At 51.1% G+C, this 69,625-nt stretch overlaps 3 protein-coding genes across 3 annotated transcripts; 2 read left to right on the top strand and 1 right to left on the bottom strand.

Annotated features, from left to right (window-relative positions):
- Positions 1-9,032: 9,032 nt before the first annotated feature.
- Fam43b (family with sequence similarity 43 member B) lies at positions 9,033-11,365 on the bottom strand. The gene has a single exon (XM_057784727.1). The coding sequence runs from the start codon at positions 10,980-10,982 to the stop codon at positions 9,990-9,992; it is 993 nt and encodes a 330-aa protein (XP_057640710.1). The 5' UTR covers positions 10,983-11,365; the 3' UTR covers positions 9,033-9,989.
- Positions 11,366-37,904: 26,539 nt separating this feature from the next.
- On the top strand, positions 37,905-46,264 carry Mul1 (mitochondrial E3 ubiquitin protein ligase 1). Its single transcript, XM_057784523.1, has 4 exons — positions 37,905-38,146; positions 42,851-42,938; positions 43,718-43,838; positions 44,549-46,264. The coding sequence occupies exons 1-4, from the start codon at positions 38,027-38,029 to the stop codon at positions 45,276-45,278; spliced, it is 1,059 nt and encodes a 352-aa protein (XP_057640506.1). The 5' UTR covers positions 37,905-38,026; the 3' UTR covers positions 45,279-46,264.
- Positions 46,265-57,752: 11,488 nt separating this feature from the next.
- Positions 57,753-61,872, top strand: Camk2n1 (calcium/calmodulin dependent protein kinase II inhibitor 1). The gene is made up of 2 exons (XM_057785149.1): positions 57,753-59,102; positions 60,516-61,872. Exons 1-2 carry the CDS (start codon positions 58,937-58,939, stop codon positions 60,584-60,586), a joined length of 237 nt encoding a protein of 78 aa, XP_057641132.1. The 5' UTR covers positions 57,753-58,936; the 3' UTR covers positions 60,587-61,872.
- The last annotated feature ends 7,753 nt before the right edge of the window (positions 61,873-69,625 follow it).

The raw sequence follows: 69,625 nt of genomic DNA, 5'->3' as shown, positions 1-69,625 counted from the left end.
GGGCATGAGAGCTACTGTTGCAAGACAGGGTGTTGTTACTTGGAATTGACCCTGGGTCCTCTGGAAGAGCAGTCAGTGATCTACACGCAGCAGACACTTGCTAGACACCTTTTCAAATAGTGATGCCCCAGCATACCAAACAGGAAGGACCGAACGCACCGTGCAGCTATTTAAAGAATGAACTAAAAAAAAAAAAAAAAAAAAAGAATGAACTAGACTTTAAATCCAGGAAGCTACAAGGCCACACATGAGGTAAGTGAAAAACACAGCTCTTTGCAGGATAACGTGTCAAAGAAGGACTGTGTTTTCGTGAAAGCAAGCTGAAAAACCTGTATTATGTTCATGAGTAGGGAGGAGGCTGGTTTCGGCTGTAATATCAACTATGTAGGTGTGTGTGTGTGTGTGCTGAGGTATGGGGGATGGGACATCAGCCGTGCCTGAGGGGGAGGGTATTCACTTTTTCTTATGTATTTGCTATCTTCTGGTTTCAAATAAGAACATGTTGCTTTTATGATCTTGGGAGAGGGATTTTAACAGATCTCTAAGGAGCCTAATGTCTGGGGCCACATCCTTGCAGCCAGGCATCCAGTCTCTACCGAGTGCCTCGCTTGCTCCCTGGGTGGTACTTACCCCCACGGAGGTCCTTTCTGCAGGACCTTTCCAGGACCCACCACCGTCTGAGCCTACAGAGTCGGGAGAAGGGTCTCTAGGCAATGGGATGTGGGTTTGGCTGACATGGTAGTGAGAGCTTTGGGTCTTCTGTGGTCTGGGGACTGAGCAAGGCAGAAAGGGTGGGAGGGTGTTTTCTTTGATCCCATAGCATTTGCCCGTTTTCAAAGGCTGCTGGAAGATCCCATTCGGTCCCGGGGAACAGATCACAGGCAGACTATCCTGTCTACGGAGTCCTTTCCTGCACTCCACTTCAGAGGCAGCTGGGGCCCTTCCCAGGGGTGTCCTGAGCCATCCCTCATATTGTAGAAAGATGCAGAAATAGACCCCACCTCACAAGCCTGACATGGTCAGAAGGCTGGGGCAGTGGTGGGGGCAGGGGAGGCTTGCAGTGGGATCTCCTTTTCCTGGTTTTCCGTTTCTCTTCTCCAGGAAATCCATGCTGTGTCTGTTTCCACCCCCTCCTCAGCTCTGACTCATTTCCTATGCAGTGAGTTCTGTCCAGCAGATAGAAAACCCTTCAGCCCAGGGTGGTACCGACAGACCTCACTCCAGCTTTCTTTGGTTTATTGATGTCTTTAGTTTTTGAGACAAGGTCTCCTGTAGCCAAGTGTGGCCTCAAAGTCACTATGTAGCTTGAAGACCACATCTTCCAGTTTCCAGTTCATGAGTGTTGGGCCTATAGGTTTGAGCCACTATGCCTAGCTCAGCTGCCTTGCCTGAGAACTGTTTTAAAGTCCTCTGATAGGCCAGCCCATTGCGTGGCCTGTAATCTCTCTCTTCCTGACTTCTGACGGACTGTGACCAGCTGCCATCTCGCTTCCGCACCACGAGGGACTGCACTCTCACGCTGAGAGCCAGGACAAACCCTCCCTTCCTGAAGTTACCATAGCAATAAGGAAGTAGCTAATAGCACCAAAGGAAGCTTCGAAGGCCAATGAGGGGCAGCTGCGATGGGAGACCAGGCAGCCCCAGGTAGAAAAGGGGTCTGGGGCCCCTAGATCCTACGACTGGCTGGATAGTCTCTAGTTAGGTGGCGTAACAGGCCCTGAAGCCTTTCGATGATCTTACTTTTCCAAAATGGTCGTTGGATGATAACAGCAATGGTGGGTGAGGCCTGGACTCTCTAGATGTAGGAGTCTGAGAGCCTAACTCATACTGATGGGGGCGGGGGCAGCAGGAAAGGAACTTGTCTCGAGAAACAGAAAACTCTGGAAGGATTGGTGAGACCCAGGGAAGCCACGGGACTTGGTATTGCTTTGTCAGCATTCCATCTGCTTTTCCCTGGGCTACCTTCACATCTAAGTTCTCTTTCCTCGTGGTGGCAAGATGGCTGCCAGAGTGCTGGACCTATCTATCTCCCACCCTCTCAGCAGCTCGAGCCGAAAGTGAACATCTCTTTTTCCCAACAGTTTCAGCAAAAGTCCCAGGACTAAGTCCCCTGGGTGTTGAATGGGAGGGACAACATGGCGTTATGGTTTGAGTGTGAAGTGGCCACCGTACGTTCGTTTGTTTGAACATCTGGGCCCAGCTGGGCAACTCTGTCTCATGAGGTTGTGGAACCTTTAGGAGACAGAGCCCCACTGGAGGAAGTGGGTCAGTGGGGAGGAGGGCGGGTCTTAGGTTTATAGCCTGACCCTAGTTCCTGTCCAGTTTCTGCTTCCTGTTCCACTGAGATGTAAAGAAATGAGAAGTTACAGTCCATGCTCACACCCCCACAGAGCCTCCACACCGTGCCCCCCAACAATGGACTGTGCCCCCTCAAATTGTTAGACAGAGAAACACCTCCTCCCCAAAACTGCCTCTTGCCAGGGGCACAGTAATGCAAAAAGTGACCGATGAGCTGGATGTTTCCTGGACCAACATTGAGAGTCGAGTGAGTGGATGTGCTGACCGGCAGGACTGGAATTCAGGGAGCCAACTCTCTGGAACCACAGGGTCTAAGCGTGTGGAAGAGCGACTCATCAGAGACACCCTGACAGTGGTTACAAGGAGTGAGCAGACTCTCCTTAGCCAAGGTCAGCTCCAGGCTATATTAAACAAGTCTCAATGGGTATGGTGGCACACGCCTTTAATAGTGCTTGGGAGGCAGAAGCAAGTATTTTGTTTATATAAAGCTTGCCTGGAGATCAGAGTGCAGAGCTAAACCGCTAGAGGCCAGGGAGTGGTGGCACACAACTTTAATCCCAGGACTCTGGAGACAGAGGCTGAGGGATTCCTGTTAGTTCAAGGCCACCCTGGGCTATGCAAGATTGATTTGTCTAAAAAAAGGAGCAGAGCTCGCACAAAGGTGATCCCAGCACTTGGAATCCCATGCCTTTAATCCCAGCACTAGGGAGGCAGAGACAGGAGTGATGTGATTGGATGGAGAGAGGAATATAGGGTGGGAGGAGACAGGAATTTAGTGCAATCTGAGGTTTGGTGGAGACAGCTGCAGTCTGAGGATGAAGTCTGAGGAGACAGTCTGAGGACAGGATGGCCCCTTTGGTCTGAGCATTGGTAGAGGTAAAAGGTCTCTCTAGTGGCTGCCTGCTTTCACCCCCTAATATCTAATATCTCACTCTAGGTTTTTATTATTAAGATCAACTAGAATTTGTGCTACAGCAAGGTGTTCTCTGAGTTTGAGGCTAACCTGATCTACATAGCAAGCTGCAGGCCAGCTAGGGCTGTATAAGTGACAGTGAGACCCGGTCTCAAAACAAAACAAGCCCCTTGTGTTTGTGATATTTCATGATAAGATCTCATTCTGTTCTTGGTGGTGGGCACGGGGCTGGCTGAGTCTCCACCCTGCTCAGTGTGCAGTTTCTAAGGACTCCCTGGGTGAAGGCCCCTAGCAGGCAGGCATGGGAATAAGGCAATTGCCATTTATACACACCTACGATCTTGGTCTGAGAGTTGCACACATTGGTCTAGTGGCTTAATGCAGTCACATGACCACATCCAAGCAGAGGGGGAGCTGGAGACAGATTTTATCTGTGGGCTTGGGAAGCAGCAGCAGCAGCAGCAGCAGCAGCTTCTACTACAAATCAGGGAGGGCTGATGCCAGGAGTCTACTCATACTTCCTGTGAATGCTAGGATCCTTGGTCTTCTTTCTCAAGAATTCCCAGCATGCAATAGTATCGGCCTCATCTTACTAGCTAGGGTCACCGTGATAAAGGTTATGGTCCTCACCTCTCTCTGCCTTTAATTTCCGTCTACCTCTGAGGCGTTTGCACACTGGGGAATTTTTCTCGTTAATGTGAGCCGCGTACCCTACAGAAGCAAACTAAGGGAGGGAGGGTTTATGTTAGCTCATGGCTTTGTAGGATTAGGTCCGTCGTGTTTTATTGCTATGATAAAATACCTTAACCAAGGCAACTTACAAAACAAAGTGTTTGCTGGGCAGTGGTGGCACATGCCTTTAATTCCAGCACTCAGGAGGCAGAGGCAGGCGGATCTCTGAGTTCAAGGCCTGCCTGGTCACAGAGCACATTCTAGGACAGCCAGGGCGACACAGAGAGCTAAGCGGATAACTAAGTAGCCTGGCTAAGGCCTGACGTGGCACTGCCCTGGCCTTGGTCTCATCCTGTCAGCTGGTTTGACAAGCTGTATGCCTCTTTCCTCAGGCGAGAACTCCCTTTGGCTCGTTCCCTTTTCTTCTGCCAGCCTGAGACTCCTGCAGAAACCCCGTTTCTTTGGAATCTTTTGTTTCAAATGCCTGACAGTCAGACTGAGAGACACAAGTAAGTGTCTAGAATATTTTCATTTCTGGCAGGCCAGTTGTACCATCATACCTTGACTGGGAAGTTTGTGTATCAATATTGCTGCCTGGAGCACATAACTGTTCATTCATTCACCTCTGAGTGCTTACTGTGTGTCTGGCATTGTGCTGGCTACTAAAATGAAAAAGACAGGGGAGGCCATGGAAATGGCTCTGCTGTGCAAGTGTGAGGGTCATGGTTCAGATCCCTAGATCCCATGTAAATGCCAGTTGGGTGTGATGGCCTCCCTGTAATTCCAGCCTTGGAGGGCGGAGACAGAAGATCCTCAAGGCAAATTGGCTAGAAAGCCTAGCCCTACAGGAAAACTCTGGATTCAACTGATAGACCCTAACTTAAAGAGTAAGGTAAGAAGCTGGGCAGTGGAGGCCCACACCTTTAATTTGAATAGTCAGGAGGTAAAGGCAGGCAAATCTCTGTGAGTTTGAGGCCAGCCTGGTCTACAGACCGAGTTCTAGGACTGGCTCCATAACTATTAGAAAACCCTGTTTCAAAAGACCAAAAATACAAAAAAAAAAAAAAGCAAGTGAAAGAGGACTTTTGTCATCAGCATCAGACCTACACACACACACACACACACACACACGCACATCACAGACACATGAAAAAGGTCTAAGGTATTGGATCCAGCATTGTGGGGTTCCCAAGACCACGCATGTGATCTCATTTGAGTTCAGGAGCATTCCAGGTAGAGTGGTAATGGCACATGTCACACTGAGAGGTACTCCGTTACACAAGTTACAATTATCCTCCAGCCATCGAAGGCCTCAGCTCACTCAGAGATGGGAAGCCAAGACTCCAAAAGCCTTGAGGAACCTGTGTGAAGCCACACAGCTACCAAGTTCACCAGGCCGGCGTTCACCTTGTCTCACCCAGCCTGAGCCGAGGTCTGTTGCCTGTGTATTCATCAAGAGACTGTGTCTGGCTATGTGGTCATTCTTCCAGGTCCCAATCCCCGCCAGTGTGTCTGGAAGGCGAGTTGCCATCACCGTGGCCTGCTCTGCTCTGGGAAAGTCAGCATGGGGGAGAGCCCAGTCCGGAGGGGGAGAGGAGCCTGAGCCGGGGCTTTGGAGAACTGAGCAGAGGCTTCACTTCTGTGTGGATCTCCCCAGGCACCTTCCCTCGGAACAGGGCATCTGAGGATAGTTCTCCTTCGATATCTCCCAGCAGAAGCTTGGCAGAGGGACCGTGCCTCCACCCACTTGGTTTCCTGGCCTATGATGGCTCCTCCATCTGGCTCATTCATTCATGTGTTCATTCAACAGATAATTATGGAGCGCCACCAACTCTGCCCTACTGTGGACAAGGTAGGCACACACAAGGAAGTGCGGAATTGAAGGTGGATGAGGAGGGAGGAGATGTTTGATCACAGTAGTTCAAGGGCCATGGGGGAAAGCAGAGACCAAGCCCTGAGCTAAGTTTGAGGGCAGAGATCCTCCCTAGAGAGGCCAGAGTAGAGGAACATACACTAAGGAAATTTTCCGGTAGGTGGAGCTGAAGTGAAAACTGTTCGCACTAGTGTGAGCCCGCGTGTGAAAACACCTAGAGGTAGCAATGCATCATGACATTTGGAAAACCAGGGAGCAGTGTGGAGACACACACTGGGGAACCAGGATGCTTGGCTCCTATATACTTTCAGCTATATAAGTGGTATGTCACACTGATTACCATTCAGCTCCTCTGGAGACATCAGGAGAGATGGATTTAGGTCCAGAGTTCACAGGAGAGTTTTGGCACCTATCCTCAAGTTGCAGGCATCACTTCCCACCCTCTATTGCTGGGTTTGAGATTCTCCAAATCGTTCTGATAGTACAACTTGGGCTGGGTCAGCCAACAAGCCCAAGCCTTAGGCTAGAAAGTTCAGAGGGCATGCTATTACTTAAAAAGAGAAATATTCAGGGTTGGAGAGATGGCTCAGAGGTTAAGAGTACTGGGTGTTCTTCCAGAGGACCTGAGTTCAATTCCTAGCAAACACGTGGTGATTCACAACCATCTATAGTGGGATCTGATGCCCTCTTCTGGCACACAGGCACACATGCAGGCAGAACTCTGCATACATAATAAATAAATAAATATTGAGGAGGGTGTGGTAGAGGCCTGAGACTGTGAGTTCAAGGCCAGCCTGGTCTATGTCTACCTAATGAGAGCTCTACAACAGCCAGGACTACACAGAGAAATCCTGTCTCAAAACAACAGAGAGAGAGAGAGAGAGAGAGAGAGAGAGAGAGAGAGAGAGAGAGAGAGAGAGAGAGAGAGAGAGAGGAGAGAGGAGAGAGAGAGGAGAGAGAGAAAATATCCAGTCTGCTTGTATACTTAGGTTTTATGGTGGGGCACACCTTTAATCTCAGCACTTAGAGCAGACAGACCTTGGTGAGGGCTAACACAGTGAAATCTTGTCTCAAAAGAAATCAGTTTTTAAGAATCCTAGACTCACATCACTGAGACCACACCAAATATAGGTTCAGTGAGTAGGTAGAGTGCTGTTTTTTTTTTTTAAAAAGTATTTATTATGTATATAGTATTCTGGGCACCAGATCTAATTATAGATGGGTGTGTGTCATCATGTGGTTGCTGGGAATTGAACTCAGGACCTCCAGAACAGCAGTCAGTTCTCTTAATCTCTGAGCCATCTCTCCATCCCAAGTGCTGTCTTAATATGTGTGAGCCTCTCCCAGTCAAAAAGGGGGTGTGTGTACGCACACACCTACACATGGCCGTAGTTAGTGCAGGATGGGAAATAACCCCCATTCTTTCAGCCCCTTTCTTCCCCGTGGTACCTGGAACAGATCTAAGACTGGGAAAAATGTGTTTTAAAAACTGATAGTCCAGCTGGGTGTGGTGGCTTACAATGTGTGTTTCTGAGACAGGGTCTCTTTACGTTACTGGCTGGCTTGGGGAATGCTCTGTAAACCAGGCTGTCCTTGAACTCACCAAGTTCTGACGGTTCTTCCTCCTTGAATGCCAGGATGAAAAGTGTGTGCCACCATATATATAATCTAAGCGTTTAGGAGGCTGAGGCATGCAGCTTTGCCGTCAGCTCTAGGTCAGTTTAGGCTAAGTAGTGAGTTCCAGACTGGTTCAACCCACTTCCAATTTTATTCTACGAGTAAGGAATCTGAAATTGGGACAAGAGATACAGAGCACCAGGCTACCCAACTGCAGGTGCCTAAGATTAGAGAAGAGGGTATGGTTTTCAGGACACACCCCCTTCCAGACAGCCCCAACACCTGGCCCTGGCCAGGTTGCAGCGGGAGCCATTATTAGCTTGCTTGTGGTGTCCTACCTTATCCTTTACTAGTGGACGACAGATGCTGGTCAGGTCCTCCTCCCATCACATATACTGGAAATGGAGATGCAGCAAGGAGAACCCCTCCCAGGTCTTTCATTTCAGGGCTGGAGAGCATTGCTTGAGTGAGGAGGGAAGGGGGATGCTTACAAGGGTGCATTCAAATGCCTTTGGTGTTGGGCAGTTGCCAGAGAAGAAAAGTGGGAGAGGGAGGAGTCAGAGGCTGGGAGCAAGGCTGTAAATTATCATCCAGTGTCTGCCCCTATGATTCTAAGCACTTTGGGTAAGAATTTCCCAGCTTCAGGAGAGGGCTCCAGCAGCCACAGTACCTAGCCCTGGTACCCATGGGTGGGGCAGTTTAGGAATATCGGCTGTGCCATTTGGGTTTAGAAGAGCACGCTTGTGACCTAGTTACTTGGTGAGGCTGTCTTAACCAACCCCAGAGCTTCCCCTAAAGCCCACAATCCTCTCCAGGGGTGATGGTGTCACCTCTTCTTTTGTCTGTGTGGGAAAAGTAACAGCGGAAGCCTTGACTAGTTGTACAAGGGAAGCAGCAGACAGGACATCTTTGCCTTGTCGGTCATTGTCAGCCTCGCTGGCCAAGCCAGTCCTGGCTTTCTAGCAGACCTTTGGCCCTGCAAGGGTTCAGCCATGGTGTAGTGGCCGCTGCACTTTCTGTTCCAGTAGCTCCGGGAAAGAGAGTCATTTTGAACACCAGTCATAGTCCAGACTCTGAGTAGCTCTGGGATCCGTGCCCAGCTCAGCCCAGGGCTGAGGCTATCAGAGCTCAAGTCTCACTGTCGCAGGGGCTGGGCCCATTTCTCCAGTCTTTCAAAAGAAATCTGGGCTGCGCATCCTCCTTTCCTACCCTCCGCTCTCCTCCCATCCCTGAACCTGGTGGGGCCGCAGGCTATGACACATAATATGGCTAAAGAGAAGTCCCCTAACTCAACACACAGACACACACGCACACACCCCCAACTCTGCCAAATGCCCCAGAGAGACTTACATCTGAGTGCCTTGGTGTACAGACATCGTGGGAGGCAGAGACAGACAGATGGATAGACAGGGGCTGCTCCTCTGGGACTTGGCTCGTGCAGTTTTCAGACAAAGCATATGTTACTGTCTCCTCCCCTGACATTCCGGGAACAGCTTCCAGGCAGCAATCCCCACCCTGGAGGATCATGGGAGGTGGCTGCCGATGCTTAAAGGGGGCTATTATCTGGGCCCTTCTGTCCTTGGGGATCATGATGACAGCCTCACCCCAGCAGGCCTGGCAAACACAACACAGGAGGGGTGACAGAGCTGAAAAAGCAGATTTACTTTATTTACAACGATCAGTAGATGGCATAGATCTTTGGGTTTTGATTGCCTTATGGAGAGACCTGGGCAGGGACTCTCTTTCCCTCTTTGTTGTTTCCTTTCTCCCTCATCCTGCATAGTACAGCTGTGGTCAGGACCTGCTCGCCCTGAAAGCCTTGGCTTGTTTGGGGGCATGTGTCCTTACCTCCTTTGGAGGTTTCATCGTGGTCCAGGATTCAGGGTAGACCAGTTATCTGTTTGCAGTGAGGGGATGAGTGGAGCCCTGTAGGAATGCCAAGGCAGAGGCTTGGATAGCTGCCTAGTGCAGGGCTGTTAGACGGCCCCACTCTGTCCTTTGCACGTAGACAGGACCATCCTAGTCCCTCTCACAGGCAGAGCAGTGAAGTATCAGGAGCTTTCCATAGGGGAAAGTGTAGGACCAAGACTTCCTCCCTGTGTGTATGGCCCCAGGTGGGTGTCCTGGGTGGGGCTCTCAGTTCTCCCCACCCACTCACTCCCTTCTCTTCCTTACCTGAAATCTCTCCAGGGTGGTTCGCATCACAGGGAATAAGAGACCAAGGGCAGGGCCATTACTCCTACCCTAGACGGGGTCCTGGGTTCAAACCCACCCTCCAGGGTTTCTGCAAACATATTTCCCCGTTCTCCTGAGAGGCTGTTTTGGAAGAGAGCAAGTTGATCTGTGGACAGAGACCTGGCATAAGCGCGGGGACAATTCCACAGTGGAGGACCAGGGAAACTCCTAGTGTGGGGAGATGTGGACTCCCCTCCACCCCTAAAAATCAAGGGCATATCCGGCTTCACCCTGAGCTAGGATGAGGAGCAAGGCGACCACTATGGAGATCGCGAGGGAGGCAGGCCAGGGACCAGGGGGCGCGGAAGCGGGCAGGGCCGGGTTAGAGTCCTGGTTAGTCTGCTGGGCCGGGTCTAGGGCCCAAGTCCTAGCCCTGTGCTCTCAGCGCGCCTGGCCCGCCCGCTCCCTGGAGCCGGCCTTACACCGGCGGGGCTGCGCCGGTGGCGGAGGCGCCGAGGCACCCCGCAGGCTGCACGTCCTCAGCTCCCGGGCCAGGCTGAGCACCTCGGGCCGCTCGCGCTGCAGGGTTCCTCCCTCGCTGTCCCGGGAGTCCTCCTCCTCCGCATCCTCCTCCTCATCCTCCTCCTGGATGCTGCTGAGACGCGGAGCTCCGCGGCCGCGCTCGCCCGGCGGTGGCCGGTAGGCGCACTTGGCATTGAGCAGGCGGCGCAATGGGGCGCGGGGTACCGAGGCGGCGGCGCCCCCCGCGCGGAGATGCTGCTGGCGCACGTGGCGCGCGTCGCTCTGCCGCTGCAACCGCTTGAAGTCGCTGAAGGCCGCCAGCGCAGTCTGGCGAAGCAGGCGGGCCAGGGAGCGCGCCTTGTGAGCTCGCGCCAGCAGCACGGCGTGGCAGCGCAGCACCACGGCCTTGTGGCGCGCCTGGTGGCGATAGACCCAGGCGAAGACGCGCGGGTGGCGCCCGTCCGCCGCGCAGTAGGTGATGCGCGGCAGCAGGTAGGCATGCGTCGGCCTGCGACCTCCCGATCCCCCCGCGCCGCGCTCGCTCGGCTGCATGCGGATGCCGTGCGGGCCCAGCGTCAATTTCATCTTCGTGCCCCCTCCCGGCCCGCAGCGAGCCCAGATCCTGCCCACAGCGTCGTCGGTGCAGCCGTCGCCCTTGGCGTGCAGGGTGACGGCATTGCCCAGGTACCACACAGTGTAGGTGGGGTCCTCCTTGTTAAGCTCCACTTTCTGGCGCCGGCTGCGGAATACGCGGCCCAGACGCTCCAGGGGCCAGTCCGGTAGCAGGTCTGGGCAAGAGCGCAGGAAGCTGGAGAGCAGCGACGTGTAGGCGAGCCCGGGGCTTAGGCTCTTCGCCTTGCGCTTGGCCTCGTCCTCCACCAGCACGAATTTGTTCCGTCTCCAGGGCAGCATCGCGGCGGCGCAAAGGACTGGGAGCGAGGGGAGCTCACCCTCGTCCTGGGTCGGCCAAAGGCTCTCAGAAGCCCACCGCCCAGGACTCGCGACAAGCTGGGCGGAGGCCGGAGACAGTCGTTGCGTGATGCCCAGTGTCCCGCAGGGCTGGCTTCGCAGATGCCCGGTGCCCAGCCGTTCTGGCCGCGGAGATGCCCGTGCGGCGGCTGATCGGCCCGGAACAGCTTCCCCAGGGAATGACTCCAGCCGTCTGGGAAGCAAGGAGGGTCAGGGCTCTGGAGTAATGGATGTCCCCTAGGTCCGAATATGGGGAGGATTGCCACTGTCCCTGCCGCCTATTTGGCGGCAGGGACGTCTCTGGAGCAGGGTTTGGTGGCAGCTGGATGAGGTGGACCGAGAGCACGGCTGCGGTGGGAACTCCTTCAGGCGTAGCGGCTCCACCTCCCCGGACTGCCTACATCACCGGGCGGGACCGCTAGCTCTCTTGTCCCCTCCCTTCCCCCCCCCCCCCCCCCCGCACGCAGACTCGAGCTTCCCAAGACCCAGCACGGATGCGCTGGAACTGTTTTAAGCTTTATCTTTGGAAGGATGAAGAGTAGAAAGGGGCGGCTGAGGAGTGGGAATCCCCCAAAACATTGCAGAGGGATTTACAGATGCAAATTTCTCCAACCTCACTCGTGGGCTCCAGGCTCCCAGGGAGAGCCCCTCCTCTTTCTAGGATTCCTGCCTGCTGCCCCTCACCCACAGAGCGTCCCTACCCCCCATCTCTGAGAACGAAGATTTGGAGTGGGTTCCTGCTGGGGCCGGCCTGGTGCCCTTTGCCTCTTCCCTACACAGCACAAAGCCAGCTGAGGTGGCCGAGCAGTGCAGTGGAAAAGTACTGTCATTTGGTGAAGCTTTCTCCAGGTTCCTCCAAGGTCGTGGGCCAGGCCGCTTCCCCTGAGCTGCGGGACTGGTCATACCACAACACCAGCGGCTGGTGGTCAGGACAGAAGCGAGAAGATTTTTGGGGGTGGGGAGGGGTTTTTAGAGCAAACCTGAGTTTGTGGGAATTGCAGCAGAAAAGCTCTTCCCTTGATCAAAGTGCAGCCTCCGGCTCTCTGAAGATTAGACAGATTAATGCCTTATCTGCAGAGATGCCTTCTGAGTTCCCAGGTGGTTAGCATTCTCTATCTCTTTAACTCCTCTTAACTCCTCTACACAGACAGTCCAGGGTCACCGAACTGGAAGGAGATAGGTTCAATCAGACCCCAGTGACCCCAGAGGTGACCCTCCACCTAACTCCTTCCCTATAACCTTTGTCCCTCTGCTGCGTGGAGTCCAGGCACTCTGCTCCATCCCCTGGGGGAGAGACTGGTTCTTAGCTGGGGAGGTGATCTAGTGTATTGAAAAACAGTCCTACAATAAGACAGATATTCCCTTTATCTGGGTTAAGCCACAGGTTCCCAGAATTCCTGGACTGCTCTCATGTGTCCTCAAGAGCCTATGAACTTAAGGACAGGACTGCTAACACAAGCTTTTCCACTGGGTCCTGTGGACCCTCTGGGTCAGGAATGAGCAAGCTCTGAACTCTGATCCTGGCTGAGTTCAAAACCAAGCTCTCTCTCTTCTCTCTTCTCTCTCTTCTCTCTCCTCTCTCTCTCTCTCTCTCTCTCTCTCTCTCTCTCTCTCTCTCTCTCTCTCTCTCTCTCTCTGTGTGTGTGTGTGTGTGTGTGTGTGTGAGAGAGAGAGAGAGAGAGAGAGAGAGAGAGAGAGAGAGAGAGAGCGCAGGGCCGGACACATGTAATCCCAGCACCTGGGAGGCAGAGGCAGGCCGACCCCTGAGTTCAAGGCCAGCCTAATCTGTGTAGTGAGGTACTGCTTCAGAAAGGTGGAGGGGAGGAAGGAGTGGGGAGGGAAGAAGAAGAAAAAAATGCCCCACCTATCCTCCGCCTTTTATCAGGCAGCTTCTGCTATCAGAGAATTTAAGACAGGCTGAACCTGGAGTGCTTCCATTCCTTTCCAGTCTGGCTCACCTTCCTTCATGCTCAGGGTGTGCCTTCCGTTCCCAACCTTTAAAAAATATTCTAGACTGTGCCCATCTGGGACCCTACGAAAACACAGCAAATGCAATACTGAAAAAAAATTAAAATATTTTAATTATGTATATTCGTGTGTGTGTCTGTGCGCGTGTGTCCGCGTGCGTACGCCCTTGGATGCAGTGCTCTTGGATGCAGAGGAGGACCTTGGGTCCCCTGGAGCTTGAGTTACAGTGACCCAAGGTTGGAGCTGGGAGCTAGATCCGGCTCTATCACAAGAGCAGTGCGTGCTCTTAACCACTAAGCCGTCTTTCCGTCTACCAAGTAACACTTGGCATCGCCAATTATTCTATTAATTCTTGCTAATCCCGTACATATGGACAGCAACTCAACCAGCCTCCTGGTTTCCCTACTCTGTCCCTGTCCTCCCAGGCTTCTCCTTAGTCCCTTACAATGCCTGGACTCTCCCTACTCTGTCTCTGTCTCACCAGAGTCCTCCTTAGATTCCTTACAATGCCTGGATTCTCCTTACTTGGTCCCTCTCTCCCCAGGTTCCTCCTTAGAATCTTGAATGTCTTGCGGTCCGCCCTCTAAGCTCATGGCTTTGGATGCAACCTCAGGCCCATTCACATACGAGGAAAAGCCTTTAAGGAAAACAAAACTTGGGGCTTCCAGAAGCTTCTGTTTCAGAGAAGAGCTCCCGCCTTCCTCATCACTACTACTTCAGTGACAGGAGTACAGTTGGCCCTGTTCTGCTTGCCTTTTATACTTCTCGTGTGTGTGTGTGTGTGTCTGTGTGTGTGCTCCTTTATTTCTTTTAAAAGTCAAATTGCTGGTATATAAGCGGCGTAATAATAATAATAATGTTTCTCTCAACCCACCCTTAGTCTCAATTCCAAAGTCAGCCACTTTCACACATTTCACGTCATTTTGTTATCCATGTTCATATTTCTTGCACACACATGCACACACACAGAGGGGAGGGTGGAGCCAGAGAGAGTCTAGATATTAGGTGTCCTTCCACCTTGTTTCTTTGAACCTGGAGCTAGGTAGGCAGCAAAAGTCCCAGTGATCCTTCCATCCCTACCCACTATAGCTTGTGTGTTTATAGATATCTACTCAGCCAGGCCCAGCTCTTTTTATTTTATGGGTTCTAGGATCTGAACTCAGACCCCCATGCTTATACTACGTAAGCATTCTTACTCATTAATCCATCTTCCTGGGCCAGCCCAAGCCTCCTGTCTGTGCCAGCTAGTTTAATGTCTACTTGACACAGCTAGCGCCATTGGAGAAGAGGGAGCCTCAATTGAGAAAAGGCTTCCATGAGATCAGGCTACAGGCAAGCCTATAGGGCATTTTCTTAATTAGTGATTGTTAGAGGAGAGCCTGGCCTATTGTGGGTGGTGTCATCTCTGGCAGGTGGTCTTGGGTTCTATAAGAAAGCAGTCTGAGCAAGAGGTGGGGACCAAGCCTGTAATGGGAACCCCTCCCACCCATGGTCTCTGCATCAACTCCTTCCTCCAGGTTCCTGCCCTGTTTGAGTTCCTGTCCTGACTGCCTTCAGTGATGAACTATGGATGCAGAAGGGTAAACCTAGTAAATCCTTTCTTCCCCATCTTGCTTTTGGTTGTGGTGTTTCATCATAGCAATAATAACCCAAACTAATACAGGGTCTCACTATGTAGTCTTGCTGACCTAGACATCTCTATGTAGATCAGGCTGGCCTTGAACTCACGGAGATCTACTTGCCCCTGAAAAGCTGGTTTTATAGGCATGTATCATCATGCCTTGCTACTACTTCTTCTTCTTCTTCTTCTTCTTCTTCTTCTTCTTCTTCTTCTTCTTCTTCTTCTTCTTCTTCTTCTTCTTCTTCTTCTTCTTCTTCTTCCTCCTCCTCCTCCTCCTCCTCCTCCTCCTCCTCCTCCTCCTCCTCCTCCTCCTCCTTCTTTGACAAGGTTTCTCTGTGTAACAGTCCTGGCTGTCCTGGAACTAGCTCTGTAGATCCGGCCAGCCTCAAACTCACAGAGATCCACCTGCCTCTGCCTCCCAAGTTCTGGGATAAAAGGCATGTGCCACCACTGCCCAGTGCAGCTTCTATTTCTAAGTAACATTTCTAAGTAACTTAGACTATTTTAAGATCATTATTTATCATTTCCCTATTGGTACGATATTGTCTTTACCTCTCTCTCTTCATGCATGTGTCCCAACACAGATGAGTGAGCATGTGTGTAGAGGCCAAAGGACAACCCTTTTCAGGAACTTTCCATCTTATTTATTAATTAATTTACTTAGACAGGTTCTCACTATTAGGACCAGGTTGACCTAGAACTCATAGCGATCCTCCTGCCTCTGCCTCCCAAGTTCGGATTAAAGCCAACATGCCTAGTTTGTGTTTATTTATTTTTATTTTATTTTATTTTTTTGGTTTTTCGAGACAGGGTTTCTCTGTAGCTTTGGAGCCTATCCTGGAACTAGCTCTTGTAGACCTGGCTGGCCTCGAACTCACAAAGATCCTCCTGCCTCTGCCTCCCGAGTGCTGGGATCCTCCTGCCTCTGCCTCCCGAGTGCTCGTTTGTGTTTATTTTTGAGACAGGGGTCTCTGGAACTCACTCTGCGCTGGTTGGACAGTGAGCCTCAGGGGTCCTTCTGTCTTCACATCCCTTCCCCCTTGCTTGGATCGTAAGCAATCGCCACAGAGCCTGACTCTTTTATGTTGTTCTAGGGATGGAAGTGAGTTCTCCTAGGGGTTGCTGTGAAAGCATTTAACAGACTAAGCTATCTCTTCAGCCCCTGTCCTACACTGGTTAGAACATCTTGCTGTGTTGTATGTACCAGTAGTTAGTCTTTAATGGTTACTAGGTAAATAATGTTCAAAACTGAGTCCCCGCTGGGCGGTGGTGGCGCACGCCTTTAATACCAGCACTCGGGAGGCAGAGGCAGGCGGATCTCTGTGAGTTCGAGACCAGCCTGGGCTACAAGAGCTAGTTCTAGGACAGGCTCCAAAATCACAGAGAAACCCTGTCTCAAAAAACCAAAAAAAAAACAAAAAACAAAAAAAAAACCGAGTCCCCACGTATGCAGTGATGCTTTCTCCCTTGTTGGACAACTTTGTGACTTTGTTTTTTGAGACAGGGTTTCTTTGTGTAACAACTGTGGTTGTCTTGGAACTCTGCTTCTTTTTCTCGCATTGGGTTTTCCTGGGTTTCTTTTCTGTATTCTTGTATATTTAAAGACAAGTCAAACAACTACAAATTCTTTTTCTAAAATTCCTAGTGACCACTATAGTCCAGATCTGTGCAAGAGACAGGAGAGCTGACTAGAAAGGTCTGGTTGGTGTCCCTAGAGGGCACCATGACAGCCTCTTGCTTTAGGGATGCTGTGGTTGAGCCTGAGGGTGTTGACATGGCCGGGAGTCCCGCACCCCCTTCCCCCCCACATTCTAGGCTGTGCCTGGGTTTTGCAGCCTAAAGTCCCTTTGGGTGGGTCCTGTATAGTCCAGCTCAGGGCCTGGTCTGGAGTTTCCAGGCCACAGGCTCTGCATTGAGGGTAGGGCATTTGGGGCTCCCCCTCCTGGTTGTTGGTGGATCATCTTTTTACCACCTGATGACTGATTGGAATTCTTGCTCTGCTGAGCTGATTGGTCCCAATCCTTCCTTCTCCCTAAATGGTCTGAGTCCCACTCTGCGACCACCATCTCTTTCCTCCTTGGCAGTGTCTGCCTCTTCTCTTCCTTTATTGCTGTGGACCGAGGCTCGGCAGGAATGGCGAGCAGAGGCTCGGCAGTAATAGAGAACAGAGGCTCGGCAGGAATGGCGAGCGTCTCAAGTTGCCTTCCTTAGTGATTTTCTGGGGCCTTCTAATTCTGTGCTCAGAATTCATGCAGTGACTGGGTGTGGTAGCATCTTGTCTAAAGTCCAGGTTACTCAGGAGGCTGAGGCAGGAGGATTATTTGATCCTGGAGTTAGAGGCTAACTTGTGTTACATAGCAAGATCTGAAAAAAAGGGGGGAGGATTCATTATTATCCATTCTGGAGCTGTAAATGTGCCCTGAAGCTCAGTCATGGTGGCTTACACCTGTAATCCCAGGCACTGGGAAAACAGAGGCAAGAGGATCACCAACCTGGAGCCAGGTGTTGGAGTGATGGCACACACCTTTAATCCCAGCACTATAGAGGCACAAGCAAGTGGATCTCTGTGAGTTCGAGGCCAGTCTGGTCTACAGAGTGAGTTCCAGGACAGTCAGGTTTCCAGAGAAACCCTGTCTGGAAAAATCAAAACAAAAAAACAAAAACAAAACAAAACAACTTGGTGCTTATCCACTCAGTAATCCAAATGTATTTGTCTATGATATTCAGCCATGTTTCTTTTGCCAAATGAAAAGGCTAGAATAAGTACCTTATTCTCCCTGGTGTGGACATTGTGCCTTCATAGGAATTGTTTTTTATCAAGTGAGTGCTGGCTTCAAAACTAGACCCGTGGTTTGAGCACACAGAGTTGAGAAGACGCACCTGCTGTGGCTGGCCTCCGGGAAGGCATCTAGGGTGGCTCACCTCTGGGTGTCCATGTCTGCGTGGAGTCCCTCCCCTTGTGGACTGCGGTGGCCAAGTCACGGGTGAGATTCAGTACAGAGTGGCATAAAGTGGCGCTGAGTTCTGGGGCCAGGCTGAAGGCCGTTGAAGATTTCTGCCTATTTTCTCTTGAGTCACTCGCTGTGGCGGAACCGGCTGTCATGTCAGGAGGACCCCACAGCAGCCTTGTGAGAGGCCCGAGGCCAGGGGTGGAGGCATTCCACTGACAGCTGGCGCCTTTCCCCACCTCCGTGAGTGAGCTGACTTGGAAGTGGGCCCCCTATTCTCAGTCTAGTTATCAATGAGTGCAGCCTCCGCCAGCACCCAGCCCTCAGCCCCCTGAGAACCTGAGTCAGCCATGCAGTGAACCTGCTCCCGATTGACCCCACACTGTGAGGTCATAGATGCTATTACTGTCTTAAACTTTGAGATCTCTGTCTCTCAGGGGAACATTTAATTAGTACCACCCTAACCCTTCACCTGCAAAGCTCTGTGTGATCCCCACCCTCCCCCATTCCCCTGTAATCACCCCCAAAAACACCTTTTTGCTCTTCTTGCCCCTGGTCCTTTGCACCTGCTCTTGCAGTCTAGGTATTTTTTTCAGGGCAATGTTTCTGGGCAACAGTTCCCTGAATTCTCTCAACTCTCCTTGGTCTTGTTCCTCAAAGTTGCTTTCAAAGTGTTGGTCAGAATTACATTGAACTAATCACTTATGTAACCAATCACTTATTCAGTTACATCCCCCTATTCATAAATAAGCCCCTATTCACTCTGAGGGCAGGAACTCCTGTCTGAGGTAGGGTCACTCCACAGTGCCCTAGACAGGGACTGGCACATTGCAGACTCCCCTTCCAACAGTTTCATTCTTTTTTTTTTTTTTTGGTTTTTCGAGACAGGGTTTCTCTGTCGTTTTGGAGCCTGTTCTGGAACTAGCTCTTGTAGACCAGGCTGATCTCGAACTCACAGAGATCCGCCTGCCTCTGCCTCCCAAGTGCTGGGATGTAAGGCGTGTGCCACCACCACCCGGCAACAGTTTCATTCCATAGCTTAGATTATAGACTGGAACTCCTGTCTCAGTTTCTGGAGCACTGGATGGCAGGCGTGCACCTCCATGCTTCTCTCGGGGTAGTTTCTCAAGAGTTCCCTGGACAACATGACACTCATAATGTCTTGAAAATGCTCTGAACAGCACCTGGCACATTGTCGCTTTTCAAAAGTGCCATAGAGAGTATCTAACACATAGTGGGTCCTCAAAAGTACCACGGGCAGTTTCTGACACATAGTAAATTCTTAAAAGTACCATGGACAGTTTCTGACACATAGTAGGTCCTCAAAATCACCATGGACAGTTTCTGGCACATAGTAGGTTCTCAAAAGGTTTCTGAGAGCTGCATACGAACCATCTTCCTGTTGTGTGACTCGGGTCCCATCTTCTCCACTGCCAGAACAGCAGCCGAGAGCAAACTCCTGGCTGATGGCAGGTCAGTACATTAAAGGACAGTACATACGCTTTTATTGGAGAAGAGCCTCACTTCCGACAGTGACTCACTGTGTGACCTTGGGTGGCTTGTCTTTCCTGTCTGAGAAAGGCAGATAGCGGTTGGTACAATGCTTCTGCTGAAGGCTGGGAACTGTTTTATTTAGAGATTTTGGCATGTGTTCAGTGCTCTTAAAGCGTGGTTTTCTTACTATCCAGGTGGCTGTAAGTGATTAGAGCCTCAGAATCGAAATGAACTGTAGTTTACAGAGGGGCTATAGAGAAGCTGTAAGGGAGAGATAATGCTTTTGGTGCCGGATTTGTAGACATCCGTGCATGAATATTCTTTCTGCTGCTTTGTTTTGAGATGGGGTCTCCCTATATAATGCAGGCTGGCCTTGAATTTGCCGTCCTCCTGCCTCAGCTTCCCAGGGTTAGAATTACAGGTACATTCCATTATACCTGACATGGGTTCATATTCCTCTCTCTGTCTCTGTCTCCCTGTCTCTCTCTCTGTTATCTTCTTGTGTGTGCACATATATGCGTGTGCAGACTTGTGCGTGCTCATCTGGAGGTTAGAGGTTGAGAATGGATGGCCTCCTCTGTTGCTCTCCACATTACCTCTTGAGACAGGGTCTCTCACTAACCTGGAGTTCTCCTACCAGCTAGACTCAGTTGCTTAGTAAATGCCCGAGGATGGGCCTGACCCACCTGAGGGCACCCAGAACCATGATTACAGGCAATGCACCCCTGTGCCTGGAGAGGCATGGGATGTGGCCCCGCTGGGATTCAAACTCAGGTCCTCAAGCTTGCCCAGCAAGTACCTTGCCCACTGAGGGAGGGAGGGAGAGAGCGAGCACAATAACTTGGATGTCATAGGCTAGGCTTTTTTTTTTTTTTTTTTTGGTTTTTCGAGACAGGGTTTCTCTGTGGTTTTGGAGCCTGTCCTGGAACTAGCTCTTGTAGACCAGGCTGGTCTCAAACTCACAGAGATTCGCCTGCCTCTGCCTCCCAAGTGCTGGGATTAAAGGCATGCACCACCACCGCCTAGGCTTTTGAAACCTTAAAGCCCACCCCAATGGCATACCTCCTCCAACAAGGCCACACCCCTTAGTCCTTCTCAAGCTGCTCCACCAACTGCGGATCAAGCATTCAGATATATGCACCTGTAGGGCCCATTCTCATTCAAACCACCACATATAGACAAGGGAGTTAAGACTCAGAGAGGTGTAGTGATTTGCCTGTGGTCACAGAGGTAGCGAGTGGCAGGGCAGTAACTGAACCCAGGTGGGACATGCTTCTAACCTTCGACAAAGTTATGTATGTATATTTATGACTAAGAAAATAAAGAGAATGGCAATGGGGAGATGGAGATGGCTTAAGGTCCCTGCTGTGTAGATGTGAGGTCTTGAGTTTGATCCCCAGAACTTATGTAAAAGCCAGACATATGGCGAATATCTATAACCCCAGAGCTGGGGGAATAGAGACAGGTGGATCCCTGGAATCCATTGACCCTGTCTCAAAAATTAAGATGAAGCTGAGCATGGTGGTGTACCCCTTTAATCCCAGCACTTGGGAGACAGAGCTAAGTAGATCTCTGTGAGTTTGAGGCCAACCTACATAAGTGAGTTCCAGGACAGCCAGAACTACATAGTGAGATCTTGCCTTGAATCCCCACCCTGCTCCCCCAAAATGGTGAAAAGCAGTTGACATCAATATTGATCATTTCCTTCCACACGCAGGTGTATATATGAGCACTTATATGCTTACTTACCCATATGGAAAAGTACACAGCAATGCACACACACACACACACACACACAAAGTAAATCAGTACAATGAAAATAAGGAGAGGGCTAGAGATGTGTCTCTCTTGGCAGAGCTCTTCTTCATGCATGAAGCCCAGGGTTTGATCCTCAACACCACATAAACCCAGCATGAATGTGTTCATATCTATAAGGCTAGCACTCAGGAGGTGGGAGCAGGAAGATCAGAAATTCAAGGTCACCTCTGGCGACATAGGCAGTTTGAGGTCAGCTTAGCTACAGGAGACCCTGTCTCGGGGAGGTTAAGGAAAGGGGGAGTGTGACAGAACTCCTAACTGAAGGGTTAGGATGTAAAGGAACCTTTGGATTCACGAGATGCTCAGCTACCCAGTGGAATGAATGTAAATGAGAGACAGAGCTGATGGGTGAAATGCTACCCGCATCGCACCTGTACCCCTGAGATAAGACCTTGGTCCATCCATCAAATTACTGTCCAGTTTAAACAAAATCATGTTTGCATAGCAGAGAACAGAGCTGTGTCAACAGAGGCTGGGATTTGGATACAGGCTCATCTCAGGAATGCAGATGCCTGCAGCCGGGAGGCCCTGAGTCAAAGCAGATGGGATCTCAGACAGGCCGAAGAGGCAGCTTTAGAGTTCCCACCCTCTTGCACCAAAACTGATACTGGCACAAACCCCCCCCGCCCCCGCCCCCAACGGGAGCCCCTCATCTAAGCACATCTGGCCACTGTTCTTACAGTCATCAAATGGTTTCGGAGTGTGTGCTGTGTGCCAGATGTTATATGGGAAGCATGGTGGTGCTAAGCGGAGCAAGACACTGGGAGTCCCGCCTCTGAAGGCTCTTTATAGTCTTGTTTGGGAAAGGGATGCGTGTTGGAGGAATATAGGCATGAAACAGATTGTGCGAACGATGATTCTGATATTCAGTGCGAAGGGTATTGAGGGGTCGATCCTCAGCTAATCACAGGGTGGCAGACTCCCACCCCATCTGAAGAAGTAATTTCCTTTGTAGCTGAGAGTGTTGCCAAGGGAGAGGCTATGTAAAAGGGGGAGGGGGAGGATGCTGGGGTGTAGCTCAGTTGGTCGAGTGCTTGCCCCAGCATACACAGGGCCCTGGGTTTGATTCCCAGTACTAGATGCAAGGGTACACACTTGTGATTTGACCTTTTGGGATTTTGAAGACAGGGAGGTGAGTAGTTCAAGTTGACCACAGAGGCAGTTCAAGGCCAGGTGGCACACGCCTTTAATCCCAGCACTTGGGAGGCAGAGGCAGGTAGATCTCTGTGAGTTCAAGTCCAGCGTGGTCTACAGAGTTAGTTCTAGAACAGCCAAGGCTACACAGAGAAACCCTGTCTTAAAAACCAAAAAACTAAAACAAACAGAGGCTTTGTCTCAAAGGACAAAACAAGACACACACACACACACACACACACACATTTCTTGTTAGGGGACACTTGAATATCCTCATGACATGGAGGTCAAATTATCTGAAAAGCCAGAGTGAAGCTGCAAAGCACTTTAGGTTTTACCTAAGGTATCTGTTATGGGGGCTGTCAAGATTGCAGCTCCCTGATCCCAATGTCTACACTGGTACATTCTCATCTTCTCTCCCTACCACAGACACACACACAGACACACACACACACACACACACCCCAAATAAAATTAATAAATGCCCAGGTTTGATTGTGCATGCCTTTGATCCCAGTGCTTGGAAGGCAAAGGCAGGTTGGTCTCTATAGGTTCAAGACCAGGCTGATCTACATAGTGGTTCCCAGGAAAACTGGGGCTATATAGTTTGAGCAGAGACAGGTAGGTCCCTGGGGCTGGCTGACCAGTCAGCCTGCATTACTAGTCTGGCTCAAGAGTGGTGAGAGACCCTGATTCAAAAACAACAATAACAGATAGCAACAAAAGAAAGAGGCGGGGTGGTGGCGCACACCTTTAATCCCAGCACTCAGGAGGCAGAGGCAGGTAGATCTCTGAGCTCCAGGCCAGCCAGGGCTACACAGAGAAACCCTGTCTCAAAAAAAAAACAAAAAGCAAAACAAATGAACAAAAGAACGTGAATGACACCTGACACCTGAGGTTGTCCTGACCGCTATATGCACACACACTCAAGTCCTCATTTACCGACACACTCACATGCACACACACTCCCATCCCACTGCCGCATAAGAATTCTGATGCATTCTGCTGACTGCCCAGGGCCAGCTCGCCTCTGGAGTGGGAGAAGCCTGCCCCAAGTCAAGGGTCCTGGTCATGTGAGGTGTTTGGAGGCTGGGCAGGAAGGACATTCACTGCTTTCTGCAGCGGTGTCTCTGTTGAGTGGCTCCTGTCCCCATTTTCCAGTCATTAGCTCTGTGGGAGACAGTGTTCCCAGGGTTGCTCAAAATCCCTTCTCCACCTCTGGACCTGCCCTTCCCTTCACTGGCTTAACCACTCACAGTGCCCTCTTGCAGTGGTTCATCTACCACCTCTGTGAACCCCAGTCCTGTGTCATCATCATCACCCACCGTTTCAACCCCCCAAGAGTGGTCTTGGAGCATCCTAGCCTCCCGTTCCCATGAGGAGCCTCCCTTCTTCCTCACAGCCACACTCCTTCTTTGGCGTTGAGTGGTAACCACTTCAAAATACCACCTTAAATCACCTTGCGGCATAAGAACTTCCCTTCTGTCTCATCTCCAGCAAGACCTTAAATTCACCATCCTTTCCTTTCTCCTTTTAAAGTTACTAGTGTGAGTCGAAGGACAGCTCTCTCCTCCCACTGTGAGACCCTGGTTTTGAATTCGGGTTGTCAGGTTTGTATAACGAGCGCCCTTATCCTCCGAGCCAGCTCGCAGTCCCACGCTGTCCTGCTGACCTCCGGTGTTCTCTGTTTATCACCTTCTCAGCCGACCTGCTGTCCCTTGCACACCTCCGTACTCACACCCCATTGTTGTCCCAAATGGCCATGAACTCGGTGGCTTAAACCACTTTTTCTTGCAGTCATAGCAACCAGAAGTCCAGAAAAGGTCCTACTGTGCGACCATGAAGCTGCCAGTGGACTCGGTTCCTTCTGGAAGCATCTATTTCCCTGCCCTTTCCAGCTTCTAGGACCATTATATTGATCTTGCTGCCTGTATCCGAGGTTACAAGCACACATATACCGAGGCCAGAGGCCAGATGCCTTTGGGTGTCTTTCTATTGTTGTTGTGCCCTTGTGGTTTTTGCTGTTTGTTTTTGAGACACAGTCTCACCTTGTAGCCCTGACTTCCCTGGAACTCACCATGTAGACTGGGCTGGCCTCCAACTCAGAGATCAACCTGCCTCAGCCTCCCCAGTGCTGGGATTAAAGGCCTGTGCTACCACGCCCAATTTACCCTGTTTATTTTGCGACAAGGTCTTTCACTGGGCCTGGAACTCAGCAATTAGATTAAGCTGGCTATCCAGCAGGTCTCCGCGCTTAGCTTTTACATGGGTCCTGGGGTCTTCAAATTCGGGTCTTCATGCTTGCAAGGCAAACCCTTTATCTACTAGCCATCTCTTCAGCCCGAGCTGCAGGAATCCTGGTGTCTCCTCCACTAATAAAGACTCCTGTGTGCATTGGGTCCAGTCAGGTGATTCTTGGTGATTCTGCCCATTTCACAGTTTCCCCCTCCCTGTTTTCATTTTCATTGCCGCGCTGAACCTTAGGCCCTTTGCCAAGGAACCCCACATGTACAGAAATTCCAGGCATTAGCCAAGGGACAGCTGGGGGGGGGTCTTCTCTTTTCCACCAGCCCCTCAAACACTTTGCCCCTCCCGAATCTCCATCGACGCAGCTGTCCGCTTCCTCCATGCCAGATGAGAAGGAGAAGCCATGGCACGCTGAATTCCCGCAGGCTCGTGGCTGGCGACCCCAGTGCGATTGCCGGTTCAGTCCAGGCAGGCTGCCTGGCTCCCAGCGGCTGGCAGGTGCCTCCTCTCCCTTCAAGCCCCCACACTTCCCTCCCATCTGCATTTTCTGTTGCCCGGTTTCCTACTTCCCAGAGAAAAGTGGGGCAGTCGGAAGGAAGCACGCTTGCCCAGACACAGTTGCGCCCACCAGCATCTATCTGCGCTTGGCTCAAATTCCCTTTCTCCCTGTGGCTCAAACCTTGCTCCAAACAGTCTTGCGGTGTCCTACAGCCCTCCCCGGCTCACCCACTGCTCCCAAGTGTCCCTACACTTTCCTCTGGTTATCTGTGCCCCCCTTTGCTCATTCTGGATCATTCTGCCACCAGCATGTAAGCCTGCTCCCATTTCTCCCATCATATGAAACACAGCAGACCAAGCCCTCTTTTGTCCCCGCACCCCACTTTAGTACAAAGTCTTATTTCTTGTTTTTCTTTCTTTTTTTTTTGGTTTTTCGAGACAGGGTTTCTCTGTGGCTTTGGAGCCTGTCCTGGAACTAGCTCTTGTAGACCAGGCTGGTCTCGAACTCACAGAGATCCGCCTGCCTCTGCCTCCCGAGTGCTGGGATTAAAGGCGTGCGCCACCACCACCCGGCTCTTGTTTTTCTTTGTAGAAAAAAAAAATCTGTTCTCTGTTCTCTTTCGTTCTCTTGGATCCACTAATATCTGGCCTTGGCTTCTACTTGAGTGCTTCTCAAGGTCAGGGATAACCAGCCCCCAGGCGGATAAAGACAGTGGTCGATTTTCAGCCTTCATCCGTTGACACAGTCGGCTGCTCTTTCCTGCAGACATTCATCACCGTTTTTCCTGGTATTCTTGTCTCTCCGTGGGCCGCTTCTTACCAAGTTTCTTTACTGGATTCTTAAGAAGGTAAGGGGAGAGGGAGGAGAATCCTATTCATTATCTTATAAGCTATCTCTGAATTTATTGCCACCTGAACCTCTTTCAATTTCAAGTTCATTTCCATCTTCCACTTGGAGGACAAATAAACTCAAAATTAAGCTGCAGTGATGGCACACTGTTGCTTTGGCCAAGAACTTTATCCTTCACCCAGAGTCCTCTGTTTCCCTCCCATCTTAGCCATCTGAGCCAATCCCTGCTAACTCTGCTTCTGGACATCTCTTTCCTCATCCCTCGCTGGCCCAAGCTACTGTCCCTGATTGCTGGGTTTTAACCTAGACATCCTCCCTCTGTTCTTCTCATTGCCCTAGGCTGTCCTTAACAGAGGGATATTTGAGAAGGTAGATCCACTCCTGTCCCATAATTACCAGCTTGGCAACTAGGACCTGCGTGGTTTTCCCCACAGACTGCTTTGAAACGGCTACTGCTAACTGCTAGTGCCTGATGTTTCTCATTCTAGGGCCTCCAAACTGCCTGTCCCCTCACCCAGGGACAGTTTTCAGATACCCTGAGTTCTCCCTCAGCCCCCCTCCACATTGTTCTCCAAATGTCACCTTCCCAGAGCAGCTTGTAGACCACCTGCCTTAGCCAGCACCCTCACCAGCCTCTCTGATCTCCAGCTGGGCTACAGCTCTCCACACCCCCCACAGGCTGTGTGGGTGTCCTGTTGTCTCCAGAGCAGACACCAACAGTGTCTAAGCCAACACCACGCTTTGCCTTACATTCTGGTGTCGGGCTGGTGTATAGCTCAGTGGTAGAGCATTTGTTCAACTAAAGTGTTTCCTAGCACTGTTTGTATAGATACACACACCACAGAGTCATGCACATACATATGCAAGCAAAAACACATGCACACATCTAAGTGATGCACATTCAAATGCATACAAAATTGGGTCAAGCCTGCCTTCATTTCCTGAGCTTCTAGAAGCTGCTCCTGGGTACCTCATGTCTACTCTAGGCTCTTTTGCTTATTTTAAATAAATATTATTACATATGTGTGTGCACGTGTGTGTGTTACACACATTATGGTACATGCGTGGAGGTCAGAGGACAGCTTGTAGGAGTTGGTTCTCTCCATTCACTACGTAAGACCTGGGGTGAAACTCTGGTTGGCAGGCTTGGCAGCAAACGCCTGTACCTGCTGAACCATCTTTCTGATTTTCCAGGCTCTTTTAAGGACTCTTGAGATTACTTTGAATTGATGAGGAGAATCCAGGGTGAGGTCCTTGACCCCAGATGCTTTTTTTATTTAATTTTATTTTTTTGAGACAGAGTCTCATTATGTAGCCCTGGCTGGCCTGGAACTAACTATATAGATCAAGCTAGCCTTGAATTTCCAGAGAGCCGCCTGCCTCTGCCTCCTAAGTGCTTGGTAGCTGCAGACACTTGTTCAGGCTGGGGAAAGTTGCCATTGCTTGTCCTTCACGTCTGCCCATAAACCATTTCTTTTTTTTTTTTATTTTAAAGATTTATTAATTTATTATGTATACAACTTTCTGCCTCCATGTATATCCACACGCCAGAGGAGGGCGCCAGATCTCATTACAGATGGTTTGGAGCCACCATGTGGTTGCTGGGAATTGAACTCAGGACCTCTGGAAGAGCAGACAGTGCTCTTAACCACTGCGCCATCTCTCCAGCCCCCCCCCGTAAACCATTTCTTTGGCCATTTTGTTGTATGTATGTATGTATGTATGTATGTATGTATGCATGCATATGCATGGTGTGTGGGGTGGGCACACCCACACACTGTGCCTATGATGTCAGAGGGCCGCTTTGTAGGTTGGTTCTCTCACCCTGCCTTCACCTTGTTTCTAGGAATCCTCCTCAGGTTGCCATGTTGTGGCCATCTCTCTCCTTGCTTTGTTGGTTTACCATCTGCCCCCCCCGCCCCGCCCCTCTTAACACAGGTCTGACCCTGCATCCCAGGCTTACTCAAATTTGCTGTAGTCATGTTTTAGTAATTCTCTGAGAGAATTACTGGTATGTAATATACTTCCTGGCTCTGAGCATTTGTGTGTGTGTGTGTGTTTGTGTGTGTGTAGTGTGTGTTTGCTTGTGTGTGCATGCATGTGTGTGCATGCATGTGGTGGCTGGGGAATAATGCCAGATCTCTTCCTTGGTCTCTCTCTACCTTCCTTTTTGAGTCAGAGACTCTCTCCCCCTGTGCCTGAAGCTCACTGACTGCTGGGCTCTGGGCATCCACTTTCCATTTGTCCCCGCCCCTTCAGTGCTCGGGTTATAGATGATGTCACCATCCCTGACTTTTACATGGGTGCTAGGTACTTGAACTCAGGTAGTCATGCTTGGTTCTAGTTGTATTTTCAAGGGCAGAGTGTAGGTTTTTGTCCGGCTTCCCCTTTACCTAGGGCTACAGGTGGCTAACGGCAGCCGTGTGGTGATTACTGTCTTGGCGCTAGTGTCTGGCTTGGCACTAGCATCTGCCTTGCAAGCTTTGTTCTTCACACACGTGCCACCCGATGGGGCAGCGGGCCACAGGAGGTACCTGTCATGTGCTTGCTCTGCGGAGACCACAGTGCCCACCCAGAATAGCTGCCCAGAGGGCACTGGGCTGTCCTTCAGCCTGGACTGGCTTTGGGTGTAGCTTGATTCTCTGCTGCTCAGCGAGCGAGCTTTGATTTAATTCCTTGATGTTTATTGAATCCTCAGCAGAAGGCTTGGCCCCACCCACCCCACTCCAGGAGCTGTCTAGAAAAGCCTTCTCTCCCTCAGATTTGAACCAGAGATTAGTCTTTAGTCTGGAAAACATGGTATTTGTTACCATAGCAACTGAACTTCTGAAACCATGGATGTCAAGTACCATGTGGATCCCGGTGCTCATAGCAACCACCATTCTTCATGGTTTTTTTTTTTTTTTTTTTTTTTGGGTGGGGGGGTGCCTTGCTTTCTTTCTGCCCATGAGCTGGGGAGAGGAGAGGGAGGTGAAGGTGAATAGCCAGGACTTCTTCTAGAATGGACAGGACAAGGAGGTTTTAAGAAATAGTGAGGTTCAAGGTTGGACCTCTTCAAGTTCATATGGTCACAGTGCTGCCCCCCACCACACACACACACACACACACACACACACACGGCAGGCGTCTGTCTCCCACCCGTCTCTGATGCTGCTCAGACCTTTGGACATTTGCTTGTACCCCACCAGGGACACACATGGGAGTAGACAGAGAAACATGCTCCTGTACCCCAAGCTCTGACAAATGTAGCTGACACCGTTCACCCATCCCCCTATTTAGTGGGGGCCTGGCTCTGTGCATATGAACATAACCCTAAATGCCCACTGTGTGCCTGCACTTGGGCCCCCGGAGCAGAGAAGACACGATTCAGGATGTGTTGCATGCTCCCGAGCCCTAAGTCTCCACAGATGAGAAACAAACTTGCGATTTGTACTGAAAAATGGGGCGGAGATGCACGAGGTTCAGGAAGCAAGCAGTGATTAACAGGGGAGATGCTGGCAGGCATGGGAACCAAAGAATCCTGCCGAGGTTTTGGTTCTTTCACGGAAAATGCGGCCAAATTATAGTCATCTCCTGGGCTGGGAAGAAAAGTCTCCAGCTACGTTTCCTCATCTCAAACCAGTGCATTCTCTCCCTGGAAGATGCACAGCCTCCTCCTGTGCAGTTGTTAAAGTCAGGCTGTGTCTTGGGATCAGTGTGCGCTAAACGTTTGCTTCCTCGCCTCCATCTAAATTGCTTATCATCACTGATACCTTGGAGTCACGAACACCTGGGCTTAACCTTTTACTCCCAGCATTCATTAGTAACCAGCCCCAAGACCCTGCCAAAGACAAGCTGTGGGGCCAGTTAGGACTCTGAGGGGTGGCCCCTGCCTCTGGTGGTGATTGTTACTTCTGGAGCCACCATTTCCCAGCCATGTGGTCCTCTGTGAGCCCGGGCATCCTTATCTACAATTCCATCATGCCAGCTGGCTGCCCGGGTGGGTTACCCTTCAGTTCATCCAGTTAACAAACGCATACTGAGCACCCGCTGTGCACCAGGCAATATGAAAGAGTTGAGGGTATGGCAGGTGGGAGTATAATCCGGTAGTCTCGATGAGTTTATATGACCAGTGATAACCGCATTATTTAGGATCAACCACTGGTGTGGTAACAAGTTCTCTGGTGACAGATAAATAGGGAAGAGGGCGGGGGGCGGGCGGGGAGACAGTGTGGGTGCTGGTAGCCGAGGTTAGGTCCCATTGGGAGCAATGACTAAGTCAACATTGACTCCTCAAGGGACATAATGTCTCCCTCCCTCCCTCCCTCCCTCCCTCCCTCCCTCCTTTTTTTCCTTCCTCCCTCCTACCCTTCCTTCCTTCCTCTCTCTTTTTTGAGACAGGGTTTCTCTATGTAGCTCTGGTTGTCCTAGAACTTGCTCAGTAGACCAGGCTGACCTTGAACTCAGAGATTCCCCTGCCTCTGCCTCCTGAGTCTTCGAATTAAAGGCAATGCACCAACACAGTCTGGAGGAAAACATTTTTTTTTTAAAGATTTTTTATTATGTATACAACATTCGGCCTCCATGTATGCCTGTATGCCAGAAGAGGGCACCAGATCTTATTGTAGATGGCTGTGAGCCATAATGTGGTTGCTGGCAATTGAACTCAGGACCTCTGGAAGAGCAGTCAGTGCTCTTAACCTTTGAGTCATCTCTCCAGGCCAAGGAAGACAATAAATCCCCAACCCTTCTCTAATGGGATCTCACTATGAAGCCCTACTTGGTCTGGAACTCACTCTGTAGACCAGGCTGGCCTCAAACTCACAAAGATTCACCTGCTTCTGCCTCCTAAACGCTGGGATTAAAGGTGTGTGCAACCACCACCAAGCCAAAAAAAATTTCTTTTTTGAGACAGGGTTTCTCTGTAGCTTTGGTGCCTGTCCTGGAACTAGCTCTTGGAGACCAGGCTGACCTCGAACTCGCAGAGATTTGCCTGCCTCTGCCTCCTGAGTGCTGGGATTAAAGGTGTGGGCCACCACTTTTTTTTTTTTAATTTAAGTTTTCTAAGTCAGAGTTTCTCTGTGTAGCCCTGACTGCCCTGGAACTTGCTCTGTAGATAAGGCTGGTCTCGAACTCACAAAGATCTGTTTGTCTCTGCTTCCTGAGTGCTGGGATTAAATGTGTGCACCACCACAGCCCAGCCTAGAAACTCATTTTTTAAAAATATTTATTTATTTATTATGTATACAATATTCTGTGTGTATGTCTGCAGGCCAGAAGAGGGCACCAGACCTCATTACAAATGGTTGTGAGCCACCATGTGGTTGCCGGGAATTGAACTCAGGACCTTTGGAAGAGCAGGCAATGCTCTTAACCACTGAGCTGTCTCTCCAGCCCGAAACTCATTTTTTTAAAAACACTTGTTTATAATCATTTATTTCTGTTATGTGTTTGTGTACATGGACTCTTGTGTCATGGTACTAATTTGAGGGGTCAGAGGACAATTTTCTCTCATGTGGGTTCTGGGGGTCAAACTCATATATATAAAATGGTTCTGTAGGTAAGAGGAGTGACTTGGGTGTTTCAGACATAAGTTATGAAGAATCGTTAGCTGGCTAGCCCCTCCCCTGCCCCGAGACTCCAGTCCCTGGACCACAGTGCAACACTTATCCCACACTCGGCAGTCAGAGCAGCATCCACGCTGTCACCAGCCTCAACACTGCCTTTCCCACTCGTACTCAGCTTAAGGTTTTCCCTTTCTGTCTTTAACTTCGTGTCCTCATTCGTTTCCCGTTGTTGTGAGATAAAACACTGACCAAAAGAATCTTGGGGAGGAAAGGGTTAATTTCAGTTCGTAGATCGTCGTCCAGCATGGAGGAACGTCAAGACAGGAGTTCAAGGCGGAATCCTGGATGCAGGAATTCAAGCAGAAGCCATGGAGGAATGCTGTATATTGGCTTATCACCACCGTTTTTATACACAACCAAGGCTCACCTGCTCTGGAATGGCACCACCACAGTGAGCTGGGCCCTTTCACACCTATTACCAATTAACCAAATACCTCATGGATATGGCCTCTGGCCAAAATGATGGCGGTAACGTGCAGTGGAGGCCTCCTCTTTTCGGGTATATCAAGCTGACAACCAAGGTTAGCCATCACAGCTAGTTATTTTAATTGTGTGTGTGTGTGTACACGCGCATTAGTGCGGGTCCCCGTGGAGGTCAGAGGTGTTGCATCCCTGGAGCTGGAGTTTCAGGCCTGATGTGGGTGCTGGGAATGGAACTCGGGTCCTATGCAAGAGCAGTATGCGCTCTGAACCTCTGAGCCATCTCCAGTCCCCTTGCCTAGTTTCAGCTGAGTCAAGTATAGGACTGGAGCACATGAAGTGAAACAAGATGTTTAGGGAGCCGACTTAAAGAGACATTTTTATAGCCAGGCGGTGGTGGCGCACGCCTTTAATCCCAGCACTTGGGAGGCAGAGGCAGGCAGATCTCTGTAAGTTTGAGACCAGCCTGGTCTACAAGAGCTAGTTCCAGGACAGGCTCCAAAAACCACAGAGAAACCCTGTCTCGAAAAAACCAAAAAAAAAAAAAAAAGAGACATTTTTATGAATGGGATGGTGGGCGTCTCCTTAGGTTTTCATCCTTGACCTTCAGTGACTTTGTAACAGTGAATTCTTGGCTAATATAGCTCTACACACGCACACATGCATGCATATGCACACACACACACAAGCACACATGCATGTATGTCCACGTCATGCCCACATCATGAGCCCCTAAGAGACTACCAGGAGTGCAAACTTTAGCTCGGGCTCTCCGTCCATCCCGACACAGCAGTTGGATCAGGGAGAGCACTGCGCCCAGCTGTGGCAGGGCTTTGAAGGAGTACAGATGGTAGGGGAATTCCAGACTCAGATGGGTTTGAACTCCTGATTGGGCAGGAGTGGGGTGGCAGAGTCTTGTCAAACAGGGATTGGTACTGGTGTTGCTGTAAGGAAATTGGCAGCCTATATACAAGTTAGGTAAGCTGTTCTTTTTTTTGTTGTTTGTTTTTTGTTTTTGTTTTTTTCGAGACAGGGTTTCTCTGTGGTTTTGGAGCCTGTCCTGGAACTAGCTCTTGTAGACCAGGCTGGTCTCGAACTCACAGAGATCCGCCTGCCTCTGCCTCCCAAGTGCTGGGATTAAAGGCGTGCACCACCACTGCCCGGCAGGTAAGCTGTTCTTAATGTTCTGGAGCATCTACTTGTTTGTCTCAATTCTGATTGGCCCCCCAAAGGATACAGTCTGATGCTTTTCCTGGGCATTGTAAAGGTGAGGCCTGTCATGGCAGCACTGATGTGGTTAGGCCTCTTCAACACACACACACACACGTTTTGGGTCTTGATTTTTTGAGACAGGCTTTCTTTATGTAGTTCTGGCTGCTCTGGACCTTGTTCCGTTCCAGGCTGGTCTTGAACTCACAGAGATCTGCCTGCCCCTCCCTCCCAAGTACTGGGACTAAAGGGGCGCCCCACTGCCCTGTTCTCCCGTGTTTCATAATCGCAGGCTGAAAACACTCTCTACATTGACCCATCATTGGCTAAGCACACCTAAATATTCAGGGCATTTGTTAATCGTTCCAAACAGAGTCAAGACTGCTCACCCAAATTTTAGTCAGATTAAGCCAGCTGTATTTTCTGTCGGGCAGGGCTGTCTCCCTAAGGTGGGTTTGAGAGAAAAGCACCAGATACTGGAGTAATAGGGTGTCTGTGGTTCAACAACCGCAAGGCGGGGGGGGCGGTCAGAGAGTTCAGTTACATGGGACCTTGGCGGAACATTTCAAAATGATTTGGCAGAATATCTTACCCTCCAGGTCAGGGTATAGGGCATGGAACATGTCGCATTCCAGAAAATGGGTCAAGACGGGGTCAAACTTAAGTTTTACAGGAAACAGGAATGAACCTATTTTGACCTTGTAATAACTTGGCTTCTAATCTTAAGATGGAGTCACACTGGTTCTGTAGAGTGCACAGTTGGGTCCAGCCTGTGAGTCTGCAGGTTCAGCTTGTCTGAGCTCAAGTATGGCGCAGAGACAGGGACATTCTCCTTTTCTAGCTGGGAGAAACAAGGCTCATGGTGCTGGAATGGCTGTCCAGTTTATGGGGAGCAGAGTGTATTCCTTCCTGTAGTTTTTATTAGTTTGAATTCCTGGAGGAAGACATTTTCCATCTGACAGCTAAGAAACTCAGGTTTAACTGGGCATGGTGTCACAATCCTGTGATCCCAGCACTTGGGAGATGAGATGGGAGAATAAGGAGTTCAAGGTCATCCTGGGCAAAACCTGTCTAGGACTATAAGAGACCTTGACCTTGTCTTTCTTTCTTTTTTTTTTTTTTTTGTGACAGGGTTTCTCTGTAGCTTTGGAGCCTGTCCTGGAACTAACTCTTGTAGACCAGTTTGGCCTCAAACTCAGAGAGATCCGCCTCCGATGCTGGGATTAAAGGCGTGCACCGTCACCACCTGGCAAGAAACCTTGTCTTATAACGAACCAAACCAAACCAAACTGAAACAACATCACTACCTCCTAGGCTCAGGTAGGTGATGGGCCTTACCAGAGATGGCACGGTTGACCTAGCTCTCAGGCACCTGGCTCCCAAGCCTGACCTGAGGCCCCCTTCTTAACCCACAGGGTATGGATGTCCTCCCACTGGCTGCATGGCTCCCATGTTTCCCAGGAGAGGCCAGAGAGAAAAGACCAATTGCAGATACTGCTTGCTACAGGACCTATTGATGAGCAATGAGCCTGAGGATTTCCTGGGCCCTAGAGGGGTCACAGTTACCTCAGTGCCTTTCCTAAATTTCCCTTCCTTGGGCTGGGGATGTCATTTAGGTGGTAGAGTGCTCACCTAGCATGTACAAGACCGGGGGTTCCATCCCTAGCCTCACATAAAGCAGCCCTGGTATGCACCTGTAATCCCAGCACTTGGGAGGTGGCAGCTGTCTTTGGCTACTCAGTGGCGTTAAAGCAAGCTTAGGATACATGGGACCCTGTGTGGGGGGAAAAAGGCCAATAACCAAACAACAAATCCCAGGACTTTCTTGCCCTTCTTGCCTGGTCTCACATGAGCTCTCCCTAGAGCTCTTTCTTGTGCCCTGATCTTCTGCATCTGTGCTCCTGGCGCCCCCATGTGGCCAAACCTATCAACTGCAACAGCCATTGAAAATTACCCAAGATGTAAAATAATGGTTAAGCGGTTTTTAGAGAGGGAATTTATTCAAACAAATAATTTGTATTTTCCCTAACCTGACTGACCTGAGCCTAGATTTGAATCCAGAAATCCTGGCTTCCAGACTAGCTCTCCATATGGGCTGTCACTGATAAATATTTGAATACAGGCGATGTGATTCACGGATGGAAATTGCCTGGTTGTTTCTGGGGCCAAGGGTATGAACTAAATGGGATGTAGCTTCGTTGGCAGAGTGCTCGCCTAGCATGTGTGAAGCTCTGGGTTATATCCTCCGCACCACACAAGCTGGACTGCAGTCCATCACCACGAGAGGTGGAGGAAGGAGAATCCGGAGTTCAAGGCCATTCTCAGCCACACAGTAATTTCCAAGTGAATCTGGAATACACGAGACCCTGTCTCAGAAAAATACATATAAGTATATTCTACTCAAGCTTTTAAAAGGAGGGGTCAACTCTGTGCCTTCATCTGGCTGGACTGTGGTGTCTGCATGTGTGAGCTGGGGTGAACAGGGCCTTTGTTACTTGGCTGGGGCGATGTGAAGATGGCAAAGATGGCATGAACTGTTGCCTGGGAAACCATGCCAGGTTAATCACACACACCTAAAACTGCAACTTTTGAAAGAAAATGGAGGACACACTTGTGTTTTGTTTCTTGTTTTTTTTTTTTTAAATTTATTTATTCATTATGTGTACAATATTCTGTCTGTGTGTATGCCTGATGGCCAGAAGAGGGCACCAGACCTCATTCCAGATGGTTGTGAACCACCATGTGGTTGCTGGGAATTGAACTCAGGACCTTTGGAAGAGCAGCCATATTTCCAGCCCTTGTTTCTTGGTTTTTTTTTTAATATTTATTTATTTATTTAGTATACAATATTCTTTCTGCGTGTATGCCTGAAGTCCAGAAGAGAACACCAAACCATTACAGATGGTTGTGAGCCACCATGTGGTTGCTGGGAATTGAACTCAGGACCTTTGGAAGAGCAGGCAATGCTCTTAACCGCTGAGCCATCTCTCCAGCCCCTGTTTCTTGGTTTTTGATAGAAGGTCTCGCTATGTTGCACTGGCTGGCCTGGAACTCCCTGTTAGCTGGGCTGGCCTTAACTCACAGACAGCCTCCTGCTAGGATTAAAGGTTGTGCCACCACACCCAGCTCATCTCATTTACATAATCCAGGACTGGCCTCCAGGCATTCAAGACTTGGCCTTACCCCCCCCCCCCAGTCTGGCACTCTAGGACCCATCTCCCTGCCTTGCCATCTTTGTGATTTTAATGTAGACAAAGCGTGCATGCATGCATGTGTGTGTGGTGTGTGTGTGTAGTATGTTTGTGTATACTGCGTGTGTATAATCTATGCAGTGTGTAGGTATAATTCATGTGTATGTAGTGTGGTGTATATATGCATGTTTGTGTGTGGTGTATGCACACGACAGTGTGTATGTAGTGTGGTGTATATGTGCATGTTTGTGTGTGGTGTATGCACACGACTGTGTGAGCATGTTTACCCATGGGCTTCCATGTGGAGACTAGCACAGCATGTTGTGTGTCTTCCACGTTCTGTCTTCCTGTTTTGAGACGAGGTCTTTTGCTGTCCCCAGAAGTTTACTTTTTTGGCTAGACTGGCTGGCCAGTGAGCTTTCAGGATCAACCACTGTCCACTTCCCCATGCTGGTGTTAGGGGTCTGTCTGGCTTGTTATAAGGATGCTGGGTATTTGAACTCAGGTCCTTGTGTTTACAGAGCAGGTCACCTCACCTCCTGAGCCACCCCTTTGGCTCACAGGTAAAGATTTTTTAGATAAGCCAACAAAAGCAGATCCCTGGCCGAGCGGTGGTGGCGCACGCCTTTAATCCCAGCACTCGGGAGGCAGAGGCAGGCGGATCTCTGTGAGTTCGAGACCAGCCTGATCTACAGAGCTAGTTCCAGGACTGGCACCAAAGCTACAGAGAAACCCTGTCTCGAAAAACCAAATAAAATAAAATAAAATAAAAGATGAATAAAAGCAAACCTAAGCCGGGCAATGGTGGCGCACGCCTTTAATCCCAGCACTCGGGAGGCAGAGGCAGAGGCAGGCGGATCTCTGGGAGTTCGAGGCCAGCCTGGTCTACAAGAGCTAGTTCCAGGACTGGCACCAAAGCTACAGAGAAACCCTGTCTCGAAAAACAAAACAAAACAAAAAAAAGCAAACCTAAGAAACGTAATCACAGGACATGGCACATAATAGTTATTCAATAAACGCAGCTGCAATTCTTACTAAATAAACAGGATGTAGTGGTGGTAAATTACGAGCTGCTTTAGTGATTCAGCTGGAGCAGCAATGAGGACTTTGCAGCTGGGCTGTTCTCCAGTTCTCCTTAGCAGCAGGGCTAAGGAGTCCATGTGTCCCATCCCCTCTGACCGCAGTTTCTTCCTCTTTAAAAAAAGAGAGCGGAGTATAACCCAGGTTCACCCGATAGCTTAAGTAACGCTCCTTAGCGCTTGACACACACTTGACTCAACTCCCCATCTGATGACGGTGACATCAAATAACCAAGCAATGACTGGAGAAATAGCTCCGTGGATGAAGGCGCTTGCCGCTATGACTAAGGACTTGAATTCGATCCTAAGGACCCACAAGGTGGAAGGAGAGGACTGACACTCACAGGGTATCCAGCTCTCCACACATGCACCGTGGCACGCTCTCATCTACTTACAGGATAAATAAAAAGTAATTTAAAAATAACCCAACTAGCCGGGCAGTGGTGGCGCACGCCTTTAATCCCAGCACTCGGGAGGCAGAGGCAGGCGGATCTCTGTGAGTTCGAGACCAGCCTGGTCTACAGAGCTAGTTCCAGGACAGGCTCCAAAGCCACAGAGAAACCCTGTCTCGAAAAACCAAAAAATAAAAAATAAAAATAACCCAACTAGAGAGTCTAGAAACCCGGAGGGAGCGCTCCCACGCGACCCCAGCCAGCATGTGGCACTGACAAGGTCGCTCGCGGAGGCTCCTTGAGGTCCTTCCAGGATCCGATCGGTTTCCCAGGAGACCGCAGCTACATCGCCATCACCTCGGCAACGTCGCCTTCCGGTTTTCTGCGCTGTCTCCACTTCCGGTATGGCTTCGTCATCAACGGGCGCCGGGCCTACGCTTTCCGGGAAGGGTTTCCCAGCTGCGTAGGGGTCGCGGGTGGCTTCCAGGCGGCAGGCGCTGCTGGGCGTTGCCATGGAGAGCGGATCGCGGCCGTCGCTGGCCCAGTTCATCCTGCTGGGCACCAGTTCGATGGTCACCGCCGTGCTGTACTCCATATACCGGCAGAAGGCCCAGGTCGCCCAAGAGCTCAAGGTCAGTGCGGGAGCCCGCGTGGTCTCACCGGCTGCTCGCGGCGAGCCGAATTGGGGATCCATAGGGGCCCCGAGGACGCGCGGCCGAGAGGGGACCCCGGCCACCCGCTGCAGCGAGGCTGCCCGATCCCGTCGCTCCGAAGCCCTTGGAGTTATCCTCAATGTCTCTGGACGTCATTGATTTGTCGTAAAACTATTTCTCCAAAAAATGCTGTGCACCAGGTAGTGAGAGAAAGCAGAGGTTGTTATCCTCGTGGGTAATTCTAGGACAACGGGATAGCTACACGTAATCGGACGGTGTGATAGGGTGAGAAGTGGGTTGGAGTAAAGCGGAGAAAAGTGGAAAGATGTTAAACGGAGAGTTTCGTTTTCTTTTCCTATAGTAGAATACTTCGACAAAAAGTAACTTAGGGGAGGAAGGGTTTGTTTGACTTTCAGTTCCAGGTCACCATCCATCATCTCGGGGAAGTCCATGCAGGGACTTGAGTCCTCTGACATCACATCTGAGTCAAGAGCAGAGGGAAGCAAATGCATGCACACTTAGTGCTCAACTTGATTTCTCTACTGTTAAACAGTCCAGAGCCCAAAGCCAGGAAATGATGTCAGCCGCAGCACACCGGCTAATTTTATTATTAGAGCAGTCAAGACAATTTCTTAACAGATATGCCTGCATATCCACAAGCCAGCCCAATCTAGACAGCCCCCTGTTGAGGCACTCTTTCCAAGTGATTCTAGATAGTGGCCAGTTGACAGTTAAAATTGACCATTATAGTGGGTGTGGCCGCTTTAAGCAAGGTGATATTTGGGGTGGAGATGGAGGATGTCCTGATGAGTAAGGGAGGTGTGGTTCCAACCTGGAGAGCAGCAGATTTAAAAGCTCGTTTATTTAACCGCTTCTCCGTTTCTTTTCGGATTGTTGCTGCTGTAAAAGTGCGCTCTCCTATTTGAACTACGCTTAGCAGTTTACACAGCGCCTTCCTGCTTTGGTTTTATTTATTGAGTTTTTTTAGCACAGCAATTTTCTGAGACCGATGGCAGTGGTGTTCCCTGATTGCAAACCCAGATATTTGAGATTCAAAAAGTCATATAGCTAGGGTTAACTGTCAACTTGACAGGATCTGAAATCACCTAGGAAACAGACCTCTGTGCGCATGTCTGAGGGACTGTCTTGATTAGGTTCACTTTGATGGCAAGATCTGCCCTGAAAATGGACTGCACCAGACCCTGGGCTTGCAAAAAAGGAGGAAATGAGCAGAACACAGGCTTTCATTGCTGCTTTCTGTTTTGGATATCATGTGACCAGCTTCTTTAAGCTCCTGTCTTAGGATTACCATCACTGTGATCTTGGGGAGGGGTTTATTTGGCTTATGCTTCCAAGTCACTGTTCATCACTGAAGGAAGTCAGGACAGGAACTCAAACAGGGCAGGAACCTGGAGGCAGCAACTGATGCAGAAGCCATGGCAGGGAGCTGCTACTGGCTTGCTTTTCGTTTGCTGCTCAGCCTACATTCTTAGAGAACTCAGGAGGCCCACCCCAGGGATGATGCACTCACAATGGGTTTGACCTTCCTCCATCAGTCTCTGAGTAAGCTGCATTTTATGGAGGAAGTTTTTCAGTTTGGGGTTCTCCCCTTTCAGAAAGTTCTAGCTTGTGCTGGGTTGACATAGAACTAGCCAGGATACTTCCCAGCATGACTGAGTGTACCTTTGACCTGTGAGCCCAAACACACCTTTCTCCTTTGTTTTTCTCCCAGTATTTATCACACCAAGAGGAATGTAACCAAGACAGCTTAGAACCTAAATTTAGGTTTTTGGGTTCAAGGCCAGGCAGGAGTGAACCTGTCTGCCTGCCTGCCTGCCTGCCTGCCTGCCTTCCTCCCTCCCTCCCTCTTTCCCTTTCTTCCTTCTTTCCTTTCTTTCATTAATTTTCTTTCGGGGCGGGGGGGGGCGTGCGTTGAGACAGGGTTTCTCTGTAGCTTTGGAGCCTGTCCCGGAATTCTTGGTCCTAGACCAGGCTGACCTTGACCTCATAGAGATCCACTTGCCTCTACCTGCTTTCCCTAGTGCTGGGATTAAAGGCGTGCACCACTGCTGCCTGGCCGTGAGTGAGGATTTCTATTGTGTCCTTCCCTTTGACTATCAGGTTATTGAAAAGGTGGATTCCAAGAAATTGGAATCCCCCTCACCCCATGGGAAGCTCCTGCTGCTGGGAGAAGGAGAAGCCAAGAGCCTGGGACTGGTCAGAGGAGAACTTTGTCAAGATGATCTTTGTGGGAGGGGCGGGCCGAGCCCAGTGGTGCTGGGCTGGACCATACCAGCTCAGTTATGCCAGTTAAACCTTACTTCCCGCTGGAGGAATGGCTCAGTGGTTAGGAGTACTGGTTGCTCTTCTAGAACCCGAGCTAATTGTCAGCACATGTGACAGCTCACATGTCATCTGTAACTCCAGTCCCAGCCATGTACATGTTACACAGACAAACACGTGCGGGCAAAAACACCCATACATTAAAATTAATAAATGAAGTAAAAATTTAAAACCCTTACTTTCGTGTTAGGACCCAAACAGAGATTTGGGGTAGAGCCCCTGGGTATCTTTGCCCTCCCTTTCCCAATGTGGCTATATTGGGTAAATGTCTTTTTTCTGCTTTTCACTATTTTTTTGTTTTGTTTTGTTTTTTTTTTTTGAGGCAAGATTTCTCTGTGGCTTTGGTGCTTGTCCTGGAACTAGCTCTTGTAGACCAGGCTGGCCTCGAACCCAGAGATCCGCCTGCCTCTGCCTCCTGAGTGCTGGGATTAAAGGCGTGTGCCACCACAGCCCGGCTTGCTTTTCACCATTAAGTTAGCTTTTTAGTTGGCTTATTGAGGACAGGGGGCTGAGCCTGGCCAATTGTGGATGCCAGGGCACAGCTCTGACCCTGACTCCAGTAACACTAGGCTTTTCCCTCCTTTCTTCGTTGACAACATTGCTTTGGGGCAGCTGGCAGCTGATCTAGAGATGGACCTGTAAGGTCAGGGGATGGTCTTGCCACATGGCAACTGTCAGCTGATCTAGAGATGGACCTGTAAGGCCAGGGGACAGTCTTGCCGTGTGGCAACTGTCAGCTGATCTAGAGATGGACCTGTAAGGCCAGGGGACAGTCTTGCTGTGTGGCATCTATCACCTGATCTAGAGATGGACCTGTAAGGTCAGGGGAGGGTCTTGCTCTGTTTTATTCATATCTCCATTCTTAGCTCAGCGTTTGACAAGTAGTGGATGCTCAGTACATGCTAATGGTTTTATTTTGGCCGAAATTTCAGAGCCCATCAGCCAAAGACTTGATTTGGCAATTGTGTGAAAGTGGACTCCTGAACCTTAGTCCTTTTTCCCCGGACTGATTTCAGTAAGGACTCAGAAACAAAGCCGTGGAGTTCTTGTGGTGAAAGATGTTCTGGACTCAGGAATGAAGCAATTCATGAGGAGGCAGCTGGATCTGCTGTACAAATGGCTCCCAGCGGGAGACCACTGCCCAGCTGTTCACCTAATTCAATTACTGTGACTCCTGGAGTGAGTGGCTCAGAGGGTAACTGATATTTCACTTTCTTGACCCCCAAACCAATTTGACTTCAAGTTGGCTGTATGTGAGACTCTTAGAATTGCTGAACTCTCCAGGGCCCATTTTTGGATGACCTAAAAAGCCTTGCCAGGACATGAGGATGTAGCTCAGTTGGCAGAGTGCTTGTTTAGCCTGCCAGAAGTCCGGAGTCGACCCCCAACACGACATAACCAGATGTGGTGGCATACACCTGCAGTCTAAGAACTCAGGAGTCTGGGCAGGAGGATCAGAAATTCCCAGTGCTAAGGAGGCAGAGGAGTTCAAGAGCAGCCTGGGCTACATAGTAAGACCTTGTCTCAAAAAACAAATGAGAGCCAAAACAAAAACCCCCCACCCAAACCCAGACAAACAAATGGAGAAGCCCAGAACAAACTGACAACATGAACGAATTGAAGGACATCCTCGGGTGTGTGTTGAGTCCCAGGCCAGCCTATGACACGTGAGACCTAGTTAATTCCTAAAAGGATGAGATAACCCTTCCTGGAAAGCCATGGGACTCCTAAGTTTAGATTGTCATTTTGTGGTCAGGCCGTGGGACTAAGTTTAGATTTTCATTTCGTGGTCCGGTTACAAACCGCACAGAGCTGAGTGTGTCTTTCAGTGTTTTTTCCTTGGTCATGGGAATGCTTGAGTGTTTCAAGGCTTCCGTGCATCAGCCCTGCACTGGCTTTTGCTGTACCTCAAGGTTCACTTATCTCCACCTCAAAGATCCCGTGAGATTGTGCTTTCCCCTCCCTTTTCAGTTTTGGAAACAGACTCCTAAGTGAAGTTGTTCAAAATCACCAAGGATACGCTTCAGCTGGATCTAGTTCTGTGTTTGCTGGAGTTGATTCTACGGTGCGCCAAGCGGCTAATACCTTTTACATTTTCATGTAAAAATGCTCGCATTAAAGGAGTGTTTTGTTCTACTGGAAGCCGATGGTGACACCTCCGGCCTTGGTGATGATGAGCTCGGAGCCACCTGGTGAAGGTTCAGGGCCAGATTGGGAACCCCATCATCTAGTTCTCCCTCCTGGCCGATCTCCTCGTCCCTCATCCCCCAATACCTTAAGTTTGATTGAGCATGTCAGTATTCAGTGGCCAACTTAATATCTATTTATTTTTGTGTTTAGGGAGCTAAGAAGATCCACTTGGGTGAAGATCTGAAGGGCATTCTTTCAGAAGCTCCGGGAAAGTGCGTGCCTTATGCTGTCATTGAAGGTGCGTTTGCTCTTTGGTGTGGGTGGCAGCAGCTGTCTCCTAGCAGTAGTAGGTAAAAGCCATCTTGACTGACACACACCCTTCCTCTTTCTCTTTTTTAAACCTCTGTTTATATATGTATGCATGCATTTAGTTAGTTTTGTTTGTATGGGCAGGGATGGCAAGGGTGCCGTTACTCACTTGTGTGAAGATCAGAGGAAAACTTGGGGGAGTTGACTCTCTTTCCACTTTTTTTTTTTTTTTTTTTTTTTATTTTTCGAGACAGGGTTTCTCAGTAGCTTTTGGTTCCTGTCCTGGAACTAGCTCTTGTAGACCAGGCTGGCCTCGAACTCCCAGAGATCCGCCTGCCTCTGCCTCCCGAGTGCTGGGATTAAAGGCGTGCGCCACCACCGCCCGGTTTCTCTTTCCACTTTTGTGTAGGTTTCAAGGTTCAGGTTGTCAGGCTTAGTAGCATTTCACCTGCTGAGGCCATTCTCGGCCCTCTTGAGAGCCTTTTAGTGGCGGGGGCCTGTTGTCTTGGGCAGGGTGCCTGAACCGTTGTGGGCCTCTGGTGGCTTTAGGACGCCTGGTGGAGTATAAGACAGTTAAGACGGAACGATGCGATTCCGCTGAGCTGCTTCCCTAAGGCACCTCGCAGAGCGCTCCCCAAACCTGCTGTCCGGTGGTGATGCAGATGCCATCGTGTTGAGTGATTGTTGAAACCCAGCTCCGACACATGCTGAACCTTGAAGCGAGGGCAGAGCTGTCCCTCAGAAGGACCATGATTGCTTTCTCCACAGGAGCTGTGCGGTCCGTTAAAGAAACACTCAACAGCCAGTTTGTGGAAAACTGTAAAGGGGTGATCCAGCGGCTGACACTTCAGGAGCACAAGATGGTGTGGAATCGAACAACCCACCTTTGGTGCGTGTCCTCTGGCTACTCTCCCTTGGCTGGACCCTCACTCTGCCTGTTTGGAGGCTGGGCCTGGGCCGGCTGTGCCTTACGCTTTGTGGGGGCAGGTTGCAGAGCTGCCTCTCCACACCCCAGTGCTGCTGTGTGGACTGTGCACTTCCCTTAGAGCCCACGAGGCAGCCAGTTACCTGGAATCCACTGAAGCTGTAGGACCACCCATTTGTACATTTGTGCCAGCACATGAAGTGAACCATTTCCCCTTCTCTCCGAGCAGATTTTTGTCTCAGGTAACAGAAACACAGGGAATAAACACTAAAGGTGACCTCTGTTGCCAGCTGTTGTCCACTGAAACCTAAGGACCTAAAGTAGACCCTCCTTGCTGTGGTCTTGGCGATTTGGGCGTTGTCGAATGGCTCTTTCACAGGGGTCGTCCAAGACCGTTAGAAAACACAGATATTTACATTATAATTCTTAACAGTGTCAATTACAATTGTGAAGAGAATAATTTTATGGTTGTGGGGGGTCACCACAACCTGAGGAACTGTATTAAAGGGTCACAGCATTGGGAAGGTTGAGAACCACTGCTTTAGAATGGACTGATTTGGAGACCAGCGTCCAGTAGTGTCGCGGAATTGGGGTATCTGCATGTAGGTGACTCCACGTGTGGGAATCGGTTCCTGTTCCTCTTTTGTTCATCTTTGGTCCTTACATTCTTCTAGGAATGACTATTCCAAGATCATCCACCAAAGGACTAACACTGTGCCCTTTGACCTTGTGCCCCACGAGGATGGTGTGGCTGTGGCTGTGCGAGTGCTGAAGCCCCTGGACTCGGTGGATCTGGGCCTGGAGACTGTGTACGAGAAGTTCCACCCCTCTGTGCAGTCCTTCACTGATGCCATCGGCCACTACATCAGTGGAGAGCGGCCCAAAGGCATCCAGGAGACAGAGGAGATGCTGAAGGTGGGGGCCACCCTCACCGGGGTTGGCGAACTGGTTCTGGACAACAACTCTGTCCGCCTGCAGCCCCCCAAGCAAGGCATGCAATACTATTTGAGCAGCCAGGACTTCGACAGCCTACTGCACAGGCAGGAGTCCAGTGTCCGGCTCTGGAAAGTTCTGGTTCTGGTGTTTGGCTTTGCCACCTGTGCCACCCTCTTCTTCATCTTGCGGAGACAGTACCTGCAGCGGCAGGAGCGCCTGCGCCAGCAGCAGCTCCAGGAGGAGTTCCGTGAACATGAGGCCCATCTGCTGAGCCAAGCAACTCCCGAGGACAGAGAGAGTCTAAAGAGCGCCTGCGTTGTGTGTCTGAGCAGCTTCAAGTCCTGCGTCTTCCTGGAGTGCGGGCATGTCTGTTCCTGCCGCCAGTGTTACCTCTCCTTGCCAGAGCCCAAGAGGTGCCCGATCTGTCGTCGGGAGATCAGCAGGGTGATTCCCCTGTACAACAGCTAGGGCTGCGGCAGTCACACTGTGGGTGTCCCTCCCCTGGTCAGAGTTCATCTTGAGGCCTTTGGTGGGGTGACTGACTGTACCTTAAGGTATGAAGGAGGGGACATGGGCAAGCCTCACATCTCCAACAGCTGGGTGTTGCTTTTCAACCTGGACAGGTCCTTTTCCAGTTCCAAGCACCTGGTGGGGGCCATGGTGAGGTCCCCTTCTTAGGAGCCAGATCTGGGTGTGACCGAATAAGACCGCTCATGTCCACGCAGCAAGGCCAGGGGTCTCACCTTTCGCTCCCTGGGATGCTGACTCCTTAGCTTGGGAGGAAGGCTGAGCTCTGAGGGCCTTGCTGCCCAGACTCCTCCTCTTGCTTCTATCCATGGGAAGGAATTTCTTAAAACCTGTCAGGCAGGGCAGGCCACTAGTAATGTTTGCACACGTGGGGAGAAGGTGAGAGGCAGTGAGAGCAGCATGCCTGCCCGGCCCGTGTGTGTGTGTGTGTGTGTGTGTGTGTGTGTGTGTGTGTGTGTGTGAGAGAGAGAGACACCCGTCAGCAGGAGGACAACAGATATTTCTAGATGTTTCTCGGCAGGGAGGGCACCAGGGTTGTGGGTGTGGCTGCTGCCTGACTTTCCCAGACAGCTCTGGTTTCCTGTGGAAAGGCCTCACCGAAAGGGAATGAAGGTCACTGCTGTCCTGACCTCTGGCCTTTGTAGTTTCTCTGCTTGCTTGTGCCAAAGAAAGGTAGCTGGGGGTGGGCACACTTACAGAGCTGTCTGGACTGCCTCATTGTTCCTGTCAGCAAAGCCCAGCAGTGCTCTCCCTCCCAACGTCCCTGACTTGTGAGTGCCAGAGAAATCGGAGACTGTCCGTGGGCCGGGTCACTCTCAGCTCCGCTTCTTGAGCATCTCCCGTCCTCCGTGAAGGGAAGAGGGCATCTTCCAGTGCTGACACTAGTACGTGCGCCGTCCGAGTGAGCAGCACAATTAAACAGACTGCGTCCCACGTGTCTGTTGCTTCCTTCACTAGAATTCAGGGGCCGAGAGGAGGCTTCCTGAGATGGAGGTGAAGCTTGGAGACCTCTGTTTTCCTCTTCGGTTGTTGGAATGGGGTTCATGGTGGTTGAGGCCCTGTTTGCCATGCCTACAGGGGACTCTTAATGAGCCCTAAATACAGCCCTAGACAGCTGGCCCAGGGTGCCACCCAACCTTGCTGACACAGTTGTCTTTGACAAATGTATCTCGTTCAGAACACTGGTGCAACCGACATCGTGTGAGGCACTGGGACAGCGAGGGAATGTTAGCTAGCATTCAGTGTTGTGTTTGCGGTATTGTACCAGTTGCTACTGTAAGCTGGTGTGGTGACAAGCTGGTCTTGGTGAGTTTGAAGCCAGCCCAGTCTACACAGTGAGACACCATCTAAAACAGCTGGGGCTGGAGAGATGGCTCGGTGGTTAGGAGATTTCACCTGTTCTTGCAGAGGACCTGGGCTCAGTTCCCAGAACCTACATGGTGGTCACAGCCATCGAACTCTAGCTCCAGGGGATCCGTTGCCCTCTTCTGACCTGTATGGGAACCAGACATGCACATACATGTAGGCAAAATACCCATACACACAAAACTAAAAAACCTGGAAAAGTTAAAAATAACACAGAAACCGGGCAGTGGTAGCTCACGCCTTTAATTCCAGCACTTGGGAGGCAGAGGCAGGCAGATCCCTATGAGTTCGAGGTCAGCCTGGTCTACAAGAGCTAGTTCCAGGACAGGCTCCAAAACTACAAAGAAACCTTGTCTCAAAAAACCAAAAAAGAAAAAAACCCACAGAAACAGAGCCTGCGATGATAAAGGAAGGGACTCTTACACAGGCTTTGCCAGTGAGTGTATGAACCAGGAGAGGTGAAGTTAATGAGGGCTGATCGCTCACTAGCAAGTTGTAGCTACCGCCTGAACTCCAAGCAAACAAAAAGCTAAAAGAATAATAGAAGAACAAATTACAGTCTTGCCCAGGAAGCTCCAGGAAACTGTGGGGGCCCAGAGATTCCCTGTGTCAGCGAGAACAGTTGGTAGAGGAAGACTTGGCCATTCTGGAGGGACAGACAGTCTGCTGGCCAGTGGGGTCCTGTCTGGTGATGTGTGAAGACCACTAGCTGAACAGGGTGAGGGGGTCACTGGGAGAGCCGGTCCCCCTTTCCTCACCTTTCCGTGCCAGGTGTAAGAGCCTAGTGGGGCTTAGAGACTCGCCTCTGCCAGAGTCAAGAAAGAATCTGGTCAAAGGGATTAGGAGGCAGGACAGGTGGCTTGTCCCCAGTGGACTCCTGCAGGTGACTCCCACTGTGGGAGACTTGGGAGCAGATGTCTCCCAGCTGTCGGAAGTGGGTGTGTCCCGTGTCTCCGGTCCCTGCTTGATCCCAGCACATCTGACCCTGCAACTGACTTTAGCTATTGCATCTGTGGTCTGTGGCCGCTCCTTCCTTCCACTTTGCAAGCCTCACCTCCAGGAGGGTGGAGGGGGCCTAAGCCGATATGTGGGACCAAGGTTGGGTTGTAGGGTGCTAAGGGAGAAAACCCTGGTGGTGGATGGGCTGGGAGGTGGTCTTCAGAATGTCAATTTATTCAAAATTCTAGCGGAACATTTGAAAAGCAAACAGGCGAAGAAGTAGGCCAGTCTCATGCCCTTCACAAGCCTGATCCCAGGTCGTTCAGAAGGGCCAGCTGGGCCGTGGCTCCGATGCTGGGGACTCCTGCAGGGCAGGAGGGCATGTGGAGTTGGATGTCACTGGAGGGCATTTGTTCATCCCTCGAACAGTGTGTACCTTGTGCCTGCAGGAGTGAAATGAGGGACACCCAGTTCTGTCCTAAAAGGGTCAGTGCATCCTATTGTTTGTCAAGGAGTGAGTTCCACTCGGCAGGGACAGGAGATGTCGCTCTTTGGCTTGTTGGATGCCACAGAAGGACATTTTCTTAGTCTGTTTTCTCTTCCTACAGCAGAAAATTTGAGACTGGATAATTTATGAGGAGCAGAGGTGGATTCCCAGCAACACTGGAGGCTGGAGAATCCAGGAGCGCAGCACTTACCCCTGCTAAAGGTCTTTGTCCAGCAGAGGGCAGCACATGGCGAGGAAGGGAGGGAGAAGAGAAAGGGAGAGTAAATTATTTAAATAACTATTTAAATGAGCCACCCCACCACAATGGCCTTACTAAATTTATGGCCTCACTTTTTGATGGTTCCACCTCTACATACCGTGACAGTAGCACTAAAATGCCAGTGTGGGTTTGTGAGGACATCTGGACTATAGTGGGGGGCGAAGAGATGGCTCAGAGGTTAAGAGCACTGGCTGTTCTCCACAGGACCCAGGTTCGGTTCCTAGCACCTGCACACTGGCCCTCCACCATCTCTAACTCCAGTTCCAGGAGAGCTGATGTCCTCTTCTGGCCCCTGAGGGCATCAGGCATCCCTCTGACTTGACTTAGCCACACCATGGTGCCCTCGCCCTTGCTCATACAGACTCAGCCGCTGGAGTCTTGTCCTTCCTTCCACTCACTGGTATCCACTTGCCCTGGGGACTGCTTGGAGTGTCTCCTGCCACCTCCTCCTCCTGCTGCTCTGGGATGGATTTAGTGTCCCTCATCTAAGATTCCCAAGATACACTCTCATCTTTTAGTTCCTCTCCTCAGTGCTGTTTTAGGTTGTCAGTGCCCTTACACGGTACGTGATGTTCTCCCATCCTCGCCTGGAGGTACGTTGTGTCCTCCCTTTCGTTTTCTGACACAGGACTGTGTAGCACAGGTGTGTCTTGAACTCTTGATCTTCTTGCCTGAGCCAAGTTATGGGAATATGGCAGGCATGCCTGCATCATATTCTTATTTACACAGAAGGAAAGCAAGGCTTGTGGGGTGGAATGTCTCACCAAATACACAGGAGAAATAGGATCGAACCAAAGCCGGTTCTCTTGTGCCGAAGCTCTTAGCTGAGGATGCCATTGGTTGCTTTTCTCGTTGCTATAACCAAATGCCAAATAGAAAACAACCTGAAGGAAGAAAGTTATTTTGGCCCACAGTTTATGGGGAGAGTCCATCATGGTGGAGCAGGCAAGGCGGCTTGTTCACAAATGCGGGAGCAGAGGTGAGGCAGTGCTGGTGCTTGGTGTTCTTCTCCATAGGATGGTGGCTCCCAATCCAGGGTGGGTCTTCCCTCCGTAGTTCAACTTTCTGGAAACGCTTAGGGATGTGTTTCCTGGGTGACTCTATATCCAGAGAAAATGACAATGACAGTTAACCATCACAAGTCCACTCCTTGTCAATCTGGCACTGAACATACCACTTTATATGAACATTCTACCCCTCATGGCCCCATCAATACAAAACGCATTGAATTAATCTCTAAAAGTCCCAGAGTCGTAACATCCAAAAGTCCAAACTTATTGTCTCTTCTAAGACTTAGGACAATCTCTTCCCCTGTGGGTCCCTATAAAATAATCGAGTTCCATCCTGATATACGACAGAGAATAATATGGGAAGGAACAGAGGCACAAGGAAAGATTATGTCGAAGCAAGACCAAAGCCCTGCAGGGGAGACCAAAACTCTGAAACCCATGTCCAGCATCTGGGACTCAAGGCATCGTCTATGCTCCGAAAGGCTGGAGTGGCCGTGTCTCTCCAGCTCTGCCTCCTGCAGCACACAGCCTGACCCATGATCCCCAACATCCTGGGTCTCCACTGCCTCTTAGGCTTGACCTTGATGGTTTCACACAATGGCTTCTCGGGGCCTCACAGGGAACCTGAACCTGCCACACACTGGCTCAATTAACTCACTTTCTGGAACTTTGCTGCAAGCTGCTATGGCCCTCCAGCTCTTGCATTTTTGTATGTCTACACAGCATCACATTGACAACCCTGATAGGTTTTCCTGCCTTCTGGAGATACACATGGACCCTCTTGTACCCCAGCTTCAGTGGCCTCTGGGTGCTTCGCAGCTGACCCAGGGAAAACACTTCCACAGACAGTTGTTTGGACAAGAAACCCTTTTAGCTGTATTTCCACACAACCTCTCTTCCAATGCATTCATTTTCATAGTTGGAATCTTTACCATGTGGGGTCTTGCTCACAGAGCACTCTCCCTGTGGTCCTGGGTGTCTCCTGAACGGTTATATCTGATTCCTCTGCAAACTCACCCAGTCACACATTTCCCATGTCTTTCTGTTTTCCCACTGTGGCTCTGACTGACAGCAGTGAGCAGGAACCATGGGACAGACGGAAAACAGTTGTCCTGAGACTTCCCCCACAAAACAAATGAACTCATTCCCTCTCGTTTTACATTCACTCAGGGTCTCAGGACATGGTCAGAAGGAGCCAGGATGTGACATGGATGGCCTCTGTCCCAGTTCCCAAGAGAGTTCCCAATAGACCTCTGAACCATCATGAGCTGACTCTTTGCTGTCTTTTTTCCCCCTCTCTTCACTTGGTGGTCCAGATTTCCATCGCCATGGCCCCTTGAGTTCTTTCCACAGTGTTCTATGGCATTTCTAGCCTGTAGATCCAGACCCTTCCACATTCCTTCTGCAAACCAGTTCAGCGGCCCGTGGCCCACACGGCCAGGCTCATCACAGCAATGACCCCACTCCTGGTACTGATTTCCTACATCGGTAACTTTTCTCACTGCTATAACAAAGCAACTTAAGGGGGAAGGGTTGATTCTGGATCACGGTTTAAGGGGATACACCCAGGGGATAGATCACCTAAGCCAGCGATTCTCAACTTGTGGGTTGTGGTCCCTTTGTGGTTGAGCAACCATTTCAGAGGGGGTCACCTAAGACCATTGGGAAACACAGATATTTACAGTACAAGTCATAACAGTAGCAAAATTACAGTTATGAAGCAGCAATGGAAATAATTTTATGGTTGGGGTCACCACAGCATGAGGAACTGTATTAAAGGGTCACAGCATTAGGAAGGCTGAGAACCACTGGCCTCGGTGGCTGTCAATACAGTTGACAATAAAGAACGCCAGTGAAAAGAATAGATGAAGTCTGCCTGGAGGGGCTGGGCTCTGGACGACAGGTGAGAACAGTGACCTGGCTGGCAAGTGAGAGGGCCTCTTTTAGGGCCTGTGCACCAAGAGGGACATGATGTGCAGCGCCTTGCCCAGATTGTTGGAGATTCCACACAAGGAAGCCAGGGCCCTATGGTAATTGGTCCAAACAGAGCATAAAGATTTGAAGATCGGTTTTTTCTGGTCCTGGCTCCATTGCTGGTTGGTTTTTTTTCTCCCCCACCCCATGAGAAAGGATCTTACTATGGGGCCCAGAATGGCCTTGAACTCAGGTCCTTCCTGCCTCAGCCTTCAGAATGGTGATAGCAAGCATGCCTGGCTGCTGTGTGATCTTGGTCCAGTGGCAGAACCTCTCTGGGCTCCAGTTCTAAATATAAAAAGGAGTAATTTAGATTAGAATTCTCCAGAGCTCCATCTAGCTCAGACATTTTGCGTGTCCACAAGATGGAGAACAGGAAAGAGGTGTTTGGGGGCTCTCCTGTGAGCTGGGGCATCTGGGAGCTGAGGGGCTTCTTTTTGGCCTAGCTGCGCCACAGCCGCAGAATGGCGTTTGCGGAAAGCCGGGGAGCTCAGCACATTTCCTCTCTAATTAGATAGTGTTAACTTACAATTTTGAATGAGATAAGTTTCCACGCGTGATGTCCCGAATTGCTCCCCGAAGCGCCCATTAGTCACTTCCCTGCAGCTGCCTTATTGTTTTCCAGATGCCAGCCGAGGGACTTGGCATTTCCCTTCCCTGATTGGAGTGGGCAAGGCAGAGCCGGTAACATAGGCGGGCATCGCAGGGAGGAGCTTTGCGGCTTTTACTCTTCCTCCTCAGTGCCTTCCGGGGTCATCACTTCACATCAGGGCCCACAAAGCAGATTCCCCTACCCCTGGGTTGAGACTGGCGCGTAGGGGCCACGGAAGAGCTCAACACATGTTTACGAGGCTCTTGCTGTGCTTGCGGGTACAAATGAGAACACCCACCTGCTCCTCATGTCCTTCCCTCCTTCGCCAGGTGCCGCTTGGGAGGGCGCTTCAAGTAGCCCGCAGTTTGCAGTGGATTATCCATCCATCCTCTTCCCCTTTGCCACTCTTCCGGAACCAGGTCCCTAGCGAGTCCTCCCATAGCGCAGCATCTGATATGACCACCAGGTGGTGCTGTGGCCCCATAATTGAGGACTTCCGGGGCCCATGGAAGAGAAACAGGTTGTGACCAGAGGCCTGTGCAATTTTCTCAACCCTGAGGCCTGGGAAAAGGCCTCGGAAGTCTGCGAGAAGAATCTAGGGAGGACCCTGGGCTGTCGATCCCAGGACCGCTTTGGCCCAGCTTGCTAAGGATGAAACAGAAATTCTCCGTTTCCCACCTTCTTTGCCCAGCTCACTAGGACACTGGCTGCAAATGTGAGAATTTGTAGACACTCAGAAAAGTCCTGGGGGAAGGGGGCCTCGCGTTTCCCCCGCTATAGTTTCCCAGGCCCTCAAGTCTTTAAATACACTAGCCATCATTCCCTTACTCAACAACTAGTATGCATAATGCATCAAACCGTCTTAAAATATGCGCATGACTTCACGCTGGGGAAGGATGCTTGGGGAAAAAAAAACCTTATGACACAGATTTCAGCTTTTGATTTTTCTCTGGGAGAAATTCTACTTCTCCCCAGCCTGGTTCTTTGCCGGCTCTCATCCCCTCTGTCCTGTTCTTACCCTATTTTTTGGGTGCTTCCTGCCTTTTTTGCCTCTAGCTGCCCTTTCTCCACTCCCTGGATGTTCTTGTTACTAAGACACTTCTCTAACGTACCATCTGCCTTCCTTCTCCGTGCTTGGATTGGTTTTTCTCCCTGAGGCTTTTGAGCCTCTAGGATTCTGCTCCTGTTGATTTCTCTAAGTCTTCCTCACCTGGGCAGAAAGTATCTCTCTGCACTCCACCATACCCGCCCAGGGGCTGCCAGGCAGGGCTTCCCTAAAAGCGCACAGACTGCCCTTCCGCTACCAGCTCTTCGGGTCACAAGGGAATTTGTACCCATCTCTGCAGACCCCAAGGGCTGTGGGCAGAGGAGCTGCACCGAGCTGTTCCCTGTCCTTGGTTTAAGCTACAGACTCCATCTTTCTCAGTCTCTCTCATTGCATAGCTGAGAGGAACTCTGGCTGGGGGAGGGCAGTGCAGTCTCCAGGTGACACAGGAAGGAGGAGGGGATGGGGCTCTGGCTGGAAGCTGCCCTGCTGCTTCTCCTTGGCTTTCTAAGCAGAGTCTCTGTGCCTCGGAGTGACTGGAAAGGCCGCTATCTTCCTCATTCGGGACTCATTGTGATGAAGCGGACTCCTTTCTCACACGGCAGTCCTATAGAATGCATCCAGAGAGTTTGTTGCTCATTGGCCTTCTGTATGGGGGTCTGGGCTCAGCAGCTAGTGATCCCATTTCTCTGGTCAGGATTGAGCTCTCTTGGGTCTGACCCCGGATCCAGGAATCTTCTTAGCTGGTTCTGCCTCTTCTGGGTTGGAAGTGCCAAATGATGCTATGTTGTCCTGAGGATGCACCAATGAGAAATGCTAAAGTGGCTGTTTCTAGGCTGACTCAGCCTTCTCTCCATCACCAAAAGGAACTCCAGGCTCCTAGAACTTTTACCCACAAGGTTTTGCATCTTGGGAAAAGAGTTGTTATCCCTTTCACTGATTAGGGCGACGTATGAGATGAAAGAGCTCCTGGCATCCTCAGGGAGGCACTGCCACCCAGCAATGGGAGAGTTTGACCCCCACTTGGAACCTGTTGCCTTTCATTGTTAGGGTGGCTTTGAACTGTCACTTAGCTTAACTTCTCTGGCCTGGATGCCCTCATCTGTAAGCTTGAGGTGAAAATCTCTGTCATTTTGCAAGGTTCTGGGGGTGGAAATGTGTTGGGTGGCCAGTAGGGTGCGGGCATAGCAGATAGCGGTCACTCACTGCACAGAAAGGAGCATGGGGTCGGAGCTCTGTGGTCTCTCTGAGCTGGAAGGGGACCTTCTCTTTTGTCTCCTCTCTAGCAGCCTTGGTTTGACTCCATTCCTATTGAAATCAAGTTTGTTTGAATGTGTATGGGTGTTGTTATAGGTTTGTGTCCCGATATGTGCCTGGAGGTTGAAGAGAGCACTGAGTTTCCCAGAACTGGAATTGCAGAGGGTCGTGAGCTGCCACGTGGGTGTTGGGGACCCAGCCATCAGAGGATGTGTGGCAGCTGCATTCTTCCCTACTCTTGTCATTGCCTTCTGAAGCTGCTGTCTGTGCCTCAGTTTCCCCATCTGAAGAAACAGGAGGGGATGGGAACGGTGGGAGTCTCTATACTGACTCTCTTTCCTGTGTCTTACCTGTTCTGGGTGCTCAGGGTACAGCAGGGGCTTTAGATACAAACTTCTAATGGTAGAATGTGCTGGAAGGACCGGAGGAAAGGTCTAGACCTAGTGAAGAAATTTCAGGTGAGAGCTAAGAGGAAGTTGAGATAGGCTCTGTGGCCCCTGCCTATGCTTCAAGCAGTTTTTGATCTTTTAGTAACGGAGATCAAGCCAAGGGCCTCGCCGAGTCCCAGCCCTCTACTTCACACCTGGGAGAACAGAAAGGAAGCCGGGCTCTTCTCATCTCCAAGTTTCCCAGTTTATGGTATCATCAGAGACTAGAGTGAGAAGCACTTTATTAAAAGACACAAAGAACTTGGAATGTTCCCCTACAACCCCAGCACTCAGGAAGCTGAGGCAGCAGCTTCAGCCAGCCTGAGCTACAAAGTAAGACCCTGTTTTTTTTTTTTTAAAAATAAAAAAATAAAAAGCTGCCAAGAATAGTGGTATACACTTTTTTTTTTAAAAAAAGGTATTTATTATGTACACAGTGTTCTGCTTGCATGACAGAAGAGGGCACCAGATCTCATTCTAGATGGTTGTGAGCCACCATGTGGTTGCTGGGAATTGAACTCAGGACCTCTGGAAGAGCAGCCAGTGCTCTTAATCTCTGAGTCATCTCTCCAGCCCCTGGTACACACTTTTAATCCCAGCACTCAGGAGGCAGATCTCTGAGTTCCAGAACAGCCAGGGCTACACAGTGAGACCCTGTCTCAAAAGCACAAACAAAGCAAAACCAAACACAGCCACAAAGAGAGTCACTTGCTTTAACCACATTTATTGCAGGCCTACTATGTGCCAGGCATGATGTGTGCATGGTCTCCTCTCATAGAGGAGACCGCTGAGTCTAACGGGTCTTTACCCAGCTAACAGGGCAATACACATTGTTGTGACAAAATGCTGGACAGACACAACATACTGAGAGGAATTATTTTAGCTCACATCTCCAGAGGGTTCAGCCCATGGCCAGCTGGCTCTCTGCTCCTCAAGTGACAGGAGCTATGTGGTAGAGGACAGTCACATCATGGGAGCCAGAATGAGTGAGAAAGGGAACTGGGGACCAGAGAACACCTTCAAAAGCACGTACCCAGTGATCTACTTCCTTCAGCTACACTCTACCCCCTAAGGCGTCCAAAATCTTCTGAAATAGTGCCACCAGCTGGGGATCAAACACTGTGGGCAAATTTATATTTAAACTAAGCAATAGGAGAGGAAATCGAGGCACAGGGAGGTGAATGGATCGCCAGCTTGGGAAGTGCAGAGCAGGAATTTGAACTTGATGGCCCCAGACTATGCAACAGCAGCTCTTTTTTTTCTGGTCTTGGAGGAGGGTGATCTTTATCTCTACCTTGCTTTATGCTGTCCCCAGGGTCTGCTATCTTTGGTACAGCTGTGGGCCTCTGGAGTGGAGACTCCTCTAGAAATGGAGTCTATAAGACAGGTGTTGACTCAGGCTAGAGAGAAGCCCAACCACAGACTAGAGAAACAGAAGGTCAAAGCTTGAGTGATGTGGGCAGCCAGGAAGGATGGAGGCAGATAACCACCCCTGGACTCCCAATTTTCTTCGCAGAACTTCCATGCTACCTTGGGCGGATCATTTAACCTTCAGCTACCTGAGCAGCAACACACCACCCTCCCGGCCCTGCCCTCTTCTGGAGGCTGAGTTTCCAAAGATAACAACCTAATAACGGCAGAGACATTTTTTCAGGAGGACTGGAGCTAGCACCCGGGGCACCCGTCGTGACTAGTGAGGCAAGTGTTCTACCACGGAGCTATATTCCCAGTCCTCAGAGATGCTTTTCAGACTGTCAGTGCCCATGTGCTTAGGAGCCACCTTTGTTTCCTGAAAGGGGTGGGTGCTGAGTTGGGAGCCTGGGGGCTGCCACCTTCAACCTTATTTGTCCAAGAGGAGGTAAACATATTGGGCTGGGTGATCTCTGGGGAGGCTTCCCAGCCAGGTGGCTCTGAAGTGGGCATGGCTAAAGAGCAGCCCTGGCTCACAAAGGGAGCCATTTCTTCTTTGCCTACCGCGCTTCCACTAAGAGCCCTGCCTCAGGAGTCTGACTTCACTTCCCCCCTCTTTAACTGTCCTGAGGGGCACACTGGCAGCTTAGATCACTTCCCTCACTGCTAGGGAACTGCAGGGTTGGGATTTCAAATCAGGCCCGAACCTAGAGGTCAGGCTTATTCCACCTGGCACAGCCCTTCTCTCCTATTTCTCCACCTCCTCCTCTCTTCCTGGGGTCTGGCCTTTGGAAACCAGCCATCCCTTTAAGAACTTTTTTTTGGGGGGGGGTATTAGGCTCCGTTTTCTTAGCAGCCCTCTTCCAAATCTAAGAGCATCAAACCGGTCTCCCTTTCCTTCAGTCCCACTCGCTGGAGTTCTAGATGTTACAAGAGAACCTTAAGGAGTTCTTTTGATACTGGTGGGAACCCCCCCCACCCCCCCCCCACCCCGCCTCCCCGCTGCAGCTAGGTGAGCTAGGAACCTGGGGACAAGGATTAGCTTCCTGGCCCTGCCTCCTCCAGCAGGCTGCTGACCTTGGGCTGGTTACCTATCTCTGGGGTTAGGGCGGCTCTGCTGAGCCGGTCTGGTCTCCACGGGGAGAGCAGGTGCTCCAGGCTAGGCGAGGATAATGAGAGCTCCTCACGCACCTTGCTCCCTTGGAGTTACCATCTGGCTGACAGATGTGCCTCTCAGGCCTCTAGGGCTGCCCGGGTCTCCCTCTCAGGGTGCAGGAGCACACTTCTGGTTTTGAGGCCGCAGTCTCTCCCCAGGGTTTTATTAATTTTGTTGCTGTAAGGGAGGTCCCGGAGAGCAGAGGGCCGGAGGCCCGGGACGTCCCCAGCGGAGTCAGAGGGCGCTAGGAGCCGGGCATCCCCGGCAAGCCCAGCCTAATGAGGCTCTCCCTACCCTGTGGGAGGCGGGGCTGACCCTCTCCACCCCTCCTTCTTGTCCCGGGGGAGCCAGGGCCCAGCACAGAGGGACAAGAAGTGAGGAAAAGGCCTTCCTGGTAGATCCGTGGGCACGGGGGGCATAGAGTGAGTTATTAGGGATGCTTGGCAGGGTCTAAGTGGGGCACAAGTGTGATGGGGGGGAAGGGAGAGGCGTACCCACGGGTCGCCCCGGTGCACTGGGATCTTCGGCCTCTGCAACTGGCCTCCAGGGAGGTCAGCATCCGCGTCCTTTCCCGGCTTGTGCGTCCTCGGTCCCCTCCCCTCCCGCAGCCTCGGGTTCCCCTCGGGAGTCACAGCCCGCCGAGCCGGCGCGCTTAGGCTCCGGGTCGGGTAAACACCGCGCGGGAGGGGCGCGGGCCGAGAAGGGCGGGGCGCACCGGGGCCCCTCGGCGCGGGCCGGACGGAGGGGACAGGGGGCGGGGGCAGGAAGCCAGCCGCGGTCCGGCGCGGCCCCGTGACGTCGCTTGGCTTCCAGGGATCTCTCCCCGAGGCCCACGGGTCCCCTCCTCCCGCCCTCCTCCGGCGCCTCGCTTCCAGCCTGGGCCGGCATTCTGCTCGCAGCTTGCAGGCTGCTCCTCCGACCCTGCCTCCCTCTTCCCCGCTCTTCTCCCTTCTCCTTCCCTTTCCGACCCTCTGTTTCTCTCTCCTCACGCTTCTCTGCTCTGCCTCTCTGATCCAGATCTAGTCTCCCCCCTCTTTTCTTTTCTCTCTCCTTCCTCACCCCCTCCCGCCGCTCCCCCTGCCTCCCTCCGTCTTTCTGTTTTTCTCCCCGTCGCCCTCTCGGTTTCTTCCCTCCCTCCCTCCGGGTTTCCTCCCCCCCCCGCCCTCCCTCCTCCTCGCTCCCCTCCCCCTCGGCCGCTTGCAGCTCTCCAGTCCCCTAGTCGCTGCCGCCGCCCGCACCCGCGGCAGGACCGGCCCGCGCGCTCCCCGGGGTGCGCCCCCCTCGGTCCCGCGCCCTCCGGGCTCGCAGGGACACCCTCCTCCCCGCGCGTCGAGGCCCCGCCCGGCTCGGCCCCCGCCCCGCGCCCGAGCGCGCCGAGGATGTGAGTCCTGCCCGCCGCCGCCGGAGCAGCCGCCACTCGCGCGCGGAGCCCGAGCGCAGCGCAGCTCAGCTGCGGGCGCTCGCTGGGTCGCTCGCGCGGGCTGCGCGCTCCTGCCCCAAGCGGTGTCCCCCGGCCTCTCGCCGGCCCCAGCGCCGCGGCAGCCCCGAGGGCCGTCCCCGGCCGGCCATCCCCGGCCCCAGCGCCGCTGACCCTGTCCTCCGCGGGCGGGGACGCGGGCGGAGGAGGTGCCGCCTCGGAGCCCCCGGACGCGACCATGTCGGAGGTGCTGCCCTACGGCGACGAGAAGCTGAGCCCCTACGGCGACGGCGGCGACGTGGGCCAGATCTTCTCGTGCCGCCTGCAGGACACCAACAACTTCTTCGGCGCCGGGCAGAACAAGCGGCCGCCCAAGCTGGGCCAGATCGGCAGGAGCAAGCGCGGTGAGTTCTCCGCCCCTTACCCCCTGCGGTGCTGGTGTTGCGGCCTGGCGGGGAAGCAGGGGTCCTCCGGCCACAGGGGACCTCCTGCAGGATCTAGGGATCCCCCCTGCGGCGGAAGCTGGATCGGGCCTCGGGCACTCGTCCCATCTGTCCCGGCCAACCGCGGGGTCACCCGGGGGCGTGGTGGCCTCTAGTAGCAGGGTTTTATACCCAAGGTTTTTATACCCTCGTCCTCAACCGCACCAAAGTTTGCTTTTAGATTTCACACCCCCTCCCCCTTTTTGCGCAGTGGAGTCGCAGCTGCACTCGCTCCGCTCTGCCCCCCTGGGCAGAGGATCCTTAGGGGTCTGCGTGGGGGGCTTTGGGGAAGACGAGGGGGTGAACAGGCTCTTCACTGTTACTTGCCAGAGGGGAGAAGGTTAGTCTAGTCTGGGCGATTGGAGTTGGAGAAGCCCTAGAGATACCCAGAGGCAGGGTGCTGCCCGAAGAGACTGGGGCGCCGAGGTGAAGGAAGGAGATTACCCGGGGGACCGAGGTGGGCTGAGAGCCGGAGACAAAGCTCCAGCTAGGGAGCTGTAGCGGGAGCGACGGCGAGCCGGGTACTCAAGTCTAGGGAGGACGCTTGAGGTAGCTGCAACAATGAGGGTGACCGACAGAGATCCAAGCGTAGAGACCCAGAGTCCTGGACAGAATCATCCCGTGGCTTTAGAGGGACTGAGAAAGGCTAAGTGGAGACAGGAGACTGGCAGAAGAGACGGAAGAGACGGCCTGAGGCAGAGCCCCAGGCGGCAGCGAAGGGAGGTTCTGCCCTCTGCGGTGGCACCGAGAGCAGAGGGGCGGAGGCCACCGGCCCCGGGTGCAGAGAAGGCGAGCAGGAGGGGGACACCCGCCGGAGACCAGGCCTGAACTCTCCAGCGGTGGATCGGCGTGGGAACCGACCCCAGCCTCCTTTCCTGGCTCCCGGCTTCTCTGATCCCGGCCTGGCCTGGTCCATCAGCACCATGACCTGAAGAGCTCAGCGTCCTCTCCTCTCCTTTCTCGGCCTCGGATACTTCTTGGTAGATGGATGCACCGGGCTGGGAAGGCACAGGGCTGCAGCCTGGCCACTGAGGGCCGTCGTGCGCCCGGGCTGCAGCTGGCCGCTGGGATATCTCCTCTTGCTCGTTTTTTCTTAGAATCCAGCTAGAACCGCGGGTTAGGCGTTAGGGCAGTTCAGAGCTAGGCAGGGAAGGGACCCCTCAACAGGAAACGAGGACGGTGGTGCTGTTCGCCCTGCCCTGCGTGGAGCAGCCAGCTCTCCTTCCTCGCCCTCCTCTGCACCCCCCTAATGAGCATAGACCAAATGTCTGAGACCCCTGGCTAGGCCCAAGCTCTCTCACACGTCTCTCCCCCTCCTTTTTTATTTTTTTGCAGTTGTTATTGAAGATGATAGGATTGATGACGTGCTGAAAAATATGACCGACAAGGCACCTCCTGGTGTCTAACTGCCCCAAAGACAATGAGTTGAGGGAAAGAAAAAGAAGAGTGGCGGGCCGTAACAGTTATTGACAAAAGCATGAGGAGGAGAAAGCACTTTGAAATTTATTATTAGATTGCTACCTACGATGAAATCAACAACCTGTGTCTCATGTCAGGCCGGGAGACAGATGAGGTGGGAGGAAGAGGAGGAGAAGGCTCTGGGCTCCTCTACAAAAATAAAAGTTAAAAAAAAACCGACATAAAAAAAATCACTATATGCACACATATAAAGAAAAAATCACTGTATACACACATATAAAGAAAAAAGTCTCAGTTGCGGCTATTTGTCAGAATCAATACCTGTTTCTTTTTATATATGGTAAATATTGTGCAATTCTCGATCTGGAGTTTGAACCACTTCCTGAAGCAGCAGCGAGTACTTGAAGGTGCTTGCCGTCTCTGCTGATTTGGCTGTTCCCAATGTTTACATTATTTAATCTTGCAGAAATGATCCTGTGCACTTGGATGTGACATGCTGTCCAGTTTTATTATTTTTTTAAAAATGTTGTTTATTCTTGGATGTACAAAAGAAAATCGGGGAAAACGATCTCTGTAGAAACCATTTTACTTGGGTCACCTTCTGGAGTTCTCGGACATGCGTTTCAGAGCAGAAGGGAACTTTTCTGTGGACCGACGCTGAAGGAGAATCCTTGTCTTGTTTTAAAGAGGTGGACTGTGCAGCTTGTGTTTCCTTGTTGCAGCAAAGCTTTTTGCCCGGGTTAAACTCCAACAACACGTTTTATATGTCAGAAAGAAAAAAAAGACAAAGAAAAATAATGCTTGAGTATTTTCTAACCTCCCCTGGAGTCTGTTGTGTGAGCCCCCTCTTTCATTCCCAAACAGTGTGTCACTTTATTCTCTTTAATGAACTGTAAAAAACAAAAAATCAAATGTAATCACAAGAGTGCCAAATATCCTGAAACGCCAAAAGGCATTTTGGTTTCTTTTTTCCCCTGTGCTCTGAGTCCATGTGCAGGAATGCTCGGAGTGTTGCTCCTGTTGTTTGTAGGGTTCTCTTAAGGCTCGCCAGTTGCCTGTTTGCATGGTATTTGCAAAAAAAATGCCTCTTGCGTGAGGAATCTTTTACCATCTTTTTTTTTTTTTTTTGGTTTGTTTGCAACTTTGGACCTCAAGGGGTCCCCACCCCCAGTTCCTTCTTTTCTTGGTTTCACATTCTGTATGTTGCACCTTGAACCCGCACACAGGGCTATTTCTCCAATGTACAATAAAGAACTCTTCCTGTGTCTCTCTCTTTCCTTGACCTTGTTTCTTGGGTACTTGCTGTCCATCTGACCAGAATGAGGAGCTGGTGGCTTTGGTCTATGGGATAAAGCAATCTGGGCGGCAGGGGTGGTGGGCATCTGCCAGTGGGCTGGACGGGCCAAGTTCCCGGAGAATGAATTCAGTGGGTTTTGAATTTTGCAAATTGGGCTCCTCCTGGCTTCCCCAAGGTTCTGGCCATCCTGCTGAAAGGGGGGGAGGTTGTCGGTTCTCTTAACTTGGATTCAGTTCCCAGCTCTGATTTCCTTGCTCTCTGAACTGGAACTTCTGGAAGCCTCAGTTCCCTAATCTGCAAAGAGCAGATAACCGGGCTTCTGCCTCGTGGGGTCTGGTAGAGGAGGAGCAACACCACTTTCCATATGGGGCCTCTGGTAACACCCAGTGAGCATCATTAGGGACTGGGCTGGGCTGGGGATACACACTCCCGGTAACTTCCAGAGCCCACTGTTCCTTTCCTGTGGGTCGATCTATTCTCTGGGGTTGCCTAGCCAGGAGGTCAGAGGCACCTGCTACTCCTGCCTCCAATCACCCATTTCAAAAGCTTGTTGTGTAAGGGTGTGGGGAGATAGCGCCATCTCTGATGAAGCTGGAGGCAGTGAGGGGTCCGGGTTCTGGGGGTGGGATGGGAGAGAGGACTTGGGAGGAGTACTCCCCTCCCCCACTGCCTGGAGCTTTTAATATGTTTGTTGTAAAGCTGTCAGGCAAGGAGTCACAACACAGCTCACAGTGACTCAGACATCAGGTAAGAGTCCCCACAGGAGGGGTTGCAGAACAGGGGCTCTAGAGGACCCGGAAGGGGAGGGTGAATGTGTCATCTCCTTTGCTAGGTCCCATAGCCTCCATGGGTACCAGCCCAGGGTTCTTTACCCTGTGGTCATTACTGGGACTGATGGGGGAGCGGGAACTGGCAGTGCCCAGCCTGCGGATGCCTGCAGATGCCAACTTCATTCTCCTAGGCACATGGTCCTCCTCTTGAGTTTGGCTGTCTTCCCTCTTGACCCCAGGCACTCCCTTTGGGAATTGAAGGTCTATAGGCTCTATAGAGCCAAGCAACGTATACTCTCCCCTAGAAGGCCAAGGAGTGCTGGGGAGAGAATTAGGGGCAGGGCCTGCTTTTTGTTCAAACAGTAATCTGCTAAGAGGGACAGAGGCCAGGTGAAAAGATTGTTTGTTTTTTGGGTGTGTCATGGTTTCTGTCAGTACCCCATCACGGCACTGCTGTTACCGAGTACTTTCTCATCCATTACCTCTCACGGTGGTCCCAACAGCCCTAGAAACCCAGAGACATTCACTTTCCAATCACCAAAGAAACTGAGGCCCCAGAGAAGCAAAAAAGATCACCTGCATCCGTGGGCTTTTTAGTGAATGCCAGACTCACAATGGCCCCATGGAATGGACGCTGTTGTTACCCTGACCGGGCAATAGAAATCAGGTCTCAGAAAGGACAAGTCCTGCCAAGTGCCTTGTTAGCTGCGGAGGCAGGACTGGAACCCAGAGCCCACCATCCAGGATGAGGGTGCGGACAGGCTTTGGCTCGGTTCCCTGCTTCAGCTATTGTCCTTCAGCCTTTAAAGGTCCTTGTGTTTTTGGTGTATTGTTCTGAAGCCCTGCTTATCTCCACCATCCCACACAACAGACTGCGTCACGGGTCAGAAGGGGGCAGCGTGTGGATGTGGTCAGCTCGCGCTTGAAGCTGCCCGGTGCCCTGAGCCAAGGCCGAAGGTCCATTTTAATAAGTGATGTATTAAAACGTTCCTGCTGGAGGCCACTGGGCAGCGAAGGCAGGTCCTCAGCCTGGAATGAGGCTGCCTTTCCTGAGGCCTTCATTCAGTAACAAGGAAAATAAATCTCTTAAATATACTATAGCATCGGGCGAGAATTTGGTGAGAAGGCACATTAGGGACTGAGCAGATATCAAATTATACCAAGTGCTGGCTGGATATGTCTGAAGTATCTGGAGAGGGTAGTAATAAATATGGAAAAAGATTATTAAAAGGTGGAGGTGGGGGAGTGTGCTCTAAACCTTCGAGCATCGACCCGGAGCATCCAGGGCTGCATCCTTTCAACTTGGCTAATTGAATGTTTTAATAAGCATCCATCTCCCTGTATTCTACTCCTGTGGCCTGTCCAGGCTGACGGGCTGCAGGGATATCAAGGATATTGTTAAAGGAAGAACTGGCAAATTAAGTTTTAAAACAGAGAAGCTTAAAGATTCCTGCTGTCTGCCACGGATGAAGGAATGAGCCCAGGATGTGACTGCAGAGCAGGCAACAAATTCTAGGTGTTCAAGGCCTACCCGGGGGAAGGCTCTGGCATAGAGGGAAGGGCACTGACTATGTGGCAAGCATCTTCAAGACTTAGATGGCTTAGAATTGAAACCTTTATCCTGATAGTGACCTGGGACATTTCTCAAGGTCTTTGGCTTTCTAGTTCTTCTATAAATTGTAGATGGTACGAAGTATCAGGAAAGCGTAGATGGGACTGTCTCTCTCCCCAGAATGTGGCCTGGAACTCAGAAAGTGACAGCCCTTGATAGGAGCACCCAGGAAGTGTTTGCTGTGTATCGGGCAGTGGGTGGCCGAAATCATTGGACATTCTCTTCCTTTTTGTCGTGTTTTTGCATACAGTTTTAGGTTGCTGTACTTAAAGACAGGGGTAGTCTCTTTGGGGTGCAAAGGGCAGGAGTTTTCTCAAGGAGGTGGGAGTGGTTTGAGGGAGTCAGTCTGCCCCACCTCCATGACCTCCATCAGTTTTCCAGAAAGGTGTGTGCTGTGTGCTTGCTCCCCAAAGGCAGTGTCTCGGGAAGCTATGCACCCCCTCCACCCCGCCTGTCAGAAGCCTTCCTTCTCTGGATGGGAGCCATGGTGCTCACATGCCCTGGGGAGGGATGACCTTAGCTCTCTGCTTGAGTCACTTCCTTAGAAGAGCTCCATTCAGTAAGTATTGACTTTGTGCCTGCTGTGCTTACCTGGCATAAGGAGCAACAAACCAGGAGCTTGTCCTGGGACCAGAAATGGTCACCCCCCCCCATGGAAGTGAGATTGGGACAGAGGGGCCGTGCTGACTAGTTTTATGTCAGCTTGACCCAAGCTAGAGTCATCTGAGAGGAGGGAACCTCAATTGAAAAAATAACCCCATAACATACAGCTGCAGGCAGGCCTGTGGGGCATTTTCTTAATTAGTGATTGATGGGGGAGGGCCCAGCCATTGTGGGTGGTGCCAGCCCTGGGCTGGTGGCCCTGGGTTCTATAAGAAAGCAGGTTGAGCAAGCCAAGGGGAGCAAGCCAGTAAGCAGCACCCCGCTGTGGCCTCTGCATCAGCTCCTGCCTCCAGATTCTTGCCCTGTTTGAGTTCCGTCCTCAGCTTCCCAAGTGGACTGTGACTTGGGATGTGTAACCAAATAAAACAAAGAAAAAAATGAAAAAATAAAAAACCAACAACAACAACAAAAGAAACCCCTCCAAACCTCTTTCCTCCCAGGTTGCTTTTTCGGTCGTGGCATTTCACGGCAGCAATTGAAACCCTAAGTCAGGAGCGTGGGGCTTCTAAAGCCCCGGCAACCCGCTTCCTTAGCATTGGCAACAGTGGGAATGAAAGACAGCTGGGCCTTGGGTATGGCCTGGCACTCAAGCATGTGACCCACTTTAAAATAAAATATCATTGGAATGCTAGACTAGTTCAAGATGAGCTGCAGATGGTGAGATGGTGGGCAAGATGTCTCATCAAGGTAAAGGCACTTTCCTCCGAGCCTGATAGCATGAGTTCGATTCCCAAGACCTACGTGGTAGAAGGAAAAAAAAAACCAGTTCTTGAAAATTGTCTTCTGATCTTCATATGTATGCTGTGGCATGCATGTACTCCTAACCTCCAACAGAGAAATGCAATGATGATGATGATGAAGATACAGAAGACAAGTTGGGGAGACGGTGTTGAACTGACATATATAACCCTGATCCAGTTTCTTCTACCCCTACCATCTGGTGCCATTCTGGCAAATTTTGCCTGACTAAGGAGCCAACATGGGACCATGGTTACTAACTAAACCCCACAGCTTATTCTGATTTTATTAGTTTTTATATAACGCCCTTTGTCTTCCTGAATTCCACACTGGAGGACACATTGCAGTTAGTCATCATGCCTCTTTGGGCAGCCCTTGATTGTGCTAGTTTTTTAGGCTTGACTGCTGATGGAACATTGGAGACCCGTTTTGTAGGCTGGCCTCCAAGTAAAGCGCCTTCTTCCAGTGTCCTGTTTCGGTTTGAGATGCGTTCTCTTGTAGCACAGGCTGGCCTGGAACTTAGAACGCAGCAGATGATGACCTTGAATTTCTAATCCTCCTGCCTCTGCCTCCTGAGGCCTGGAATTACAGGTGTGCACCACCACTTTCCAATGAGGTCTGGGGATAGAGTCTAGGGCTTCGTGCATGCTAGGCAAGCATCCTTCCGACTGAGCTACATCCTCAACCCCCTCATGGTTTATCTGATATTTTTTTCCAGTGGTTTGAGTGATGGGTTTTAGGAGGAAGCAACCAATCCTGTTCTCCACATCAGAGGCACAGGCAACACATGACACCCCCTGTTGTACTGTCCTGGATCATGTGGGCTGAGAGAGTGGCATCAGTCAGGATTCCGGGTTGCAGGATCCCTCTTTTTCTTTTCTGCACACCGTGTCTTTTGGAGGGCAATCACCCTGCAAAGTCCGAGCTTTCCACATCCAGAGATCTGCACAGGCCATCAAGTGAGCCGTTGTCCAGTAGTTCCACGTCCAACAGAGGCAAAAGTTCAGAGAAATCATGAGTTCCAGGCACACCGTGGGAGGGGAGGAAGACCCAGAATTTGCAAAAACCCCACAGTGCAGCCAGATGACCGATAGATGGAGCTGTGCAAAAAAAAGAGATTTTTAACAAATTAATAGAAGCGACTTCCTGTGGAGAAACTGTCATCCTGGTTAAAAACTGTGCAGCATCTAATCTTTTTCTTGGAAACTCAGGCAGCTGCTCTGGTTTACACAATCTGCCTATTGGAGGGAAGGAGAAGGGGGAAAAGCCATGTGGTCCTTATTCAGCGGTAGAGATTCTCCCAAACCATATGCAAAAATAAACCCAGGCAATGCTGGTAACCCAGGAAGCCTGGCAGCTGGAATAAAGCCTGCTGGGTGGCCTGGGGATAAAGCTCTGAGGTCGAAAGACCCAGGCCCCACCCCAGAGGGACCAAGAGTCACAGACAGACAGAAATGGGGGCTTTCCTCCCTTTCCCCTCCCTGATCCATGGGTTTGGCTCACGGTGACATCCCTCACACTGGAGGTTTTGTCCCTAACCAGGGGGAAATGACTGCCACCAGAGCCTGGAACCAGATCTTTGACCTAGAGGCAGCTGTTTTGAGGACAAAGGGTCACCAAGAGGGGGGGAGGAAGTCACTGGGAGGACAGGCTGTTTTGGGGAGGACCCGGAAGTAAGCCCTGGGAAATCCTCAGAGAATGGTTGATGGGAGGGGTGCAATGGGGGAGGGCGGACAGTGATGGCAGGAACCGTCCAGGGAAAGATGCCCTGAGGAAGAAAACTGGGTGGCCCAGGGTTTCGGGAGTTTACCCTGGGAGGGTGTTTTATGGAGGAGATGAACTTGGTGAATTCATTAATTAAGTCCACATTCATTCAACAATTTTTCTGGCAGGCAGAGAGGGGGTGTGGCTTGTGCTTGGCACTGGGGAGACACAGGCTTGCCTAGAGGGAGGCCTTTTCCGGTTCAGAAACCACAGTGTCTGGTCTGTGACCTTTCAGTGACTGAATTTCGAGAGGGTGGGGGTGGGGTGGGCCCAGGGGAAGTGTGGGCAAACTCTGGGGGAGTCCCAGCAGCTTGTTGTCAACACCCACCCCTGAGCGTCACAGAGGGTTCACGATTTCCTTCCTTTTGGCCTAGTAGCCGGGTCTGGCCGTGTGACCATCGTCCCTGGCAAGTGTATTTTGTCTCTCTGGGACTCCGTTTCTCAATGTGATTTTTTTTTTCTCCCCTGTGGCTGCAAACTAAAAGTTGCGCTGTTTTCTCGCCATTTAATTACCTGAATCTTTACAGCAACTTTCTTGGGTTATTGCTGTTCTCACGCCCATTCTACGGATGAGGGACGGTGAGGCACAGAGCAGCAAGCACACCTGCCTAATTTCCTGCGGTTGCAAAGTGGCGGAGTTGGGCCTGAAACCCAGCTAGGCTTGGTTCCTGCTGCTCCTGATCTGGTCAGCCCCGGTGCAAGGAGGGGCTTTCACAGCTATTTCACAGACTGTAAGACACCCATTCTTTTGTGGGGGTGGAGGGTGGGTGGTGGGTAGGGGTGAGGAGTTGGGGGAGGGAGAGGGGAAAGCCAAGGATCTACTTGGTTGTGAACCCTGGACCAGGCCAGCTGGTTGCCATGGGAACGGCTGGGCGGAGATGCCGGCCAGGCAGGCAGGTTGCCCCGGCAGGGCAGTTCCGGGGAGCTCCCTCCCTCAGTGCGGGGAGTGGCACCTGGGACGGTGCTTTCCTGGCAGCCTAGGCCACAAGAATTCTTGGCTCGCAGACAGGAGAGACCACAAGTCCCCTCCAGACGTCTGAGCCTTTGCGACCTGGCCCAATCCCCCATGCACTACGCTGTCTTCAGTTCTTCTGTGTGAATTATTTACCAAGTCTGGCAGCCTCCCCGGAGGCCTCCCTGCCGGCCCTCCTCCCTCCTTCCTCTCTGCCCTCCCTGCCCCCGCGGTGTCTCCACTTTCTGGTTCCAGCAGCCTTCTTTCTCACTATCCAAGAAGCCGCCTAGGCTAGGGCCCAAGGGGAGCCAAGGGAAGCAGCTTTCCCTCTCTCCTTCATTTTGTGGGTATTATGAGCCAGGGCCACTGACTACACCACTTGGCTCCCAAAGAACATTAGCATCCTCTTCTCTGACGTTGGGATGGTGATTCCTGTTCTGGTTGCTTCCAGGACACCTGACCAGACCCCACACGGTAATGTGGGGGTGTGGCCTTTGCATTGTATCCGAGCACTAAGTCACCATTATGTGCCTTTTAATTTCTGATGTGCACCACAGCGCTGAGCACCCTGCGTGTGCTTCCCCAATTCTTCTAGCACTCCAACCCTGTGGGGACACTATAGATTATCTCCATTTTCCAGACTGAGACACTGAGACTTGGAGGAGTTGAGAAACTGCCCTCTGGAAGGAGCCAGAAGTGGAAACAGCTGGAGCCGGCTCCTGCTTTTTACCTCTGTGCACTTACCGGGAGCCAAGGCTCCTTCACCTGTGGTTTTATGCAGGCACCTGGTGTCTGTGTGAGTGTTAGAGTTACATTTGTATGTCACAATGTAACAAATGTCACTGGGAGTGAGTTCCATCTGTCACAGTTGTCCTCTGCAGGCCCTTAGTGCTGGGAATCCACCATTGACACCAGTGAGTTAGGGATCACCTCCTGCCCTCAAATTGCCGTTGGTAGCAGGATGACGTTTTGGGGGACGGTCTGAGACAGGAAGCAAAGGGCAGACACTGGCTACAGTTACATTTCAGATGGAGTGAATGCCTCCTATGATAAGGGCTGATTTCACAAAACTGGTGCTCGAGGGTGGCAGAAGGGCACAAGGAAGGTTTGGGGCTCGGTGGATAAAAGTGCTATGGCGCAAGCCCAATGAGAAGCAGGAAGACAGAACAAGAGCTGCCCTCTAACCTCCACACGTGTGCCAATCTCTCTGTCTCATAAAATACAAAATAA

Source organism: Chionomys nivalis, chromosome 11 (assembly GCF_950005125.1).
Source record: "Chionomys nivalis chromosome 11, mChiNiv1.1, whole genome shotgun sequence".
NCBI lineage: Eukaryota > Metazoa > Chordata > Mammalia > Rodentia > Cricetidae > Chionomys > Chionomys nivalis.
The sequence above is the reverse complement of the archived record's forward strand: the minus strand, read 5'-3'. Positions and strand labels throughout refer to the sequence as shown.

What these genes read in the sequence shown, in the direction of transcription:
- Fam43b (XM_057784727.1), bottom strand. Translation starts at nt 10,982, where the DNA reads ATGCTGCCCTGGAGACGGAACAAATTCGTGCTGGTGGAGGACGAGGCC.
- Camk2n1 (XM_057785149.1), top strand. Translation starts at nt 58,937, where the DNA reads ATGTCGGAGGTGCTGCCCTACGGCGACGAGAAGCTGAGCCCCTACGGC. An exon ending in GATCGGCAGGAGCAAGCGCG is followed by an intron (nt 59,103 to 60,515) that starts GTGAGTTCTCCG and finishes ATTTTTTTGCAG; the next exon opens with TTGTTATTGAAGATGATAGG.
- Mul1 (XM_057784523.1), top strand. Translation starts at nt 38,027, where the DNA reads ATGGAGAGCGGATCGCGGCCGTCGCTGGCCCAGTTCATCCTGCTGGGC. An exon ending in GCCTTATGCTGTCATTGAAG is followed by an intron (nt 42,939 to 43,717) that starts GTGCGTTTGCTC and finishes CTTTCTCCACAG; the next exon opens with GAGCTGTGCGGTCCGTTAAA. An exon ending in AATCGAACAACCCACCTTTG is followed by an intron (nt 43,839 to 44,548) that starts GTGCGTGTCCTC and finishes ACATTCTTCTAG; the next exon opens with GAATGACTATTCCAAGATCA.